We start from the raw sequence: 72,089 nt of genomic DNA, 5'->3' as shown, positions 1-72,089 counted from the left end.
GGTGCGCATGGTGACTGTTGTATTCAATCCCTATGCAATTTCTGTGTTTCATCAACACTCGGATAGTCCACAGATTATAGAATGCCACCAGATATGCATCTGAAACTACTACTGGTATTCCAGGTAACGATCAAAGCGTAGACTCTTTGAGACATACCTCCCGTGGAGGAAAGTGCGCAAGGTGACTGTTTTATTCAATCCCGATGCAATTTCTGTGTTTCATCAACACTCTGATAGTCCACAGATTACAGAATGCCACCAGATGTGCATCGGAAACTACTACTGGTCTTCCAGGGAACGATCAAAGGGTGGAATGTTTCAGACATTACTCCCATGGAGGAAACTGTGCATGGTGACTGTTGTATTCAATCCCGATGCAATTTCTATGTTTCATCAACACTCTGATAGTCCACAGATTACAGAATGCCTCCAGATGTGCATCGGAAACTACTACTGGTCTTCCAGGGAACGATCAAAGTGTAGACTGTTTGAGACATTACTCCCTTGGAGTAACGTGTGCATGGTGACTGTTGTATTCAATCCCGATGCAATCTCTGTGTTTCATCAACACTCTGATAGTCCACAGATTACAGAATGCCTCCAGATGTGCATTGGAAACTACCACTGGTCTTCCAGGGAACGATCAAATCGTAGACTGTTTGAGACATTACTCCCATGGATGAAAGTGCGCATGGTGACTGTTGTATTCAATCCCTTTGCAATTTCTGTGTTTCATCAACACTTTGAATGTCCACAGATTACAGAATTCCTCCAGATGTGCATCGGAAACTACTACTGATCTTCCAGGGAACGATCAAAGTGTAGACTGTTTGAGACCTTACTCCCGTCTAGGAAACTGCGCATGGTGAGTGTTGCATTCAATCCCAATGCAATTTCTGTGTTTCATCAACACTCTGATAGTCCACAGATTACAGAATGCCTCCAGATGTGCATTGGAAACTACCACTGGTCTTCCAGTGAACGATCAAGACGTGGACTGTTTGAGACATTACTAACATGGAGGAAAGTGCGCATGGTGACTGTTGTATTCAATCCCGATGCAATTTCTGTGTTTCGTCAACACTCTGATAGTCCACAGGTTACAGAATGCCTCCATATGTGCATCGGAAACTACTACTGGTCTTCCAGGGAACGATCAAAGCGTAAACTCTTTGAGACATTACTCCCTTGGAGGAAGGTGCGCATGGTGACAGTTGTATTAAATCACGATGCAATTTCTGTGTTTCATCAACACTCTGATACTCCACAGATTACACAATGCCTCCAGGTGTTCATCAGAAACTACTACTGGTCTCCCTGGGAACGATCCAAGCGTACACTGTTCACACATTACTCCCATGGAGGGAAGTGCGAATGGTGACTGTTGTATTCAATCCCGATGCAATTTCTGTGTTTCATCAACACTCGGATAGTCCACAGATTACAGAATGCCACCAGATATGCATCTGAAACTACTACTGGTATTCCAGGTAACGATCAAAGCGTAGACTCTCTGAGACGTACCTCCCGTGGAGGAAAGTGCGCAAGGTGACTGTTTTATTCAATCCCGATGAAATTTCTGTGTTTCATCAGCACTCTGATAGTCCACAGATTACAGAATGCCACCAGATTTGCATCGGAAACTACTACTGGTCTTCCAGGGAACGATCAAAGGGTGGAATGTTTCAGACATTACTCCCATGGAGGAAAGTGAGCATGGTGACTGTTGTATTCAATCCCGATGCAATTTCTATGTTTCATCAACACTCTGATAGTCCACAGATTACAGAATGCCTATAGATGTGCATCGGAAATTACTACTGGTCTTCCAGGGAACGATCAATGTGTAGACTGTTTGAGACATTACTCCCTTGGAGTAAAGTGAGCATGGTGACACTTGTATTCAATCCCGATGCAATCTCTGTGTTTCATCAACATTCTGATAGTCCACAGATTACAGAATGCCTCCAGATGTGCATTGGAAACTACCACTGGTCTTCCAGGGAACGATCAAAGCGTAGACTGTTTGAGACATTACTAACATGTAGGAAAGTGCGCATGGTGACTGTAGTATTCAATCCCGATGCAATTTCTGTGTTTAATCAACACTTTGAAGGTCCACAGATTACAGAATGACTCCAGATGTGCATCGGAAACAACTACTGATCTTCCAGGGAACGATCAAACTGTAGACTGTTTGAGACCTTACTCCCGTATAGGAAACTGCGCATGGTGAGTGTTGTATTCAATCCCGATGCAGTTTCTGTGTTTCATCAACACTCTGATAGTGCACAGATTACAGAATGCCACCAGATGTGCATCGGAAGCTACTACTGGTCTTCCAATGAACGATCAAAGCGTAGACTGTTTGAGTTATTACTTCCATGGAGGAAAGTGCGCATGGTGACAGTTGTATTCAATCCCGATGCAATTTCTGTGTTTCATCAACACTCTGATAGTCCACAGATTACAGAATGCATCCAGATGTGCATTGGAAACTATCACTGGTCTTACAGGGAACGATCAAAGCGTAGACTGTTTGAGACATTACTAACATGGAGGAAAGTGCGCATGGTGACTGTTGTATTCAATCTTGATGCAATTTCTGTGTTTCATCAACACTTTGAAGGTCAACAGATTACAGAATGCCTCCAGATGTGCATCGGAAACTACTACTGGTCTTCCAAGGAACGATCAAAGCGTAGACTCTTTGAGACATTACTCCCATGGAGGAAAGTGCGCATGGTGAGTGTTGTATTCAATCCCGATGCAATTTCTGTGTTTCATCAACACTCTGATAGTTCACAGATTACAGAATGCCACCAGATGTGCATCGGAAACTACTACTGGTCTTCCAGGTAACGATCAAAGCGTAGACTGTTTGAGACATACCTCCCGTGGAGGAAAGTGCGCATGGTGACTGTTTTATTCAATCCCGATGTAATTTCTGTGTTTTATCAACACTCTGATAGTCCACAGATTACAGAATGCCTCCAGATGTGCATTGGAAACTACCACTGGTCTTCCAGGGAACGAACAAAACGTAGACTCTTTGAGACATTACTAACATGCAGGAAAGTGCGCATGGTCACTGTTGTATTCAATCCGGATGAAATTTCTGTGTTTCATCAACACTCTGATAGTCCACAGATTACAGAATGACTCCAGATGTGCATCGCAAAGTATTACTGGTCTTCCAGGGAACGATCAAAGCGTAAACTGTTTGAGACATTACTCCCTTGGAGGAAGGTGAGCATGTTGACTGTTGTATTCAATCCCGATGCAATTTCTGTGTTTCATCAACAATCTGATACTCCACAGATTACAGAATGCCTCCAGATGTGCATCAGAAACTACTACTGGTCTTCCTGGAAACGATCCTAGCGTAGACAGTTTGAGACATTACTCCCATTGAGGGAAGTGCGCATGGTGACTGTTGTATTCAATCCCGATGCAATTTCTGTGTTTCATCAATACTCTGATAGTCCACAGATTTCAGAATGCCTCCAGATGTGCATCGGGAACTACTACCGGTCCTCCAGGGAACGATCAAAGCGTAGACTGTTTGAGACATTACTCCTATGGAGGAGAGTGCGCATGGTGACTGTTGTATTTAATCCCGATGCAATTTCTGTGTTTCATCAACACTCTGATAGGCCACAGATTACAGAATGCCTCCAGATGTTCATTGGAAACTACCACTGGTCTTCTAGGGAACGATCAAAGCGTAGACTGATTGAGACATTACTAACATGGAGGAAAGTGCGCATGGTGACTGTTGTATTCAATCCCGATGCAATTTCTGTGTTTCATCAAGACTTTGAAGGTCCACAGATTACAGATTGCCTCCAGATGTGCATCGGAAACTACTACTGGTCTTCAGAGGAACGATCAAAGCGTAGACTGTTTGAGACATTACTAACATGGAGGGAAGTGCGCATGGTGACTGTTGTATTCAATCCCGATGCAATATCTGTGTTTCATCAACACTCTGATAGTCCACAGATTAAAGAATGCCTCCGGATGTGCATCGGAAACTACTACTGGTCTTCCAGGGAACGATCAAAGCGTAAACTCTTTGAGACATTACTCCTTTGGAGGTAGGTGCACATGGTGACTGTTGTATTCAATCCCTATGCAATTTCTGTGTTTCATCAACACTCGGATAGTCCACAGATTATAGAATTCCACCAGATATGCATCTGAAACTACTACTGGTATTCCAGGTAACGATCAAAGCGTAGACTCTTTGAGACATACCTCCCGTGGAGGAAAGTGCGCAAGGTGACTGTTTTATTCAATCCCGATGCAATTTCTGTGTTTCATCAACACTCTGATAGTCCACAGATTACAGAATGCCACCAGATGTGCATCGGAAACTACTACTGGTCTTCCAGGGAACGATCAAAGTGTGGAATGTTTCAGACATTACCCCCATGGAGGAAACTGTGCATGGTGACTGTTGTATTCAATCCCGATGCAATTTCTATGTTTCATCAACACTCTGATAGTCCACAGATTACAGAATGCCTCCAGATGTGCATCGGAAACTACTACTGGTCTTCCAGGGAACGATCAAAGTGTAGACTGTTTGAGACATTACTCCCTTGGAGTAACGTGTGCATGGTGACTGTTGTATTCAATCCCGATGCAATCTCTGTGTTTCATCAACACTCTGATAGTCCACAGATTACAGAATGCCTCCAGATGTGCATTGGAAACTACCACTGGTCTTCCAGGGAACGATCAAATCGTAGACTGTTTGAGACATTACTCCCATGGAGGAAAGTGCGCATGGTGACTGTTGTATTCAATCCCTATGCAATTTCTGTGTTTCATCAACACTTTGAAGGTCCACAGATTACAGAATTCCTCCAGATGTGCATCGGAAACTACTACTGGTCTTCCAGGGAACGATCAGAGTGTAGACTGGTTGAGACCTTACTCCCGTCTAGGAAACTGCGCATGGTCAGTGTTGTATTCAATCCCGATGCAATTTCTGTGTTTCATCAACACTCTGATTGTCCACAGATTACAGAATGCCTCCAGATGTGCATTGGAAACTACCACTGGTCTTCCAGTGAACGATCAAGACGTGGACTGTTTGAGATATTACTAACATGGAGGAAAGTGCGCATGGTGACTGTTGTATTCAATCCCGATGCAATTTCTGTGTTTCGTCAACACTCTGATAGTCCACAGGTTACAGAATGCCTCCATATGTGCATCGGAAACTACTACTGGTCTTCCAGGGAACGATCAAAGCGTAAACTCTTTGAGACATTACTCCCTTGGAGGAAGGTGCGCATGGTGACACTTGTATTAAATCACGATGCAATTTCTGTGTTTCATCAACACTCTGATACTCCACAGATTACACAATGCCTCCAGGTGTTCATCAGAAACTACTACTGGTCTCCCTGGGAACGATCCAAGCGCAGACTGTTTCACACATTACTCCCATGGAGGGAAGTGCGAATGGTGACTGTTGTATTCAATCCCGATGCAATTTCTGTGTTTCATCAACACTCGGATAGTCCACAGATTACAGAATGCCACCAGATACGCATCTGAAACTACTACTGGTATTCCAGGTAACGATCAAAGCGTAGACTCTCTGAGACATACCTCCCGTGGAGGAAAGTGCGCAAGGTGACTGTTTTATTCAATCCCGATGAAATTTCTGTGTTTCATCAGCACTCTGATAGTCCACAGATTACAGAATGCCACCAGATGTGCATCGGAAACTACTACTGGTCTTCCAGGGAACGATCAAAGGGTGGAATGTTTCAGACATTACTCCCATGGAGGAAAGTGAGAATGGTGACTGTTGTATTCAATCCCGATGCAATTTCTATGTTTCATCAACACTCTGATAGTCCACAGATTACAGAATGCCTATAGATGTGCATCGGAAATTACTACTGGTCTTCCAGGGAACGATCAATGTGTAGACTGTTTGAGACATTACTCCCTTGGAGTAAAGTGAGCATGGTGACTGTTGTATTCAATCCCGATGCAATCTCTGTGTTTCATCAACCCTCTGATAGTCGACAGATTACAGAATGCCTCCAGATGTGCATTGGAAACTACCACTGGTCTTCCAGTGAACGAACAAGGCGTAAATTGGTTGAGACATTACTAACATGGAGGAAAGTGCGCATGGTGACTGCTGTATTCAATCCCGATGCAATTTCCGTGTTTCATCAACACTTTGAAGGTCAACAGATTAGAGAATGCCTCCAGATGTGCATTGGAAACTACCACTGGTCTTCCAGTGAACGATCAAGGCGTAGACTGGTTGAGACATTACTAACATGGAGGAAAGTGCGCATGGTGACTGTTGTATTCAATCCCGATGCAATTTCTGTGTTTCATCAACACTCTGATAGTTCACAAATTACAGAATGCCACCAGATGTGCATCGGAAACTACTACTGGTCTTCCAGGTAACGATCAAAGCGTAGACAGATTGAGACATTGATCCTGTAGAGGAAAGTGCGAATGGTGACTGTTGTATTCAATCCCTATGCAATTTCTGAGTTTCATCAACACTCTGATAGTCCACAGATTACAGAATGCCACCAGATGAGCATCGGAAACTACTACCGGTCTTCCAGGGAACGTCCAAGAGTAGAATGTTTGAGACATTACAAACATGTAGGGAAGTGCGCATGGTGACTGTTGTATTCAATCCCGATGCAATTTCTGTGTTTCATCATCTCTCTGATAGTCCACAGATTACAGAATGCCACCAGGTGTGCATCGGAAACTACTACTGGTCTTCCAGGGAACGATCAAAACGTTGACTCTTTGAGACATTACTAACATGGAGGCATGTGCGCATGGTCACTATTGTATTCAATCCGGATGCAATTTCTGTGTTTCATCAACACTCTGATAGTCCACAGATTACAGAATGCCTCCAGATGTGCATCGCAAACTATTACTGGTCTTCCAGGGAACGATCAAAGCGTAAACTGTTTGAGACATTACTCCCTTGGAGGAAGGTGAGCATGGTGACTGTTGTACTCAATCCCGATGCAATTTCTGTGTTTCATCAACAATCTGATACTCCACAGATTACAGAATGCCTCCAGATGTACATCAGAAACTACTACTGGTCTTCCTGGAAACGATCCTAGCGTAGACAGTTTGAGACATTACTCCCATGGAGGGAAGTGCGCATGGTGACTGTTGTATTCAATCTAGATGCAATTTCTGTGTTTCATCAACACTCAGTTAGTCCACAGATTTCAGAATGCCTCCAGATGTGCATGGGAACCTACTACCGGTCTTCCAGGGAACGTCCAAGCGTAGAATGTTTGAGACATTACAAACATGTAGGAAAGTGCGCATGGTGACTGTTGTATTCAATCCTGATGCAAATTCTGTGTTTCATCAACACTCTGATAGTTAACAGATTTCAGAATGCCTCCAGATGTGCATCGGAAACTACTACTGGTCTTCCAGGGAACGATCAAAGCGTAAACTCTTTGAGACATTACTCCCTTGGAGGAAGGTGCGCATGGTGACAGTTGTATTAAATCACGATGCAATTTCTGTGTTTCATCAACACTCTGATACTCCACAGATTACACAATGCCTCCAGATGTTCATCAGAATCTACTACTGGTCTCCCTGGGAACGATCCAAGCGTAGACTGTTTGACACATTACTCCCATGGAGGGAAGTGCGAATGGTGACTATTGTATTCAATCCCGATGCAATTTCTGTGTTTCATCAACACTCGGATAGTCCACAGATTACAGAATGCCACCAGATATGCATCTGAAACTACTACTGGTATTCCAGGTAACGATCAAAGCGTAGACTCTTTGAGACATACCTCCCGTGGAGGAAAGTGCGCAAGGTGACTGTTTTATTCAATCCCGATGAAATTTCTGTGTTTCATCAACACTCTGATAGTCCACAGATTACAGAATGCCTATAGATGTGCATCGGAAATTACTACTGGTCTTCCAGGGAACGATCAATGTGTAGACTGTTTGAGACATTACTCCCTTGGAGTAAAGTGAGCATGGTGACTGTTGTATTCAATCCCGATGCAATCTCTGTGTTTCATCAACACTCTGATAGTCGACAGATTACAGAATGCCTCCAGATGTGCATTGGAAACTACCACTGGTCTTCCAGGGAACGATCAAAGCGTAGACTGTTTGAGACATTACTAACATGTAGGAAAGTGCGCATGGTGACTGTAGTATTCAATCCCGATGCAATTTCTGTGTTTAATCAACACTTTGAAGGTCCACAGATTACAGAATGACTCCAGATGTGCATCGGAAACAACTACTGATCTTCCAGGGAACGATCAAACTGTAGACTGTTTGAGACCTTACTCCCGTATAGGAAACTGCGCATGGTGAGTGTTGTATTCAATCCCGATGCAATTTCTGTGTTTCATCAACACTCTGATAGTCCACAGATTACAGAATGCCTCCAGATGTGCATTGGAAACTACCACTGGTCTTCCAGTGAACGAACAAGGCGTAAACTGGTTGAGACATTACTAACATGGAGGAAAGTGCGCATGGTGACTGCTGTATTCAATCCCGATGCAATTTCCGTGTTTCATCAACACTTTGAAGGTCAACAGATTAGAGAATGCCTCCAGATGTGCATTGGAAACTACCACTGGTCTTCCAGTGAACGATCAAGGCGTAGACTGGTTGAGACATTACTAACATGGAGGAAAGTGCGCATGGTGACTGTTGTATTCAATCCCGATGCAATTTCTGTGTTTCATCAACACTCTGATAGTTCACAAATTACAGAATGCCACCAGATATGCATCGGAAACTACTACTGGTCTTCCAGGTAACGATCAAAGCGTAGACAGATTGAGACATTGATCCTGTAGAGGAAAGTGCGAATGGTGACTGTTGTATTCAATCCCTATGCAATTTCTGTGTTTCATCAACACTCTGATAGTCCACAGATTACAGAATGCCACCAGATGAGCATCGGAAACTACTACCGGTCTTCCAGGAAACGTCCAAGAGTAGAATGTTTGAGACATTACAAACATGTAGGGAAGTGCGCATGGTGACTGTTGTATTCAATCCCGATGCAATTTCTGTGTTTCATCATCTCTCTGATAGTCCACAGATTACAGAATGCCACCAGGTGTGCATCGGAAACTACTACTGGTCTTCCAGGGAACGATCAAAACGTTGACTCTTTGAGACATTACTAAAATGGAGGCATGTGCGCATGGTCACTATTGTATTCAATCCGGATGCAATTTCTGTGTTTCATCAACACTCTGATAGTCCACAGATTACAGAATGCCTCCAGATGTGCATCGCAAACTATTACTGGTCTTCCAGGGAACGATCAAAGCGTAAACTGTTTGAGACATTACTCCCTTGGAGGAAGGTGAGCATGGTGACTGTTGTACTCAATCCCGATGCAATTTCTGTGTTTCATCAACAATCTGATACTCCACAGATTACAGAATGCCTCCAGATGTACATCAGAAACTACTACTGGTCTTCCTGGAAACGATCCTAGCGTAGACAGTTTGAGACATTACTCCCATGGAGGGAAGTGCGCATGGTGACTGTTGTATTCAATCTAGATGCAATTTCTGTGTTTCATCAACACTCAGTTAGTCCACAGATTTCAGAATGCCTCCAGATGTGCATGGGAAACTACTACCGGTCTTCCAGGGAACGTCCAAGCGTAGAATGTTTGAGACATTACAAACATGTAGGAAAGTGCGCATGGTGACTGTTGTATTCAATCCTGATGCAAATTCTGTGTTTCATCAACACTCTGATAGTTAACAGATTTCAGAATGCCTCCAGATGTGCATCGGAAACTACTACTGGTCTTCCAGGGAACGATCAAAGCGTAAACTCTTTGAGACATTACTCCCTTGGAGGAAGGTGCGCATGGTGACAGTTGTATTAAATCACGATGCAATTTCTGTGTTTCATCAACACTCTGATACTCCACAGATTACACAATGCCTCCAGATGTTCATCAGAAACTACTACTGGTCTCCCTGGGAACGATCCAAGCGTAGACTGTTTGACACATTACTCCCATGGAGGGAAGTGCGAATGGTGACTATTGTATTCAATCCCGATGCAATTTCTGTGTTTCATCAACACTCGGATAGTCCACAGATTACAGAATGCCACCAGATATGCATCTGAAACTACTACTGGTATTCCAGGTAACGATCAAAGCGTAGACTCTTTGAGACATACCTCCCGTGGAGGAAAGTGCGCAAGGTGACTGTTTTATTCAATCCCGATGAAATTTCTGTGTTTCATCAACACTCTGATAGTCCACAGATTACAGAATGCCACCAGATGTGCATCGGAAACTACTACTGGTCTTCCAGGGAACGATCAAAGGGTGGAATGTTTCAGACATTACTCCCATGGAGGAAAGTGTGCATGGTGACTGTTGTATTCAATCCCGATGCAATTTCTATGTTTCATCAACACTCTGATAGTCCACAGATTACAGAATGCCTCCAGATGTGCATTGGAAACTACCACTGGTCTTCCAGGGAACGATCAAAGCGTAGACTGTTTGAGACATTACTAACATGTAGGAAAGTGCGCATGGTGACTGTAGTATTCAATCCCGATGCAATTTCTGTGTTTAATCAACACTTTGAAGGTCCACAGATTACAGAATGACTCCAGATGTGCATCGGAAACTACTACTGATCTTCCAGGGAACGATCAAACTGTAGACTGTTTGAGACCTTACTCCCGTATAGGAAACTGCGCATGGGGAGTGTTGTATTCAATCCCGATGCAATTTCTGTGTTTCATCAACACTCTGATAGTCCACAGATTACAGAATGCCTCCAGATGTGCATTGGAAACTACCACTGGTCTTCCAGTGAACGATCAAGGCGTAAACTGGTTGAGACATTACAAACATGGAGGAAAGTGCGCATGGTGACTGTTGTATTCAATCCCGATGCAATTTCTGTGTTTCGTCAACACTCTGATAGTCCGCAGGTTACAGAATGCCTCCAGATGTGCATCGGAAACTATCACTGGTCTTACTGGGAACGATCAAAGAGTAGACTGTTTGAAACATTACTAACATGGAGGAAAGTGCGCATGGTGACTGTTGTATTCAATCCCGATGCAATTTCTGTGTTTCATCAACACTTTGAAGGTCAACAGATTACAGAATGCCTCCAGATGTGCATTGGAAACTACCACTGGTCTTCCAATGAACGATCAAGGCGTAGACTGGTTGAGACATTACTAACATGGAGGAAAGTGCGCATGGTGACTGTTGTATTCAATCCCGATGCAATTTCTGTGTTTCATCAACACTCTGATAGTTCACAGATTACAGAATGCCACCAGATGTGCATCGGAAACTACTACTGGTCTTCCAGGTAACGATCAAAGCGTAGACAGATTGAGACATTGATCCTGTAGAGGAAAGTGCGAATGGTGACTGTCGTATTCAATCCCTATGCAATTTCTGAGTTTCATCAACACTCTGATAGTCCACAGATTGCAGAATGCCACCAGATGTGCATCGGAAACTACTACCGGTCTTCCAGGGAACGTCCAAGAGTAGAATGTTTGAGACATTACAAACATGTAGGGAAGTGCGCATGGTGACTGTTGTATTCAATCCCGATGCAATTTCTGTGTTTCATCATCTCTCTGATAGTCCACAGATTACAGAATGCCACCAGGTGTGCATCGGAACCTACTACTGGTCTTCCAGGGAACGATCAAAACGTTGACTCTTTGAGACATTACTAAAATGGAGGCATGTGCGCATGGTCACTATTGTATTCAATCCGGATGCAATTTCTGTGTTTCATCAACACTCTGATAGTCCACAGATTACAGAATGCCTCCAGATGTGCATCGCAAACTACTACTGGTCTTCCAGGGAACGATCAAAGCGTAAACTGTTTCAGACATTACTCCTTTGGAGGAAGGTGAGCATGGTGACTTGTGTACTCAATCCCGATGCAATTTCTGTGTTTCATCAACAATCTGATACTCCACAGATTACAGAATGCCTCCAGATGTGCTTCAGAAACTACTACTGGTCTTCCTGGAAACGATCCTAGCGTAGACAGTTTGAGACATTACTCCCATGGAGGGAGGTGCGCATGGTGACTGTTGTATTCAATCTAGATGCAATTTCTGTGTTCCATCAACACTCAGTTAGTCCACAGATTTCAGAATGCCTCCAAATGTGCATGGGAAACTACTACCGGTCCTTCAGGGAACGTCCAAGCGTAGAATGTTTGAGACATTACAAACATGTAGGAAAGTGCGCATGGTGACTGTTGTATTCAATCCCGATGAAAATTCTGTGTTTCATCAACACTCTGATAGTTAACAGATTTCAGAATGCCTCCAGATGTGCATCGGAAACTACTACTGGTCTTCCAGGGAACGATCAAAGCGTAAACTCTTTGAGACATTACTCCCTTGGAGGAAGGTGCGCATGGTGACAGTTGTATTAAATCACGATGCAATTTCTGTGTTTCATCAACACTCTGATACTCCACAGATTACACAATGCCTCCAGATGTTGATCAGAAACTACTACTGGTCTCCCTGGGAACGATCCAAGCGTAGACTGTTTGACACATTACTCCCATGGAGGGAAGTGCGAATGGTGACTGTTGTATTCAATCCCGATGCAATTTATGTGTTTCATCAACACTCGGATAGTCCACAGATTACAGAATGCCACCAGATATGCATCTGAAACTACTACTGGTATTCCAGGTAACGATCAAAGCGTAGATTCTCTGAGACATACCTCCCGTGGAGGAAAGTGCGCAAGGTGACTGTTTTATTCAATCCCGATGAAATTTCTGTGTTTCAACAACACTCTGATAGTCCACAGATTACAGAATGCCACCAGATGTGCATCGGAAACTACTACTGGTCTTCCAGGGAACGATCAAAGGGTGGAATGTTTCAGACATTACTCCCATGGAGGAAAGTGAGCATGGTGACTGTTGTATTCAATCCCGATGCAATTTCTGGGTTTCATCAACACTTTGAAGGTCAACAGATTACAGAATGCCTCCAGATGTGCATTGGAAACTACCACTGGTCTTCCAGTGAACGTTCAAGGCGTAGACTGGTTGAGACATTACTAACATGGAGGAAAGTGCGCATGGTGACTGTTGTATTCAATCCCGATGCAATTTCTGTGTTTCATCAACACTCTGATAGTTCACAGATTACAGAATGCCACCAGATGTGCATCGGAAACTACTACTGGTCTTCCAGGTAACGATGAAAGCGTAGACAGATTGAGACATTGATCCTGTAGAGGAAAGTGCGAATGGTGACTGTTGTATTCAATCCCTATGCAATTTCTGTGTTTCATCAACACTCTGATAGTCCACAGATTACAGAATGCCACCAGATGTGCATCGGAAACTACTACCGGTCTTCCAGGGAACGTCCAAGAGTAGAATGTTTGAGACATTACAAACATGTAGGGAAGTGGGCATGGTGACTGTTGTATTCAATCCCGATGCAATTTCTGTGTTTCATCATCTCTCTGATAGTCCACAGATTACAGAATGCCACCAGGTGTGCATCGGAAGCTACTACTGGTCTTCCAGGGAACGATCAAAACGTAGACTCTTTGAGACATTACTAACACTGCGGCAAGTGCGCATGGTCACTATTGTATTCAATCCGGATGCAATTTCTGTGTTTCATCAACACTCTGATAGTCCACAGATTACAGAATGCCTCCAGATGTTCATCGCAAACTACTACTGGCCTTCCAGGGAACGATCAAAGCGTAAACTGTTTGAGACATTACTCCCTTGGAGGAAGGTGAGCATGGTGACTGTTGTACTCAATCACGATGCAATTTCTGTGTTTCATCAACAATCTGATACTCCACAGATTACAGAATGCCTCCAGATGTGCATCATAAACTACTACTGGTCTTCCTGGAAACGATCCTAGCGTAGACAGTTTGAGACATTACTCCCATGGAGGGAAGTGCGCATGGTGACTGTTGTATTCAATGTAGATGCAATTTCTGTGTTTCATCAACACTCAGTTAGTCCACAGATTTCAGAATGCCTCCAGATGTGCATGGAAAACTACTACCGGTCTTCCAGGGAACGTCCAAACGTAGAATGTTTGAGACATTACAAACATGTAGGAAAGTGCGCATGGTGACTGTTGTATTCAATCCTGATGCAAATTCTGTGTTTCATCAACACTCTGATAGTTAACAGATTTCAGAATGCCTCCAGATGTGCATCGGAAACTACTACTGGTCTTCCAGGGAACGATCAAAGCGTAAACTCTTTGAGACATTACTCACTTGGAGGAAGGTGTGCATGGTGACAGTTGTATTAAATCACGATGCAGTTTCTGTGTTTCATCAACACTCTGATACTCCACAGATTACACAATGCCTCCAGATGTTCATCAGAAACTACTACTGGTCTCCCTGGGAACGATCCAAGCGTAGACTGTTTGACACATTACTCCCATGGAGGGAAGTGCGAATGGTGACTGTTGTATTCAATCCCGATGCAATTTCTGTGTTTCATCAACACTCGGATAGTCCACAGATTACAGAATGCCACCAGATATGCATCTGAAACTACTACTGGTATTCCAGGTACCGATCAAAGCGTAGACTCTTTGAGACATACCTCCCGTGGAGGAAAGTGCGCAAGGTGACTGTTTTATTCAATCCCGATGAAATTTCTGTGTTTCAACAACACTCTGATAGTCCACAGATTACAGAATGCCACCAGATGTGCATCGGAAACTACTACTGGTCTTCCAGGGAACGATCAAAGGGTGGAATGTTTCAGACATTACTCCCATGGAGGAAAGTGTGCATGGTGACTGTTGTATTCAATCCCGATGCAATTTCTATGTTTCATCAACACTCTGATAGTCCACAGATTACAGAATGCCTCCAGATGTGCATCGGAAATTACTACTGGTCTTCCAGGGAACGATCAATGTGTAGACTGTTTGAGACATAACTCCCTTGGAGTAAAGTGAGCATGGTGACTGTTGTATTCAATCCCGATGCAATCTCTGTGTTTCATCAACACTCTGATAGTCCACAGATTACAGAATGCCTCCAGATGTGCAATGGAAACTACCACTGGTCTTCCAGGGAACGATCAAAGCGTAGACTGTTTGAGACATTACTAACATGTAGGAAAGTGCGCATGGTGACTGTAGTATTCAATCCCGATGCAATTTCTGTGTTTAATCAACACTTTGAAGGTCCACAGATTACAGAATGACTCCAGATGTGCATCGGAAACTACTACTGATCTTCCAGGGAACGATCAAACTGTAGACTGTTTGAGACCTTACTCCCGCATAGGAAACTGCGCATGGTGAGTGTTGTATTCAATCCCGATGCAATTTCTGTGTTTCATCAACACTCTGATAGTCCACAGATTACAGAATGCCTCCAGATGTGCATTGGAAACTACCACTGGTCTTCCAGTGAACGATCAAGGCGTAAACTGGTTGAGACATTACTAACATGTAGGAAAGTGCGCATGGTGACTGTTGTATTCAATCCCGATGCAATTTCTGTGTTTCGTCAACACTCTGATAGTCCGCAGGTTACAGAATGCCTCCAGATGTGCATCGGAAACTATCACTGGTCTTACAGGGAACGATCAAAGAGAAGACTGTTTGAGACATTACTAACATGGAGGAATGTGCGCATGGTGACTGTTGTATTTAATCCCGATGCAATTTCTGTGTTTCAACAACACTTTGAAGGTCAACAGATTACAGAATGCCTCCAGATGTGCATTGGAAACTACCACTGGTCTTCCAGTGAACGATCAAGGCGTAGACTGGTTGAGACATTACTAACATGGAGGAAAGTGCGCATGGTGACTGTTGTATTCAATCCCGATGCAATTTCTGTGTTTCATCAACACTCTGATAGATCACAGATTACAGAATGCCACCAGATGTGCATCGGAAACTACTACTGGTCTTCCAGGTAACGATCAAAGCGTAGACAGATTGAGACATTGATCCTGTAGAGGAAAGTGCGAATGGTGACTGTTGTATTCAATCCCTATGCAATTTCTGTGTTTCATCAACACTCTGATAGTCCACAGATTACAGAATGCCACCAGATGTGCATCGGAAACTACTACCGGTCTTCCAGGGAACGTCCAAGAGTAGAATGTTTGAGACATTACAAACATGTAGGGAAGTGCGCATGGTGACTGTTGTATTCAATCCCGATGCAATTTCTGTGTTTCATCATCTCTCTGATATTCCACAGATTACAGAATGCCACCAGGTGTGCATCGGAAGCTACTACTGGTCTTCCAGGGAACGATCAAAACGTAGACTCTTTGAGACATTACTAACACTGCGGCAAGTGCGCATGGTCACTATTGTATTCAATCCGGATGCAATTTCTGTGTTTCATCAACACTCTGATAGTCCACAGATTACAGAATGCCTCCAGATGTGCATCGCAAACTACTACTGGTCTTCCAGGGAACGATCAAAGCGTAAACTGTTTGAGACGTTACTCCTTTGGAGGAAGGTGAGCATGGTGACTGGTGTACTCAATCCCGATGCAATTTCTGTGTTTCATCCACAATCTGATACTCCACAGATTACAGAATGCCTCCAGATGTGCTTCAGAAACTACTACTGGTCTTCCTGGAAACGATCCTAGCGTAGACAGTTTGAGACATTACTCCCATGGAGGGAGGTGCGCATGGTGACTGTTGTATTCAATCTAGATGCAATTTCTGTGTTTCATCAACACTCAGGTAGTCCACAGATTTCAGAATGCCTCCAGATGTGCATCGGAAACTACTACTGGTCTTACAGGGAACGATCAAAGCGTAAATTCTTTGAGACATTACTCCCTTGGAGGAAGGTGCGCATGGTGACAGTTGTATTAAATCACGATGCAATTTCTGTGTTTCATCAACACTCTGATACTCCACAGATTATACAATGCCTCCAGATGTTCATCAGAAACTACTACTGGTCTCCCTGGGAACGATCAAAGCGTAGACTGTTTGTCACATTACTCCCACGGAGGGAAGTGCGAATGGTGGCTGTTGTATTCAATCCCGATGCAATTTCTGTGTTTCATCAACACTCGGATAGTCCACAGATTACAGAATGCCACCAGATATGCATCTGAAACTACTACTGGTATTCCAGGTAACGATCAAAGCGTAGACTCTTTGAGACATACCTCCCGTGGAGGAAAGTGGGCAAGGTGACTGTTTTATTCAATCCCGATGCAATTTCTGTGTTTCATCAACACTCTGATAGTCCACAGATTACAGAATGCCACCAGATGTGCATCGGAAACTACTACAGGTCTTCCAGGGAACGATCGAAGTGTAGACTGTTTGAGACATTACTCCCATGGAGGAAAGTGTGCAAGGTGACTGTTGTATTCAATCCCGATGCTATCTCTGTGTTTCATCAACACTCTGATAGTCCACAGATTACAGAATGCCTCCAGATGTGCATTGGAAACTACCACTGGTCTTCCAGGGAACGATCAAATCGTAGACTGTTTGAGACATTACTAACATGGAGGAAAGTGCGCATGGTGACTGTAGTATTCAATCCCGATGCAATTTATGTGTTTCATCAACACTTTGAAGGTCCACAGATTACAGAATGCCTCCAGATGTGCATCGGAATCTACTACTGGTCTTCCAGGGAACGATCAAAGCGTAGACTGTTTGAGACATTACTCCTGTGGAGGAAAGTGCGCATGGTGAGTGTTGTATTCAATCCCGATGCAATTTCTGTGTTTCATCAACACTCTGAAAGTGCACAGATTACAGAATGCCACCAGATGTTCAACGGAAACTACTACTGGTCTTCCAGGGAACGATCAAAGCGTAGACAGTTTGAGACATTACTCCTGTTTGAGAAAGTGCGCATGGTGACTGTAGTATTCAATCGCTATGCAATTTCTGTGTTTCATCAACACTCTGATAGCCCACAGATTACAGAATGCCACCAGATGTGCATCGGAAGCTACTACTGGTCTTCCAATGAACGATCAAAGCGTAGACTCTTTGAGTTATTACATCCATGGAGGAAAGTGCGCATTGTGACTGTTGTATTCAATCCCGATGCCATTTCTGTGTTTCATCAACACTCTGATACTCCACAGTTTACAGAATGCCTCCAGATGTGCATCGGAAACTACTACTGGTCTTCCAGGGAACGATCCAATCGTAGACTGTTAGAGACATTACTCCCATGGAGGGAAGTGCGCATGGTGACTGTTGTATTCAATCCCGATGCAATTTCTGTGTTTCATCAACACTCTGATAGTCCACAGATTACAGAATGCATCCAGATGTGCATTGGAAACTATCACTGGTCTTACAGGGAACGATCAAAGCGTAGACTATTTGAGACATTACTAACATGGAGGGAAGTGCGCATGGTGACTGTTGTATTCAATCCCGATGCAATTTCTGTGTTTCATCAACACTCTGTTAGTCCACAGATTACAGAATGCCTCCAGATGTGCATCGGAAACTACTACTGGTCTTCCACGGAACGATCAAAGCGTAGACTCTTTGAGACATTACTCCCGTGGAGGAAAGTGCGCATGGTGACTGTTGTATTCAATCCCGATGCAATTTCTGTGTTTCATCATCACTCTGATAGTCCACAGATTACAGAATGCCACCAGGAGTGCATCGGAAACTACTACTGGTCTTCCAGGTAACGATCAAAGCGTAGACTGTTTGAGACATACCTCCAGTGGAGGAAAGTGCGAATGGAGACTGTTTTATTCAATCCCAATGCAATTTCTGTGTTTCATCAACACTCCGATAGTCCACAGATTACAGAATGCCACCAGATGTGCATCGGAAACTACTACAGGTCTTCCAGGGAACGTCCAAGCGTAGAATGTTTGAGGCATTACACCCATGTAGGAAAGTGCGCATGGTGACTGTTGTATTCAATCCCGATGTAATTTCTGTGTTTCATCAACACTCTGATAGTCCACAGGTTACAGAATGCCTCCAGATGTGCATTGGAAACTACCACTGGTCTTCCAGGGAACGATCAAAGCGAAGACTGTTTGAGACATTACAAACATGGAGGAAAGTGTGCATGGTGAGTGTTGTATTCAATCCCGATGCAATTTCTGTGTTTCATCAACACTCTGATAATTCACAGATTACAGGATGCCACCAGATGTGCATCGGAAACTACTACTGGTCTTCCAGGTAACGATCAAAGCTTAGACAGATTGAGACATTGATCCTATAGAGGAAAGTGCGAATGGTGACTGTTCTATTCAATCCCTATGCAATTTCTGTGTTTCATCAACACTCTGATAGTCCACAGATTACAGAATGCCACCAGATGTGCATCGGAAACTACTACCGGTCTTCCAGGGAACGTCCAAGCGTAGAATGTTTGAGGCATTACACCCATGTAGGAGAGTGCGCATGGTGACTTTTGTATTCAATCCCGATGTAATTTCTGTGTTTCATCAACACTCTGATAGTCCACAGGTTACAGAATGCCTCCAGATGTGCATTGGAAACTACCACTGGTCTTCCAGGGAACGATCAAAACGTAGACTCTTTCAGACATTACTAACATGGAGGAAAGTGCGCATGGTCACTGTTGTATTCAATCCGGATGCAATTTCTGTGTTTCATCAACACTCTGATAGTCCACAGATTTCAGAATGCCTCCAGATGTGGATCGGGAACTACTACTGGTCCTCAAGGGAACGATAAAAGCGTAGACTGTTTGAGACATTACTAACATGGAGGGAAGTGCGCATGGTGACTGTTGTATTCAATCCCGATGCAATTTCTGTGTCTCATCAACACTCTGTTAGTCCACAGATTACAGAATGCCTCCAGATGTGCATCGGAAACTACTACTGGTCTTCCAGGGAACGATCAAAGCGTAAACTCTTTGAGACATTACTCCCTTGGAGGAAGGTGCGCATGGTGACTGTTGTATTCAATCCCGTTGCAATTTCTGTGTTTCATCAACACTCTGATACACCACAGATTACAGAATGCCTCCAGATATGCATCGGAAACTACTACTGGTCTTCCAGGGAACGATCAAAGCGTAGACTGTTTGAGACATTACTCCCATGGAGGAAAGTGCGCATGGTGAGTGTTGTATTGAATCCCTATGCAATTTCTGTGTTTCATCAACACTCGGATAGTCCACAGATTACAGAATGCCACCAGATATGCATCTGAAACTACTACTGGTATTCCAGGTAACGATCAAAGCGTACACTCTTTGAGACATACCTCCCGTGGAGGAAAGTGCGCAAGGTGACTGTTTTATTCAATCCCGATGCAATTTCTGTGTTTCATCAACACTCTGATAGTCCACAGATTACAGAATGCCACCAGATGTGCATTGGAAACTACCACTGGTCTTCCATGGAACGATCAAAGCGTAGACTGTTTGAGACATAACTAACATGTAGGAAAGTGCGCATGGTGACTGTAGTATTCAATCCCGATGCAATTTCTGTGTTTAATCAACAGTTTGAAGGTCCACAGATTACAGAATGCCTCCAGATGTGCATCGGAAACTACTACTGGTCTTCCAGGGAACGATCAAAATGTAGACTGTTTGAGACCTTACTCCCGTCTAGGAAAATGCGCATGGTGAGTGTTGTACTCAATCCCGATGCAATTTCTGTGTTTCATCAACACTCTGATAGTCCACAGATTACAGAATGCCTCCAGATGTGCATTGGAAACTACCACTGGTGTTCCAGTGAACGATCAAGACGTAGACTGTTTGAGACATTACTAACATGGAGGAAAGTGCGAATGGTGACTGTTGTATTCAATCCCGATGCAATTTCTGTGTTTCGTCAACACTCTGATAGTCCACAGGTTACAGAATGCCTCCAGATGTGCATCGGAAACTACTACTGGTCTTCCAGGGAACGATCAAAGCGTAAACTCTTTGAGACATTACTCCCTTGGATGAAGGTGCGCATGGTGACAGTTGTATTAAATCACGATGCAATTTCTGTGTTTCATCAACACTCTGATACTCCACAGATTACACAATGCCTCCAGATGTTCATCAGAAACTACTACTGGTCTCCCTGGGAACGATACAATCGTAGACTGTTTGAGACATTACTCCCATGGAGGGAAGTGCGAATGGTGACTGTTGTATTCAATCCCGATGCAATTTCTGTGTTTCATCAACACTCTGATAGTCCACAGATTACACAATGCCTCCAGATGTGCATCGGAAACTACTACCGGTCTTCCAGGGAACGTCCAAGAGTAGAATGTTTGAGACATTACAAACATGTAGGGAAGTGCGCATGGTGACTGTTGTACTCAATCCCGATGCAATTTCTGTGTTTCATCAACACTCTGATAGGCCACAGATTACAGAATGCCTCCAGATGTGTATTGGAAACTACCACCGGTCTTCTAGGGAACGATCAAAGCGTAGACTGTTTGAGACATTACTAACATGGAGGAAAGTGCGCATGGTGACTGTTGTATTCAATCCCGATGCAATTTCTCTGTTTCATCAACACTTTGAAGGTCCACAGATCACAGAATGCCTCCAGATGTGCATCAGAAACTACTACTGGTCTTCCAAGGAACGATCAAAGCGTAGACTGTTTGAGACATTACTAACATGGAGGGAAGTGCGCATGGTGACTGTTGTATTCAATCCCAATGCAATTTCTGTGTTTCATCAACACTCTGTTAGTACACAGATTACAGAATGCCTCCAGATGTGCATCGGAAACTACTGCTGGTCTTCCAGGGAACGATCAAAGCGTAAACTCTTTGAGACATTACGTCCTTGGAGGAAGGTGCGCATGGTGACGGTTGTATTCAATCCCGTTGCAATTTCAGTGTTTCATCAACACTCTGTTAGTACACAGATTACAGAATGCCACCAGATGTTCATCGGAAACTACTACTGGTCTTCCAGGGAACGATAAAAGCGTAGACAGTTTGAGACATAACTCCTGTTTGAGAAAGTGCGCATGGTGACTGTAGTATTCAATCGCTATGCAATTTCTGTGTTTCATCAACACTCTGATAGCCCACAGATTACAGAATGCCACCAGATGTGCATCGGAAGCTACTACTGGTCTTCCAATGAACGATCAAAGCGTAGACTGTTTGAGTTATTACTTCCATGGAGGAAAGTGCGCATGGTGACTGTTGTATTCAATCCCGATGCAATTTCTGTGTTTCATCAACACTCTGATACTCCACAGTTTACAGAATGCCTCCAGATGTGCATCGGAAACTACTACTGGACTTCCAGGGAACGATCCAATCGTAGACTGTTAGAGACATTACTCCCATGGAGGGAAGTGCGCATGGTGACTGTTGTATTCAATCCCGATGCAATTTCTGTGTTTCATCAACACTCTGATAGTCCACAGATTACAGAATGCATTTAGATGTGCATTGGAAACTATCACTGGTCTTACAGGGAACGATCAAAGCGTAGACTATTTGAGACATTACTAACATGGAGGGAAGTGCGCATGGTGACTGTTGTATTCAATCCCGATGCAATTTCTGTGTTTCATCAACACTCTGTTAGTCCACAGATTACAGAATGTCTCCAGATGTGCATCGGAAACTACTACTGGTCTTCCAAGGAACGATCAAAGCGTAGACTCTTTGAGACATTACTCCCGTGGAGGAAAGTGCGCATGGTGAGTGTTGTATTCAATCCCGATGCAATTTCTGTGTTTCATCAACACTCTGATAATTCACAGATTACAGAATGCCACCAGATGTGCATCGGAAACTACTACTGGTCTTCTAGGTAACGATCAAAGCGTAGACAGATTGAGACATTGATCCTGTAGAGGAAAGTGCGAATGGTGACTGTTCTATTCAATCCCTATGCAATTTCTGTGTTTCATCAACACTCTGATAGTCCACAGATTACAGAATGCCACCCGATGTGCATCGGAAACTACTACCGGTCTTCCAGGGAACGTCCAATCGTAGAATGTTTGAGACATTACACCCGTGTAGGAAAGTGCTCATGGTGACTGTTGTATTCAATCCCGATGCAATTTCTGTGTTTCATCATCACTCTGATGGTCCACAGATTACAGAATGCCACCAGGTGTGCATCGGAAACTACTACTGGTCTTCCAGGTAACGATCAAAGCGTAGACTGTTTGAGACATACCTCCAGTGGAGGAAAGTGCGCATGGAGACTGTTTTATTCAATCCCGATGCAATTTCTGTGTTTCATCAACACTCCGATAGTCCACAGATTACAGAATGCCACCAGATGTGCATCGGAAACTACTACAGGTCTTCCAGGGAACGATCAAAGTGTAGACTGTTTGAGACATTACTCCCATGGAGGAAAGTGCGCATGGTGAGTGTTGTATTCAATCCCGATGCAATTTCTGTGTTTCATCAACACTCTGATAATTCACAGATTACAGGATGCCACCAGATGTGCATCGGAAACTACTACCGGTCTTCCAGGGAACGTCCAAGCGTAGAATGTTTGAGGCATTACACCCATGTAGGAAAGTGCGCATGGTGACTGTTGTATTCAATCCCGATGTAATTTCTGTGTTTCATCAACACTCTGATAGTCCACAGATTACAGAATGCCTCCAGATGTGCATTGGAAACTACCACTGGTCTTCCAGGGAACGATCAAAACGTAGACTCTTTGAGACATTACTAACATGGAGGAAAGTGCGCATGGTCACTGTTGTATTCAATCCGGATGCAATTTCTGTGTTTCATCAACACTCTGATAGTCCACAGATTTCAGAATGCCTCCAGATGTGGATCGGGAACTACTACTGGTCCTCCAGGGAACGATAAAAGCGTAGACTGATTGAGACATTACTCCGATGGAGGAGAGTGCGCATGGTGACAGTTGTATTTAATCAAGATGCAATTTCTTTGTTTCATCAACACTCTGATAGGCCACAGATAACAGAATGCCTCCAGATGTGCATTGAAAAATACCATTGGTCTTCCAGGGAACGATCAAAGCGTAGACTGTTTGATCCATTACTAACATGGAGGAAAGTGCGCATGGTGTTTGTTGTATTCAATCCCGATGCAATCTCTGTGTTTCATCAACACTTTGCAGGTACACAGATTACAGAATGCCTCCAGATGTGCATCGGAAACTACTACTGGTCATCCAAGGAACGATCAAAGCGTAGACTGTTTGAGACATTACTAACATGGAGGGAAGTGCGCATGGTGACTGTTGTATTCAATCCCGATGCAATTTCTGTGTTTCATCAACACTCTGTTAGTCCACAGATTACAGAATGCCTCCAGATGTGCATCGGAAACTACTACTGGTCTTCCAGGGAACGATCAAAGCGTAAACTCTTTGAGAAATTACTCCCTTGGAGGAAGGTGCGCATGGTGACTTTTGTATTCAATCCCGTTGCAATTTCTGTGTTTCATCAACACTCTGATACTCCACAGATTACAGAATGCCTCCAGATATGCATCGGAAACTACTACTGGTCTTCCAGGGAACGATCAAAGCTTAGACTGTTTGAGACATTACTCCCATGGAGGAAAGTGCGCATGGTGAGTGTTGTATTCAATCCCTATGCAATTTCTGTGTTTCATCAACACTCGGATAGTCCACAGATTACAGAATGCCACCAGATATGCATCTGAAACTACTACTGGTATTCCAGGTAACGATCAAAGCGTACACTCTTTGAGACATACCTCCCGTGGAGGAAAGTGCGCAAGGTGACTGTTTTATTCAATCCCAATGCAATTTCTGTGTTTCATCAACACTCTGATAGTCCACAGATTACAGAATGCCACCAGATGTGCATCGGAAACTACTACTGTTCTTCCAGGGAACGATCAAAGTGTAGACTGTTTGAGACATTACTCCCTTGGAGTAAAGTGAGCATGGTGACTGTTGTATTCAATCCCGATGCAATCTCTGTGTTTCATCAACACTCTGATAGTCCACAGATTACAGAATGTTTCCAGATGTGCATTGGAAACTACCACTGGTCTTCCATGGAACGATCAAAGCGTAGACTGTTTGAGACATAACTAACATGTAGGAAAGTGCGCATGGTGACTGTAGTATTCAATCCCGATGCAATTTCTGTGTTTAATCAACAGTTTGAAGGTCCACAGATTACAGAATGCCTCCAGATGTGCATCGGAAACTACTACTGGTCTTCCAGGGAACGATCAAAATGTAGACTGTTTGAGACCTTACTCCCGTCTAGGAAACTGCGCATGGTGAGTGTTGTATTCAATCCCGATGCAATTTCTGTGTTTCATCAACACTCTGATAGTCCACAGATTACAGAATGCCTCCAGATGTGCATTGGAAACTACCACTGGTCTTCCAGTGAACAATCAAGACGTAGACTGTTTGAGACATTACTAACATGGAGGAAAGTGCGAATGGTGACTGTTGTATTCAATCCCGATGCAATTTCTGTGTTTCGTCAACACTCTGATAGTCCACAGGTTACAGAATGACTCCAGATGTGCATCGGAAACTACTACTGGTCTTCCAGGGAACGATCAAAGCGTAAACTCTTTGAGACATTACTCCCTTGGATGAAGGTGCGCATGGTGACAGTTGTATTAAATCACGATGCAATTTCTGTGTTTCATCAACACTCGGATACTCCACAGATTACACAATGCCTCCAGATGTTCATCAGAAACTACTACTGGTCTCCCTGGAAACGATACAATCGTAGACTGTTTGAGACATTACTCCCATTAAGGGAAGTGCGAATGTTGACTGTTGTATTCAATCCCGATGCAATTTTTGTGTTTCATCAACACTCTGATAGTCCACAGATTACACAATGCCTCCAGATGTGCATCGGAAACTACAACTGGTCTTCCACGGAACGATCAAAGCGTAGGCTGTTTGACACATTACTCCCATGGAGAAAAGAGTGCATGGTGACTGTTGTATTCAATCCCGATGCTATTTCTGTGTTTCATCAACACTTTGAAGGTCCACAGATTACAGAATGCATCCAGATGTGCATCGCAAACTACTACTGGTCTTCCAGGGAACGATCATAGCGTAAACTGTTTGAGACATTACTCCTTTGCAGGAAGGTGAGGATGGTGACTGTTGTACTCAATCCCGATGCAATTTCTGTGTTTCATCAACAATCTGATACTCCACAGATTACAGAATGCCTCCAGATGTGCATCAGAAACTACTACTGGTCTTCCTGGAAACGATCCTAGCGTAGACAGTTTGAGACATTACTCCCATGCAGGGAAGTGCGCATGGTGACTGTTGTATTCAATCTAGATGCAATTTCTGTGTTTCATCAACACTCAGTTAGTCCACAGATTTCAGAATGCCTACAGATGTGCATGGGAAACTACTACCGGTCTTCCAGGGAACGTCCAAGCGTAGAATGTTTGAGACATTACAAACATGTAGGAAAGTGCGCATGGTGACTGTTGTATTCAATCCCGATGCAATTTCTGTGTTTCATCAACACTCTGATAGTCCACAGATTTCAGAATGCCTCCAGATGTGCATCGGGAACTACTACTGGTCCTCCAGGGAACGATCGAAGCGTAGACCGTTTGAGACATTACTCCCATGGAGGAAAGTGCGCATGGTGACTGTAGTATTAAATCCCGATGCAATTTCTGTGTTTCATCAACACTCTGATAGGCCACAGATTACAGAATGCCTCAAGATTTGTATTGGAAACTACCACTGGTCTTCTAGGGAACGATCAAAGCGTAGACTGTTTGAGACATTACTAACATGGAGGAAAGTGCGCATGGTGACTGTTGAATTCAATCCCGATGCAATTTCTCTGTTTAATCAACACTTTGAAGGTCCACAGATTACAGAATGCCTCCAGATGTGCATCGGAAACTACTACTGGTATTCCAGGTAACGATCAAAGCGTAGACTCTTTGAGACATACCTCCCGTGGAGGAAAGTGCGCAAGGTGACTGTTTTATTCAATCCCGATGCAATTTCTGTGTTTCATCAACACTCTGATAGTCCACAGATTACAGAATGCCACCAGATGTGCATCGGAAACTACTACAGGTCTTCCAGGGAACGATCAAAGTGTAGACTGTTTGAGACATTACTCCCATGGAGGAAAGTGCGCATGGTGACTGTTGTATTCAATCTAGATGCAATTTCTGTGTTTCATCAACACTCAGTTAGTCCACAGATTTCAGAATGCCTACTTATGTGCATCGGAAACTACTACTGGTCTTCCAGGGAACGATCAACGCGTAGGCTGTTTGACACATTACTCCCATGGAGGAAAGTGTGCAAGGTGACTGTTGTATTCAATCCCGATGCTATCTCTGTGTTTCATCAACACTCTGATAGTCCACAGATTACAGAATGCCTCCAGATGTGCATTGGAAACTACCACTGGTCTTCCAGGGAACGATCAAATCGTAGACTGTTTGAGACATTACTAACATGGAGATAAGTGCGCATGGTGACTGTAGTATTCAATCCCGATGCAATTTCTGTGTTTCATCAACACTTTGAAGGTCCACAGATTACAGAATGCCTCCAGATGTGCATCGGAAACTACTACTGGTCTTCCAGGGATCGATCAAAGCGTAGACTGTTTGAGACATTACTCCTGTGGAGGAAAGTGCGCATGGTGAGTGTTGTATTCAATCCCGATGCAATTTCTGTGTTTCATCAACACTCTGATAGTGCACAGATTACAGAATGCCACCAGATGTTCATCGGAAACTACTACTGGTCTTCCAGGGAACGATCAAAGCGTAGACAGTTTGAGACATTACTCCTGTTTGAGAAAGTGCGCATGGTGACTGTAGTATTCAATCGCTATGCAATTTCTGTGTTTCTTCAACACTCTGATAGCCCACAGATTACAGAATGCCACCAGATGTGCATCGGAAGCTACTACTGGTCTTCCAATGAACGATCAAAGCGTAGACTGTTTGAGTTATTACTTCCATGGAGGAAAGTGCGCATGGTGACTGTTGTATTCAATCCCGATGCAATTTCTGTGTTTCATCAACACTCTGATACTCCATAGTTTACAGAATGCCTCCAGATGTGCATCGGAAACTACTACTGGTCTTCCAGGGAACGATCCAATCGTAGACTGTTAGAGACATTACTCCCATGGAGGGAAGTGCGCATGGTGACTGTTGTATTCAATCCCGATGCAATTTCTGTGTTTCATCAACACTCTGATAGTCCACAGATTACAGAATGCATCCAGATGTGCATTGGAAACTATCACTGGTCTTACAGGGAACGATCAAAGCGTAGACTAATTGAGACATTACTAACATGGAGGGAAGTGCGCATGGTGACTGTTGTATTCAATCCCGATGCAATTTCTGTGTTTCATCAACACTCTGTTAGTCCACAGATTACAGAATGCCTCCAGATGTGCATCGGAAACTACTACTGGTCTTCCAAGGAACGATCAAAGCGTAGACTCTTTGAGACATTACTCCCGTGGAGGAAAGTGCGCATGGTGAGTGTTGTATTCAATCCCGATGCAATTTCTGTGTTTCATCAACACTCTGATAATTCACAGATTACAGAATGCCACCGGATGTGCATCGGAAACTACTACTGGTCTTCTTTGTAACGATCAAAGCGTAGACAGATTGAGACATTGATCCTGTAGAGGAAAGTGCGAATGGTGACTGTTCTATTCAATCCCTATGCAATTTCTGTGTTTCATCAACACTCTGATAGTCCACAGATTACAGAATGCCACCAGATGTGCATCGGAAACTACTACCGGTCTTCCAGCGAACGTCCAAGCGTAGAATGTTTGATACATTACACCCGTGTAGGGAAGTGCGCCTGGTGACTGTTGTATTCAATCCCGATGCAATTTCTGTGTTTCATCATCACTCTGATAGTCCACAGATTACAGAATGCCACCAGGTGTGCATCGGAAACTACTACTGGTCTTCCAGGTAACGATCAAAGCGTAGACTGTTTGAGACATACCTCCAGTGGAGGAAAGTGCGCATGGAGGCTGTTTTATTCAATCCCGATGCTATTTCTGTGTTTCGTCAACACTCTGATAGTCCACAGATTACAGAATGCCACCAGATGTGCATCGGAAACTACTACAGGTCTTCCAGGGAACGATCAAAGTGTAGACTGTTTGAGACATACTCCCATGGAGGAAAGTGCGCATGGTGAGTGTTGTATTCAATCCCGATGCAATTACTGTGTTTCATCAACACTCTGATAATTCACAGATTACAGGATGCCACCAGATGTGCATCGGAAACTACTACTGGTCTTCCAGGTAACGATCAAATCGTAGACAGATTGAGACATTGATCCTGTAGAGGAAAGTGCGAATGGTGACTGATCTATTCAATCCCTATGCAATTTCTGTGTTTCATCAACACTCTGATAGTCCACAGATTACAGAATGCCTCCAGATGTGCATTGGAAACTACCACTGGTCTTCCAGGGAACGATCAAAACGTAGTCTCTTGAGACATTACTAACAAGGAGGAAAGTGCGCATGGTCACTGTTGTATTCAATCCGGATGCAATTTCTGTGTTTCATCAACACTCTGATAGTCCACAGATTTCAGAATGCCTCCAGATGTGGATCGGGAACTACTACTGGTCCTCCAGGGAACGATAAAAGCGTAGACTTATTGAGACATTACTCCGATGGAGGAGAGTGCGCATGGTGACAGTTGTATTTAATCAAGATGCAATTTCTTTGTTTCATCAACACTCTGATAGGCCACAGATAACAGAATGCCTCCAGATGTGCATTGGAAACTACCATTGGTCTTCCAGGGAACGATCAAAGCGTAGACTGTTTGATCCATTACTAACATGGCGGAAAGTGCGCATGGTGTTTGTTGTATTCAATCCCGATGCAATCTCTGTGTTTCATCAACACTTTGCAGGTACACAGATTACAGAATGCCTCCAGATGTGCATCGGAAACTACTACTGGTCTTCCAAGGAACGATCAAAGCGTAGACTGTTTGAGACATTACTAACATGGAGGGAAGTGCGCATGGTGACTGTTGTATTCAATCCCGATGCAATTTCTGTGTTTCATCAACACTCTGTTAGTCCACAGATTACAGAATGCCTCCAGATGTGCATCGGAAACTACTACTGGTCTTCCAGGGAACGATCAAAGCGTAAACTCTTTGAGAGATTACTCCCTTGGAGGAAGGTGCGCATGGTGACTTTTGTATTCAATCCCGTTGCAATTTCTGTGTTTCATCAACACTCTGATACTCCACAGATTACAGAATGCCTCCAGATATGCATCGGAAACTACTACTGGTCTTCCAGGGAACGATCAAAGCGTAGACTGTTTGAGACATTACTCCCATGGAGGAAAGTGCGCATGGTGAGTGTTGTATTCAATCCCTATGCAATTTCTGTGTTTCATCAACACTCGGATAGTCCACAGATTACAGAATGCCACCAGATATGCATCTGAAACTACTACTGGTATTCCAGGTAACGATCAAAGCGTACACTCTTTGAGACATACCTCCCGTGGAGGAAAGTGCGCAAGGTGACTGTTTTATTCAATCCCAATGCAATTTCTGTGTTTCATCAACACTCTGATAGTCCACAGATTACAGAATGCCACCAGATGTGCATCGGAAACTACTACTGTTCTTCCAGGGAACGATCAAAGTGTAGACTGTTTGAGACATTACTCCCTTGGAGTAAAGTGAGCATGGTGACTGTTGTATTCAATCCCGATGCAATCTCTGTGTTTCATCAACACTCTGATAGTCCACAGATTACAGAATGTTTCCAGATGTGCATTGGAAACTACCACTGGTCTTCCATGGAACGATCAAAGCGTAGACTGTTTGAGACATAACTAACATGTAGGAAAGTGCGCATGGTGACTGTAGTATTCAATCCCGATGCAATTTCTGTGTTTAATCAACAGTTTGAAGGTCCACAGATTACAGAATGCCTCCAGATGTGCATCGGAAACTACTACTGGTCTTCCAGGGAACGATCAAAATGTAGACTGTTTGAGACCTTACTCCCGTCTAGGAAACTGCGAATGGTGAGTGTTGTATTCAATCCCGATGCAATTTCTGTGTTTCATCAACACTCTGATAGTCCACAGATTACAGAATGCCTCCAGATGTGCATTGGAAACTACCACTGGTCTTCCAGTGAACAATCAAGACGTAGACTGTTTGAGACATTACTAACATGGAGGAAAGTGCGAATGGTGACTGTTGTATTCAATCCCGATGCAATTTCTGTGTTTCGTCAACACTCTGATAGTCCACAGGTTACAGAATGACTCCAGATGTGCATCGGAAACTACTACTGGTATTCCTGGGAACGATCAAAGCGTAAACTCTTTGAGACATTACTCCCTTGGATGAAGGTGCGCATGGTGACAGTTGTATTAAATCACGATGCAATTTCTGTGTTTCATCAACACTCGGATACTCCACAGATTACACAATGCCTCCAGATGTTCATCAGAAACTACTACTGGTCTCCCTGGAAACGATACAATCGTAGACTGTTTGAGACATTACTCCCATTAAGGGAAGTGCGAATGGTGACTGTTGTATTCAATCCCGATGCAATTTCTGTGTTTCATCAACACTCGGATAGTCCACAGATTACACAATGCCTCCAGATGTGCATCGGAAACTACAACTGGTCTTCCACGGAACGATCAAAGCGTAGGCTGTTTGACACATTACTCCCATGGAGAAAAGAGTGCATGGTGACTGTTGTATTCAATCCCGATGCTATTTCTGTGTTTCATCAACACTTTGAAGGTCCACAGATTACAGAATGCATCCAGATGTGCATCGCAAACTACTACTGGTCTTCCAGGGAACTATCAAAGCGTAAACTGTTTGAGACATTACTCCTTTGTAGGAAGGTGAGGATGGTGACTGTTGTACTCAATCCCGATGCAATTTCTGTGTTTCATCAACAATCTGATACTCCACAGATTACAGAATGCCTCCAGATGTGCATCAGAAACTACTACTGGTCTTCCTGGAAACGATCCTAGCGTAGACAGTTTGAGACATTACTCCCATGGAGGGAAGTGCGCATGGTGACTGTTGTATTCAATCTAGATGCAATTTCTGTGTTTCATCAACACTCAGTTAGTCCACAGATTTCAGAATGCCTCCAGATGTGCATGGGAAACTACTACCGGTCTTCCAGGGAATGTCCAAGCGTAGAATGTTTGAGACATTACAAACATGTAGGAAAGTGCGCATGGTGACTGTTGTATTCAATCCCGATGCAATTTCTGTGTTTCATCAACACTCTGATAGTCCACAGATTTCAGAATGCCTCCAGATGTGCAACGGGAACTACTACTGGTCCTCCAGGGAACGATCGAAGCGTAGACCGTTTGAGACATTACTCCCATGGAGGAAAGTGCGCATGGTGACTGTAGTATTAAATCCCGATGCAATTTCTGTGTTTCATCAACACTCTGATAGGCCACAGATTACAGAATGCCTCCAGATGTGTATTGGAAACTACCACTGGTCTTCTAGGGAACGATCAAAGCGTAGACTGTTTGAGACATTACTAACATGGAGGAAAGTGCGCATGGTGACTGTTGAATTCAATCCCGATGCAATTTCTCTGTTTCATCAACACTTTGAAGGTCCACAGATTACAGAATGCCTCCAGATGTGCATCGGAAACTACTACTGGTCTTCCAAGGAACGATCAAAGCGTAGACTGTTTGAGGCATTACTAACATGGAGGGAAGTGCGCATGGTGACTGTTGTATTCAATCCCAATGCAATTTCTGTGTTTCATCAACACTCTGTTAGTACACAGATTACAGAATGCCTCCAGATGTGCATCGGAAACTACTGCTGGTCTTCCAGGGAACGATCAAATCGTAAACTCTTTGAGACATTACTCCCTTGGAGGAAGGTGCGCATGGTGACGGTTGTATTCAATCCCGTTGCAATTTTTGTGTTTCATCAACACTCTGATACTCCACAGATTACAGAATGCCTCCAGATGTGCATCGGAAACTACTACTGGTATTCCAGGTAACGATCAAAGCGTAGACTCTTTGAGACATACCTCCCGTGGAGGAAAGTGCGCAAGGTGACTGTTTTATTCAATCCCGATGCAATTTCTGTGTTTCATCAACACTCTGATAGTGCACAGATTACAGAATGCCACCAGATGTTCATCGGAAACTACTACTGGTCTTCCAGGGAACGATCAAAGCGTAGACAGTTTGAGACATTACTCCTGTTTGAGAAAGTGCGCATGGTGACTGTAGTATTCAATCGCTATGCAATTTCTGTGTTTCCTCAACACTCTGATAGCCCACAGATTACAGAATGCCACCAGATGTGCATCGGAAGCTACTACTGGTCTTCCAATGAACGATGAAAGCGTAGACTGTTTGAGTTATTACTTCCATGGAGGAAAGTGCGCATGGTGACTGTTGTATTCAATCCCGATGCAATTTCTGTGTTTCATCAACACTCTGATACTCCATAGTTTACAGAATGCCTCCAGATGTGCATCGGAAACTACTACTGGTCTTCCAGGGAACGATCCAATCGTAGACTGTTAGAGACATTACTCCCATGGAGGGAAGTGCGCATGGTGACTGTTGTATTCAATCCCGATGCAATTTCTGTGTTTCATCAACACTCTGATAGTCCACAGATTACAGAATGCATCCAGATGTGCATTGGAAACTATCACTGGTCTTACAGGGAACGATCAAAGCGTAGACTATTTGAGACATTACTAACATGGAGGGAAGTGCGCATGGTGACTGTTGTATTCAATCCCGATGCAATTTCTGTGTTTCATCAACACTCTGTTAGTCCACAGATTACAGAATGCCTCCAGATGTGCATCGGAAACTACTACTGGTCTTCCAAGGAACGATCAAAGCGTAGACTCTTTGAGACATTACTCCCGTGGAGGAAAGTGCGCATGGTGAGTGTTGTATTCAATCCCGATGCAATTTCTGTGTTTCATCAACACTCTGATAATTCACAGATTACAGAATGCCACCGGATGTGCATCGGAAACTACTACTGGTCTTCTTTGTAACGATCAAAGCGTAGACAGATTGAGACATTGATCCTGTAGAGGAAAGTGCGAATGGTGACTGTTCTATTCAATCCCTATGCAATTTCTGTGTTTCATCAACACTCTGATAGTCCACAGATTACAGAATGCCACCAGATGTGCATCGGAAACTACTACCGGTCTTCCAGCGAACGTCCAAGCGTAGAATGTTTGATACATTACACCCGTGTAGGGAAGTGCGCCTGGTGACTGTTGTATTCAATCCCGATGCAATTTCTGTGTTTCATCATCACTCTGATAGTCCACAGATTACAGAATGCCACCAGGTGTGCATCGGAAACTACTACTGGTCTTCCAGGTAACGATCAAAGCGTAGACTGTTTGAGACATACCTCCAGTGGAGGAAAGTGCGCATGGAGGCTGTTTTATTCAATCCCGATGCTATTTCTGTGTTTCGTCAACACTCTGATGGTCCACAGATTACAGAATGCCACCAGATGTGCATCGGAAACTACTACAGGTCTTCCAGGGAACGATCAAAGTGTAGACTGTTTGAGACATTACTCCCATGGAGGAAAGTGCGCATGGTGAGTGTTGTATTCAATCCCGATGCAATTACTGTGTTTCATCAACACTCTGATAATTCACAGATTACAGGATGCCACCAGATGTGCATCGGAAACTACTACTGGTCTTCCAGGTAACGATCAAATCGTAGACAGATTGAGACATTGATCCTGTAGAGGAAAGTGCGAATGGTGACTGATCTATTCAATCCCTATGCAATTTCTGTGTTTCATCAACACTTTGATAGTCCACAGATTACAGAATGCCACCAGATGTGCATCGGAAACTACTACCGGTCTTCCAGGGAACGTCCAAGCGTAGAATGTTTGAGGCATTACACCCATGTAGGAAAGTGCGCATGGTGAGAGTTGTATTTAATCAAGATGCAATTTCTTTGTTTCATCAACACTCTGATAGGCCACAGTTAACAGAATGCCTCCAGGTGTGCATTGGAAACTACCATTGGTCTTCCAGGGAACGATCAAAGCGTAGACTGTTTGATCCATTACTAACATGGAGGGAAGTGCGCATGGTGACTGTTGTATTCAATCCCGTTGCAATTTCTGTGTTTCATCAACACTCTGATACTCCACAGATTACAGAATGCCTCCAGATATGCATCGGAAACTACTACTGGTCTTCCAGGGAACGATCAAAGCGTAGACTGTTTGAGACATTACTCCCATGGAGGAAAGTGCGCATGGTGAGAGTTGTATTCAATCCCTATGCAATTTCTGTGTTTCATCAACACTCGGATAGTCCACAGATTACAGAATGGCACCAGATATGCATCTGAAACTACTACTGGTATTCCAGGTAACGATCAAAGCGTACACTCTTTGAGACATACCTCCCGTGGAGGAAAGTGCGCAAAGTGACTGTTTTATTCAATCCCGATGCAATTTCTGTGTTTCATCAACACTCTGATAGTCCACAGATTACAGAATGCCACCAGATGTGCATCGGAAACTACTACTGGTCTTCCAGGGAACGATCAAAGTGTAGACTGTTTGAGACATTACTCCCTTGGAGTAAAGTGAGCATGGTGACTGTTGTATTCAATCCCGATGCAATCTCTGTGTTTCATCAACACTCTGATAGTCCACAGATTACAGAATGTTTCCAGATGTGCATTGGAAACTACCACTGGTCTTCCATGGAACGATAAAAGCGTAGACTGTTTGAGACATAACTAACATGTAGGAAAGTGCGCATGGTGACTGTAGTATTCAATCCCGATGCAATTTCTGTGTTTAATCAACAGTTTGAAGGTCCACAGATTACAGAATGCCTCCAGATGTGCATCGGAAACTACTACTGGTCTTCCAGGGAACGATCAAAATGTAGACAGTTTGAGACCTTACTCCCGTCTAGGAAACTGCGCATGGTGAGTGTTGTATTCAATCCCGATGCAATTTCTGTGTTTCATCAACACTCTGATAGTCCACAGACTACAGAATGCCTCCAGATGTGCATTGGAAACTTCCACTGGTCTTCCAGTGAACGATCAAGACGTAGACTGTTTGAGACATTACTAACATGGAGGAAAGTGCGAATGGTGACTGTTGTATTCACTCCCGATGGAATTTCTGTGTTTCTTCAACATTTTGAAGGTCCACAGATTACAGAATGCATCCAGATGTGTTTCAGAAACTACTACTTGTCTTCCTGGGAACGATCAAAGCGCAGACTGTTTGAGAAATTATTCCCTTGGAGGAAGGTGCGCATGGTGACTGTTGTATTCAATCCCGTTGCAATTTCTGTGTTTTATCAACACTCTGATACTCCACAGATTACAGAATGCCTCCAGATATGCTTCGGAAACTACTACTGGTCTTCCAGGGAACGATCAAAGCGTAGACAGTTTGAGACATTACTCCCATGGAGGAAAGTGCGCATGGTGAGTGTTGTATTCAATCCCTACGCAATTTCTGTGTTTCATCAACACTCGGATAGTGCACAGATTACAGAATGCCACCAGATATGCATCTGAAACTACTACTGGTATTCCAGGTAACGATCAAAGCGTACACTCTTTGAGACATACCTCCCGTTGAGGAAAGTGCGCAAGGTGACTGTCTTATTCAATCCCGATGCAATTTCTGTGTTTCATCAACACTCTGATAGTCCACAGATTACAGAATGCCTCCAGATGTGCATTGGAAACTACCACTGGTCTTCCAGTGAACGATCAAGACGTAAACTGTTTGAGACATTACTAACATGGAGGAAAGTGCGCATGGTGACTGTTGTATTCAATCCCGATGCAATTTCTGTGTTTCGTCAACACTCTGATAGTCCACAGGTTACAGAATGCCTCCAGATGTGCATCGGAAACTACTACTGGTCTTCCAGGGAACGATCAAAGCGTAAACGCTTTGAGACATTACTCCCTTGGATGAAGGTGCGCATGGTGACAGTTGTATTAAATCACGATGCAATTTCTGTGTTTCATCAACACTCTGATACTCCACAGATTACACAATGCCTCCAGATGTTCATCAGAAACTACTACTGGTCTCCCTGGGAACGATAAAATCGTAGACAGTTTGAGACATTACTCCCATGGAGGGAAGTGCGAATGGTGACTGTTGTATTCAATCCCGATGCAATCTCTGTGTTTCATCAACACTCTGATAGTCCACAGATTACACAATGCCTCCAGATGTGCATCGGAAACTACTACTGGTCTTCCAGGGAACGATCAAAGCGAAGGCTGTTTGACACATTACTCCCATGGAGAAAAGAGTGCATGGTGACTGTTGTATTCAATCCCGATGCAATTTCTGTGTTTCATCAACACTTTGAAGGTCCACAGATTACAGAATGCATCCAGATGTGCATTGGAAACTACCACTGGTGTTCCAGGGAACGATCAAAGCGTAGACTGTTTGAGGCCTTACTCCCGTCTAGGAAACTGCGCATGGTGAGTGTTGTATTCAATCGCGATGCAATTTTTGTGTTTCATCAACACTCTGATAGTCCACAGATTACAGAATGCCTCCAGATGTGCAATGGAAACTACCACTGGTCTTCCAGTGTACGATCAAGACGTAGACTGTTTGAGACATTACTAACATGGAGGAAAGTGCGCATGGTGACTGTTGTATTCAATCCCGATGCAATTTCTGTGTTTCGTCAACACTCTGATAGTCCACAGGTTACAGAATGCCTCCAGATGTACATCGCATACTACTACTGGTCTTCCAGGGAACGATCAAAGCGTAAACTCTTTGAGACATTACTCCCTTGGAGGAAGGTGCGCATGGTGACATTTGTATTAAATCACGATGCAATTTCTGTGTTTCATCAACACTCTGATACTCCACAGATTACACAATGCCTCCAGATGTTCATCAGAAACTACTACTGGTATTCCAGGAAACGATCAAAGCGTAGACTCTTTGAGACATACCTCCCGTGGAGGAAAGTGCGCAAGGTGACTGTTTTATTCAATCCCGATGCAATTTTTGTGTTTCATCAACTCTCTGATAGTCCACAGATTACAGAATGCCACCAGATGTGCATCGGAAACTACTACTGGTCTTCCAGGGAAAGATCAAAGGGTGGAATGTGTCAGACATTACTCCCATGGAGGAAAGAGTGCATGGTGACTGTTGTAATCAATCCCGATGCAATTTCTATGTTTCATCAACACTCTGATAGTCCACAGATTACAGAATGCCTCCAGATGTGCATCGGAATCTACTACTGATCTTCCAGGGAACGATCAAAGCGTAGACTGTTTGAGACATTACTAACATGTAGGAAAGTGCGCATGGTGACTGTAGTATTCAATCCCGATGCAATTTCTGTGTTTAATCAACACTTTGAAGGTCCACAGATAACAGAATGCCTCCAGATGTGCATCGGAAACTACTACTGGTCTTCCAGGGAACGATCAAAGTGTAGACTGTTTGAGACATTACTAACATGGAGGAAAGTGCGCATGGTGACTGTTGAATTCAATCCCGATGCAATTTCTCTGTTTCATCAACACTTTGAAGGTCCACAGATTACAGAATGCCTCCAGATGTGCATCGGAAACTACTACTGGTCTTCCAAGGAACGATCAAAGCGTAGACTGTTTGAGGCATTACTAACATGGAGGGAAGTGCGCATGGTGACTGTTGTATTCAATCCCAATGCAATTTCTGTGTTTCATCAACACTCTGTTAGTACACAGATTACAGAATGCCTCCAGATGTGCATCGGAAACTACTGCTGGTCTTCCAGGGAACGATCAAATCGTAAACTCTTTGAGACATTACTCCCTTGGAGGAAGGTGCGCATGGTGACGGTTGTATTCAATCCCGTTGCAATTTTTGTGTTTCATCAACACTCTGATACTCCACAGATTACAGAATGCCTCCAGATGTGCATCGGAAACTACTACTGGTATTCCAGGTAACGATCAAAGCGTAGACTCTTTGAGACATACCTCCCGTGGAGGAAAGTGCGCAAGGTGACTGTTTTATTCAATCCCGATGCAATTTCTGTGTTTCATCAACACTCTGATAGTGCACAGATTACAGAATGCCACCAGATGTTCATCGGAAACTACTACTGGTCTTCCAGGGAACGATCAAAGCGTAGACAGTTTGAGACATTACTCCTGTTTGAGAAAGTGCGCATGGTGACTGTAGTATTCAATCGCTATGCAATTTCTGTGTTTCCTCAACACTCTGATAGCCCACAGATTACAGAATGCCACCAGATGTGCATCGGAAGCTACTACTGGTCTTCCAATGAACGATGAAAGCGTAGACTGTTTGAGTTATTACTTCCATGGAGGAAAGTGCGCATGGTGACTGTTGTATTCAATCCCGATGCAATTTCTGTGTTTCATCAACACTCTGATACTCCATAGTTTACAGAATGCCTCCAGATGTGCATCGGAAACTACTACTGGTCTTCCAGGGAACGATCCAATCGTAGACTGTTAGAGACATTACTCCCATGGAGGGAAGTGCGCATGGTGACTGTTGTATTCAATCCCGATGCAATTTCTGTGTTTCATCAACACTCTGATAGTCCACAGATTACAGAATGCATCCAGATGTGCATTGGAAACTATCACTGGTCTTACAGGGAACGATCAAAGCGTAGACTATTTGAGACATTACTAACATGGAGGGAAGTGCGCATGGTGACTGTTGTATTCAATCCCGATGCAATTTCTGTGTTTCATCAACACTCTGTTAGTCCACAGATTACAGAATGCCTCCAGATGTGCATCGGAAACTACTACTGGTCTTCCAAGGAACGATCAAAGCGTAGACTCTTTGAGACATTACTCCCGTGGAGGAAAGTGCGCATGGTGAGTGTTGTATTCAATCCCGATGCAATTTCTGTGTTTCATCAACACTCTGATAATTCACAGATTACAGAATGCCACCGGATGTGCATCGGAAACTACTACTGGTCTTCTTTGTAACGATCAAAGCGTAGACAGATTGAGACATTGATCCTGTAGAGGAAAGTGCGAATGGTGACTGTTCTATTCAATCCCTATGCAATTTCTGTGTTTCATCAACACTCTGATAGTCCACAGATTACAGAATGCCACCAGATGTGCATCGGAAACTACTACCGGTCTTCCAGCGAACGTCCAAGCGTAGAATGTTTGATACATTACACCCGTGTAGGGAAGTGCGCCTGGTGACTGTTGTATTCAATCCCGATGCAATTTCTGTGTTTCATCATCACTCTGATAGTCCACAGATTACAGAATGCCACCAGGTGTGCATCGGAAACTACTACTGGTCTTCCAGGTAACGATCAAAGCGTAGACTGTTTGAGACATACCTCCAGTGGAGGAAAGTGCGCATGGAGGCTGTTTTATTCAATCCCGATGCTATTTCTGTGTTTCGTCAACACTCTGATGGTCCACAGATTACAGAATGCCACCAGATGTGCATCGGAAACTACTACAGGTCTTCCAGGGAACGATCAAAGTGTAGACTGTTTGAGACATTACTCCCATGGAGGAAAGTGCGCATGGTGAGTGTTGTATTCAATCCCGATGCAATTACTGTGTTTCATCAACACTCTGATAATTCACAGATTACAGGATGCCACCAGATGTGCATCGGAAACTACTACTGGTCTTCCAGGTAACGATCAAATCGTAGACAGATTGAGACATTGATCCTGTAGAGGAAAGTGCGAATGGTGACTGATCTATTCAATCCCTATGCAATTTCTGTGTTTCATCAACACTTTGATAGTCCACAGATTACAGAATGCCACCAGATGTGCATCGGAAACTACTACCGGTCTTCCAGGGAACGTCCAAGCGTAGAATGTTTGAGGCATTACACCCATGTAGGAAAGTGCGCATGGTGAGAGTTGTATTTAATCAAGATGCAATTTCTTTGTTTCATCAACACTCTGATAGGCCACAGTTAACAGAATGCCTCCAGGTGTGCATTGGAAACTACCATTGGTCTTCCAGGGAACGATCAAAGCGTAGACTGTTTGATCCATTACTAACATGGAGGGAAGTGCGCATGGTGACTGTTGTATTCAATCCCGTTGCAATTTCTGTGTTTCATCAACACTCTGATACTCCACAGATTACAGAATGCCTCCAGATATGCATCGGAAACTACTACTGGTCTTCCAGGGAACGATCAAAGCGTAGACTGTTTGAGACATTACTCCCATGGAGGAAAGTGCGCATGGTGAGAGTTGTATTCAATCCCTATGCAATTTCTGTGTTTCATCAACACTCGGATAGTCCACAGATTACAGAATGGCACCAGATATGCATCTGAAACTACTACTGGTATTCCAGGTAACGATCAAAGCGTACACTCTTTGAGACATACCTCCCGTGGAGGAAAGTGCGCAAAGTGACTGTTTTATTCAATCCCGATGCAATTTCTGTGTTTCATCAACACTCTGATAGTCCACAGATTACAGAATGCCACCAGATGTGCATCGGAAACTACTACTGGTCTTCCAGGGAACGATCAAAGTGTAGACTGTTTGAGACATTACTCCCTTGGAGTAAAGTGAGCATGGTGACTGTTGTATTCAATCCCGATGCAATCTCTGTGTTTCATCAACACTCTGATAGTCCACAGATTACAGAATGTTTCCAGATGTGCATTGGAAACTACCACTGGTCTTCCATGGAACGATAAAAGCGTAGACTGTTTGAGACATAACTAACATGTAGGAAAGTGCGCATGGTGACTGTAGTATTCAATCCCGATGCAATTTCTGTGTTTAATCAACAGTTTGAAGGTCCACAGATTACAGAATGCCTCCAGATGTGCATCGGAAACTACTACTGGTCTTCCAGGGAACGATCAAAATGTAGACAGTTTGAGACCTTACTCCCGTCTAGGAAACTGCGCATGGTGAGTGTTGTATTCAATCCCGATGCAATTTCTGTGTTTCATCAACACTCTGATAGTCCACAGACTACAGAATGCCTCCAGATGTGCATTGGAAACTTCCACTGGTCTTCCAGTGAACGATCAAGACGTAGACTGTTTGAGACATTACTAACATGGAGGAAAGTGCGAATGGTGACTGTTGTATTCACTCCCGATGGAATTTCTGTGTTTCTTCAACATTTTGAAGGTCCACAGATTACAGAATGCATCCAGATGTGTTTCAGAAACTACTACTTGTCTTCCTGGGAACGATCAAAGCGCAGACTGTTTGAGAAATTATTCCCTTGGAGGAAGGTGCGCATGGTGACTGTTGTATTCAATCCCGTTGCAATTTCTGTGTTTTATCAACACTCTGATACTCCACAGATTACAGAATGCCTCCAGATATGCTTCGGAAACTACTACTGGTCTTCCAGGGAACGATCAAAGCGTAGACAGTTTGAGACATTACTCCCATGGAGGAAAGTGCGCATGGTGAGTGTTGTATTCAATCCCTACGCAATTTCTGTGTTTCATCAACACTCGGATAGTGCACAGATTACAGAATGCCACCAGATATGCATCTGAAACTACTACTGGTATTCCAGGTAACGATCAAAGCGTACACTCTTTGAGACATACCTCCCGTTGAGGAAAGTGCGCAAGGTGACTGTCTTATTCAATCCCGATGCAATTTCTGTGTTTCATCAACACTCTGATAGTCCACAGATTACAGAATGCCTCCAGATGTGCATTGGAAACTACCACTGGTCTTCCAGTGAACGATCAAGACGTAAACTGTTTGAGACATTACTAACATGGAGGAAAGTGCGCATGGTGACTGTTGTATTCAATCCCGATGCAATTTCTGTGTTTCGTCAACACTCTGATAGTCCACAGGTTACAGAATGCCTCCAGATGTGCATCGGAAACTACTACTGGTCTTCCAGGGAACGATCAAAGCGTAAACGCTTTGAGACATTACTCCCTTGGATGAAGGTGCGCATGGTGACAGTTGTATTAAATCACGATGCAATTTCTGTGTTTCATCAACACTCTGATACTCCACAGATTACACAATGCCTCCAGATGTTCATCAGAAACTACTACTGGTCTCCCTGGGAACGATAAAATCGTAGACAGTTTGAGACATTACTCCCATGGAGGGAAGTGCGAATGGTGACTGTTGTATTCAATCCCGATGCAATCTCTGTGTTTCATCAACACTCTGATAGTCCACAGATTACACAATGCCTCCAGATGTGCATCGGAAACTACTACTGGTCTTCCAGGGAACGATCAAAGCGAAGGCTGTTTGACACGTTACTCCCATGGAGAAAAGAGTGCATGGTGACTGTTGTATTCAATCCCGATGCAATTTCTGTGTTTCATCAACACTTTGAAGGTCCACAGATTACAGAATGCATCCAGATGTGCATTGGAAACTACCACTGGTGTTCCAGGGAACGATCAAAGCGTAGACTGTTTGAGGCCTTACTCCCGTCTAGGAAACTGCGCATGGTGAGTGTTGTATTCAATCGCGATGCAATTTTTGTGTTTCATCAACACTCTGATAGTCCACAGATTACAGAATGCCTCCAGATGTGCAATGGAAACTACCACTGGTCTTCCAGTGTACGATCAAGACGTAGACTGTTTGAGACATTACTAACATGGAGGAAAGTGCGCATGGTGACTGTTGTATTCAATCCCGATGCAATTTCTGTGTTTCGTCAACACTCTGATAGTCCACAGGTTACAGAATGCCTCCAGATGTACATCGCATACTACTACTGGTCTTCCAGGGAACGATCAAAGCGTAAACTCTTTGAGACATTACTCCCTTGGAGGAAGGTGCGCATGGTGACATTTGTATTAAATCACGATGCAATTTCTGTGTTTCATCAACACTCTGATACTCCACAGATTACACAATGCCTCCAGATGTTCATCAGAAACTACTACTGGTATTCCAGGAAACGATCAAAGCGTAGACTCTTTGAGACATACCTCCCGTGGAGGAAAGTGCGCAAGGTGACTGTTTTATTCAATCCCGATGCAATTTTTGTGTTTCATCAACTCTCTGATAGTCCACAGATTACAGAATGCCACCAGATGTGCATCGGAAACTACTACTGGTCTTCCAGGGAAAGATCAAAGGGTGGAATGTGTCAGACATTACTCCCATGGAGGAAAGAGTGCATGGTGACTGTTGTAATCAATCCCGATGCAATTTCTATGTTTCATCAACACTCTGATAGTCCACAGATTACAGAATGCCTCCAGATGTGCATCGGAATCTACTACTGATCTTCCAGGGAACGATCAAAGCGTAGACTGTTTGAGACATTACTAACATGTAGGAAAGTGCGCATGGTGACTGTAGTATTCAATCCCGATGCAATTTCTGTGTTTAATCAACACTTTGAAGGTCCACAGATAACAGAATGCCTCCAGATGTGCATCGGAAACTACTACTGGTCTTCCAGGGAACGATCAAAGTGTAGACTGTTTGAGACCTTACTCCCATCTAAAAAACTGCGCATGGTGAGTGTTGTATTCAATCCCGATGCAATTTCTGTGTTTCATCAACACTCTGATAGTCCACAGATTACAGAATGCCTCCAGATGTGCATTGGAAACTACCACTGGTCTTCCAGTGAACGATCAAGACGTAGCCTGTTTGAGACATTACTAACATGGAGGTAAGTGCGCATGGTGACTGTTGTATTCAATCCCGATGCAATTTCTGTGTTTCGTCAACACTCTGATAGTCCACAGGTTACAGAATGCCTCCAGATGCGCATCGGAAACTACTACTGGTCTTCCAGGGAACGATCAAAGCGTAAACTCTTTGAGACATTACTCCCTTGGAGGAAGGTGCGCATGGTGACAGTTGTATTAAATCACGATGCAATTTCTGTGTTTCATCAACACTCTGATACCCCACAGATTACACAATGCCTCCAGATGTTCATCAGAAACTACTACTGGTCTCCCTGGGAACGATCCAAGCGTAGACTGTTTGAGACATTACTCCCATGGAGGGAAGTGCGAATGGTGACTGTTGTATTCAATCCCGAGGTAATTTCTGTGTTTCATCAACACTCTGATAGTCTACAGATTACAGAATGCCCCCAGATGTGCATCGGAAACTACTACTGGTCTTCCAGGGAACGATCAAAGCGTACGCTGTTTGACACATTACTCCCATGGAGAAAAGAGTGCATGGTGACTGTTGTATTCAATCCCGATGCAATTTCTGTGTTTCATCAACACTTTGAAGGTCCACAGATTACAGAATGCATCCAGATGTGCATTGGAAACTATCACTTGTCTTCCAGGGAACGATCAAAGCGTAGACTGTTTCAGACATTACTAACATGGAGGAAAGTGCGCATGGTGACTGTTGTATTCAATCCCGATGCAATTTCTGTGCTTCATCAACACTTTGAAGGTCCACAGATTGCAGAATGCCTCCAGATGTGCATCGGGAACTACTACTGGTCTTACAAGGAACGATCAAACCGCAGACTCTTTGAGACATTACTCCCGTGGAGGAAAGTGCGCATGGAGAGTGTTGTATTCAATCCCGATGCAATTTCTGTGTTTCATCAACTCTCTGATAGTTCACAGATTACAGAATGCCACCAGACGTGCATCGGAAACTACTACTGGTCTTTCAAGGAACGATCAAAGCGTAGACTCTTTGAGACATTACTTCCGTGGTCTTCCAGGGAACGATCAAAGCGTAGACTGATTGAGCCATTGATCCAGAGGAGGAATGTGCGAATGGTGACTGTTCTATTCAATCGCTATGCAATTTTTGTGTTTCATCAACACTCTGATAGTCCACAGATTACAGAATGCCACCAGATGTGCATCGGAAACTACTACCGGTCTTCCAGGGAACGATCAAAGCGTAGACTGTTTGAGACATTACACCCATGGAGGAAAGTGCGCATGGTGACTGTTGTATTCAATCCCGATGCAATTTCGTTGTTTCATCATCACTCTGATAGTCCACAGATGACAGAATGCCACCAGATGTGCATCGGAAACTACTACTGGTCTTCCAGGTAACGATCAAAGCGTAGACTCTTTGAGACATACCTCCCGTGGAGGAAAGTGCGCATGGTGACTGTTTATTCAATCCCGATGTAATTTCTGTGTTTCATCAACACTCTGATAGTCCACAGATTACAGAATGCTTCCAGATGTGCATTGGAAACCACCACTGGTCTTCCAGGGAACGATCAAAACGTAGACTGTTTGAGACATTACTAACATGGAGGAAAGTGCGCATGGTGACAGTTGTATTCAATCCCGATGCAATTTCTGTGTTTCATCAACACTCTGATAGTCCACAGATTACAGAATGCCTCCAGATGTGCATCGGAAACTACCACTGGTCTTCCAGGGAACGACCAAAGCGTACTCTGTTTGAGACATTACTCCCATGGAGGAAAGTGCGCATGGTGACTGTTGAATTCAATCCCGATGCAATTTCTGTGTTTCATCAACACTCAGTTAGTCCACAGATATCAGAATGCCTCCAGATGTGCATCGGGAGCTACTACTGGACCTCCAGGGAACGATCAAAGCGTAGACTGTTTGAGACATTACTCCTATGGAGGAGTGTGCGCATGGTGATAGTTGTATTTAATCCCGATGCAATTTCTTTGTTTCATCAACACTCTGATAGGCCACAGATAACAGAATGCCTCCAGATGTGCATTGGAAACTACCACTGGTCTTCCAGGGAACGATCAAAGCGTAGACTGTTGAGCCATTACTAACATGGAGGAAAGTGCGCATGGTGACTGTTGTATTCAATCCCGATGCAATTTCTGTGTTTCATCAACACTTTGAAGGTCCACAGATTACAGAATGCCTCCAGATGTGCATCGGAAACTACTACTGGTCATCCAAGGAACGATCAAAGCGTAGACTGTTTGAGACATTACTAACATGGAGGGAAGTGCGCATGGTGACTGTTGTATTCAATCCGGATGCAATTTCTGTGTTTCATCAACACTCTGATAGTCCACAGATTACAGAATGCCTCCAGATGTGCATCGGAAACTACTACTGGTCTTCCAGTGAACGATCAAAGTGTAGACTGTTTGAGACATTACTCCCGTGGAGTAAAGTGCGCATGGTGACTATTGTATTCAATTCCGATGCAATCTCTGTGTTTCATCAACACTACTACTGGTCTTCCAGGGAACGATCAAAGGGTGGTATGTTTCAGACATTACTCCCATATAGGAAAGTGTGCATGGTGACTGTTGTATTCAATCCCGATGCAATTTCTATGTTTCATCAACACTCTGATAGTCCACAGATTACAGAATGCCTCCAGATGTGCATCGGAAACTACTACTGGTCTTCCAGGGAACAATCAAAGTGTAGACCGTTGGAGACATTACTCCTGTGGGGGAAAGTGCGCATGGTGACTGTAGTACTCAATCGCTATGCAATTTCTGTGTTTCATCAACACCCTGATAGTCCACGGATTACAGAATGCCACCAGATGTGCATCGGAAGCTACTACTGGTCTTAAAATGAACGATCAAAGCGTAGACTCTTTGAGGTATTACTTCCATGGAGGAAAGTGTGCATGGTGACTGTTGTATTCAATCCCGATGCAATATCTGTGTTTCATCAACACTCTGATAGTCCACAGATTACAGAATGCCTCCAGATGTGCATTGGAAACTACCACTGGTCTTCCAGGGAACGATCAAGACGTAGGTTGTTTGAGACATTACTAACATGGAGGAAAGTGCGCATGGTGACTGTTTTATTCAATCCCGATGCAATTTCTGTGTTTCATCAACACTCTGATAGTCCACAGGTTACAGAATGCCTCCAGATGTGCATCGGAAACCACTACTGGTCTTCCAGGGAACGATCAAAGCGTAAACTCTTTGAGCCATTACTTTCTTGGAGGAAGGTGCGCATGGTGACAGTTGTATTAAATCACGATGCAATATCTGTGTTTCACCAACACTTCGAAGGTCCACAGATTATAGAATGCCTCCAGATGTGCATCGGAAACTACTACTGGTCTTCCAGGGAACGATCAAAACGTAGACTGTTTGAGACATTACTCCCATGGAGGAAAGTGCGCATGGTGAGTGTTGTATTCAATCCCGATGCAATTTCTGAGTTTCATCAACACTCTGATAGTTCACAGATTACAGAATGCCACCAGATGTGCATCGGAAACTACTACTGGTCTTCCAGGGAACGATCAAAGCGCAGACTGATTGAGATATTGATCCTGTGGAGGAAAGTGCGAATGGTGACTGTTCTATTCAATCCCTATGCAATTTCTGTGTTTCATCAACACTCTGATAGATAACAGATTACAGAATGCCACCAGATGTGCATCGGAAACTACTACCGGTCTTCCAGTGAACGATCAAAGCGTAGATTGTTTGAGACATTACTAACATGGAGGAAAGTGCGCATGGTGACTGTTGTATTCAATCCCGATGCAATTTCTGTGTTTCATCAACACTCGGATAATCCACAGATTACAGAATGCCTCCAGAGATGCATCGGAAACTACCACTGGTCTTCCAGGCAACGATCAAAGCGTACTCTGTTTGAGACATTACACCCTTGGAGGAAGGTGAGCATGGTGACTGTTGTATTCAATCCCGATGCAATATCTGTGTTTCATCAACACTCTGATACTCCACAGATTACAGAATGCCACCAGATGTGCATCGGAAACTACTACCGGTCTTCCAGTGAACGATCAAAGCGTAGATTGTTTGAGACTTTACTCCCATGGAGGGAAGTGCGCATGGTGATTGTTGTATTCAATCCCGATGAAATTTCTGTGTTTCATCAACACTCTGATAGTCCACAGATTACAGAATGCCTCCAGATATGCATCGGAAACTACCACTGGTCTTCCATGGAACGATCTAAGCGTAGACTGTTTGAGACATTACTCCCATGGAGGGAAGTGCGCATGGTGACTGTTGAATTCAATCCCGATGCAATTTCTGTGTTTCATCAACACTCAGATAGTCTATAGATTTCAGAATGTCTCCAGATGTGCATCGGGAACTACTACTGGTCCTCCAGGGAACGATCAAAACGTAGACTGTTTGAGGCATTACTCCTATGGAGGAGAGTGCGCATGGTGACTGTTCTATTCAATCCCTATGCACATTCTGTGTTTCATCAACACTCTGATAGCCAACAGATTACAGAATGCCACCAGATGTGCATCGGAAACTACTACCGGTCTTCCAGTGAACGATCAAAGCGTAGATTGTTTGAGACATTACTAACATGGATGAAAGTGCGCATGGTGACTGTTGTATTTAATCTCGATTCAATTTCTGTGTTTCATCAACACTCTGATAGGCCAAAGATTACAGTATGCCTCCAGATGTGCATTGGAAACTACCACTGGTCTTCCAGGGAACGATCAAAGCGTAGACTGTTTGAGACATTACTAACATGTAGGAAAGGGCGCATGGTGACAGTTGTATTCAATGCCGATGCAATTTCTGTGTTTCATCAACAGTTTGAAGGTCCACAGTTTACAGAATGCCTCCAGATGTGCATCGGAAACTACTACTGGTCTTCCAAGGAACGATCAAAGCGTAGACTGTTTGAGACATTACTAACATAGGGGGAAGGGATCATGGTGACTGTTGTATTCAATCCCGATGCAATTTCTGTGTTTCATCAACACTCTGACAGTCCACAGATTACAGAATGCCTCCAGATGTGCATCGGAAACTACTACTGGTCTTCCAGGGAACGATCAAAGCGTAAACTCTTTGAGATATTACTCCCTTGGAGGAAGGTGCGCATGGTGACTGTTGTATTCAATCCCGTTGCAATTTCTGTGTTTCATCAACACTCTGATACTCCACAGATTACAGAATGCCTCCAGATGAGCATCGGAAGCTACTACTGGTCTTCCAGGGAACGATCAAAGCGTAGACTGTTTGAGACATTACCCCCATGGAGGAAAGTGCGCATGGTGAGTGTTGTATTCAATCCCGATGCAATTTCTGTGTTTCATCAACACTCTGATAGTTCACAGATTACAGAATGCCACCAGATGTGCATCGGAAACTACTACTGGTCTACCAGGGAACGATCAAAGCGCAGACTGATTGAGATATTGATCCTGTGGAGGAAAGTGCGAATGATGACTGTTCTATACAATCCCTATGCTATTTCTATGTTTCATCAACACTCTGATAGTCCACAGATCACAGAATGCCATCAGATGTGCATCGGAAACTACTACCGGTCATCCAGTTAACGATCAAAGCGTAGACTGTTTGAGACATTACTAACATGGAGGAAAGTGCTCATGGTACCTGTTGTATTCAATCCCGATGCAATTTCTGTGTTTCATCAACACTCGGATAGTCCACATATTACAGAATGCCACCAGATGTTCATCGGAAACTACTACTGGTCTTCCAGGGAACGATCAAATCGTAGACTGTTTGAGACATTACTCCTGTGGGGGAAAGTGCGCATGGTGACTGTTGTACTCAATCGCTATGCAATTTCTGTGTTTCATCAACACTCTGATAGTCCACAGATTACAGAATGCCACCAGATGTGCATCGGACGCTACTACTGGTCTTCCAATGAACGATCAAAGCGAAGACTGTTTGAGGTATTACTTCCATGGAGGAATGTGTGCATGGTGACTGTTGTATTCAATCCCGATGCAATTTCTGTGTTTCATCAACACTCTGATACTCCATAGTTTACAGAATGCCTCCAGATGTGCATCGGAAACTACTACTGGTCTTCCAGGGAACGATCCAATCGTACACTGTTAGATACATTACTCCCATGGGGGGAAGTGCGCATGGTGACTGTTTTATTCAATCCCGATGCAATTTCTGTGTTTCATCAACACTCTGATAGTCCACAGATTACAGAATGCATCCAGATGTGCATTGGAAACTATCACTGGTCTTCCAGGGAACGATCAAAGCGTAGGCTGTTTGACACATTACTCCCATGGAGAAAAGGGTGCATGGTGACTGTTGTATTCAATCCCGATGCAATTTCTGTGTTTCATCAACACTTTGAAGGTCCACAGATTACAGAATGCATCCAGATGTGCATTGGAAACTATCACTTGTCTTCCAGGGAACGATCAAAGCGTAGACTGTTTGAGACATTACTAACATGGAGGAAAGTGCGCATGGTGACTGTTTTATTCAATCCCGATGCAATTTCTGTGTTTCATCAACACTCTGATAGTCCACAGGTTACAGAATGCCTCCAGATGTGCATCGGAAACTACTACTCGTCTTCCAGGGAACGATCAAAACGTAAACTCTTTGAGACATTACTTTCTTGGAGGAAGGTGCGCATGGTGACAGTTGTATTAAATCACGATGCAATATCTGTGTTTCACCAACACTTCGAAGGTCCACAGATTATAGAATGCCGCCAGATGTGCATCGGAAACTACTACTGGTCTTCCAGGGAACGATCAAAACGTAGACTGTTTGAGACATTACACCCTTGGAGGAAGGTGAGCATGGTGACTGTTGTATTCAATCCCGATGCAATTTCTGTGTTTCATCAACACTCTGATACTCCATAGTTTACAGAATGCCTCCAGATGTGCATCGGAAACTACTACTGGTCTTCCAGGGAACGATCCAGTCGTAGATTGTTAGAGACATTACTCCCATGGGGGAAGTGCGCATGGTGACTGTTGTATTCAATCCCGATGCAATTTCTGTGTTTCATCAACACTCTGATAGTCCACAGATTACAGAATGCATCCAGATGTGCATTGGAAACTATCACTGGTCTTCCATTGAACGATCAAAGCGTAGACTGTTTGAGACATTACTAACATGGAGGAAAGTGCTCATGGTGACTGCTGTATTCAATCCCGATGCTATTTCTGTGTTTCATCAACACTTTGCAGGTCCACAGATTACAGAATGAGTCCAGATGTGAATCGGAAACTACTACTGGTCTTCCAAGGAACGGTCAAAGCGTAGACTCTTTGAGACATTACTCCCGTGGAGGAAAGTGCGCATGGTGAGTGTTGTATTCAATCCTCATGCAATTTCTGTGTTTCATCAACACTCTGATAGCCCACAGATTACAGAATGCCACCAGATGTGCTTCGGAAACTACTACCGGTCTTCCAGTGAACGATCAAAGCGTAGACTGTTTGAGACATTACTAACACGGAGGAAAGGGCGCATGGTGACTGTTGTATTCAATCCCGATGCAATTTCTGTGTTTCATCAACACTCTGATACTCCACAGATTACAGAATGCCTCGATATGTGCATCAGAAACAACTACTGGTCTTCCTGGAAACGATCCAAGCGTAGACAGTTTGAGACATTACTCCCATGGAGGGAAGTGCGCATGGTGACTGTTGTATTCAATCCCGATGCAATTTCTGTGTTTCATCAACACTCTGATAGTCCACAGATTACAGAATGCCTCCAGATATGCATCGGAAACTACCACTGGTCTTCCAGGGAACGATCTAAGCGTAGACTGTTTGAGACATTACTCCCATGGAGGTAAGTGCGCATGGTGACTGTTGAATTCAATCCCGATGCAATTTCTGTGTTTCATCAACACTCAGATAGTCCACAGATTTCAGAATGCCTCCAGATGTGCATCGGGAACTACTACTGGTCCTCCAGGGAGCGATCAAAGCGTAGACTGTTTGAGACATTACTCCTATGGAGGAGAGTACGCATGGTGACTGTTGTATTTAATCCCGATGCTATTTCTGTGTTTCATCAACACTCTGATAGGCCACAGATTACAGTATGCCTCCAGCTGTGCATTTTAAACTACCACAGGTCTTCCAGGGAACGATCAAAGCGTAGACTGTTTGAGACATTACTAACATGGAGAAAAGTGCGCATGGTGACTGTTGTATTCAATGTCGATGCAATTTCTGTGTTTCATCAACACTTTGAAGGTCCACAGATTACAAAATGATTCGAGATGTGCATCGGAAACTACTATTGGTCTTCCAAGGAACGATCAAAGCGTAGACTGTTTGAGACATTACTAACATGGAGGGAAGGGATCATGGTGACTGTTGTATTCAATCCCGATGCAATTTCTGTGTTTCATCAACACTCTGATAGTCCACAGATTACAGAATGCCTCCAGATGTGCATCGGAAACTACTACTGGTCTTCCAGGGAACGATCAAAGCGTAAACTCTTTGAGACATTACTCTCTTGTAGGAAGGTGCGCATGGTGAGTGTTGTATTCAATCCCGTTGCAATTTCTGTGTTTCATCAACACTCTGATACTCCACAGATTACAGAATGCCTCCAGATGAGCATCGGAAGCTACTACTGGTCTTCCAGGGAACGATCAAAGCGTAGACTGTTTGAGACATTACTCCCATGAAGGAAAGTGCGCATGGTGACTGTTGTATTCAATCCAGATGCAATTTATGTGTTTCATCAACACTTTGAAGGTCCACAGATTACAGAATGCCACCAGATGTGCATCGGAAACTATTACCGGTCTTCCAGGGAACGATCAAAGCGTAGACTGTTTGAGACACTACTAACATGGACGGAAGTGCGCATGGTGACTGTTGTATTCAAACCCGATGCAATTTCTGTGTTTCATCAACACTCGGATAGTCCACAGATTACAGAATGCCTCCAGATGTGCATCGCAAACTACTACTGGTCTTCCAGGGAACGATCAAAGCGTAAACTGTTTGAGACATTACACCCTTGGAGGAAGGTGAGCATGGTGACTGTTGTATTCAATCCCGATGCAATTTCTGTGTTTCATCAACACTCTGATACTCCACAGATTACTGAATGCCTCCAGATGTGCATCAGAAACTACTACTTTCCTTCCAGGAAACGATCCAAGCGTAGACAGTTTGAGACATTACTCCCATGGAGGGAAGTGCGCATGGTGACTGTTGTATTCAATCCCGATGCAATTTCTTTGTTTCATCAACACTCTGATAGTCCACAGATTACAGAATGCCGCCAGGTGTGCATTGGAAACTACCACTGGTCTTCCAGAGAACTATTAAAAGCGTAGACTGTTTGAGACATTACTAACATGGAGGAAAGTGCGCATGGTGACTGTTGTATTCAATCCCGATGCAATTTCTGTGTTTCATCAACACTCTGATAGTCCACAGATTACAGAATGCCTCCAGATGTGCATCGGAAACTACTACTGGTCTTCCAGGGAACGATCAAAGCGTAAACTCTTTGAGACAATACTCCGTTGGAGGAAGTGCGCATGGTGACTGTTGTATTCAATCAAGATGCAATTTCTGTGTTTCATCAACACTCTGATACTCCACAGATTACAGAATGCCTCCAGATGTGCATCGGAAACTACTACTGGTCTTCCAGGGAACGATCAAAGCGTCGACTGTTTGAGACATTACTCCCATGAAGGAAATTGCGCATGGTGACTGTTGTATTCAATCCCGATGCAATATCTGTGTTTCATCAACACTCTGATAGTTCACAGATTACAGAAGGCCACCAGATGTGCATCGGAAACTACCACTGGTGTTCCAGGGAACGATCAAAGCGCAGACTGATTTAGATATTGATCCTGTGGAGGAAAATGCGAATGATGACTGTTCTATTCAATCCCGATGCAATTTCTGTGTTTCATCAACACTCTGATACTCCACAGATTACAGAATGCCACCAGATGTGCATCTGAAACTACTACTGGTCTTCCAGGTAACGATCAAAGCGTAGACTGTTTGAGACATACCTCCCGTGGAGGAAAGTGCGAATGGTGACTGTTTTATTCAATCCCGATGTAATATCTGTGTTTCATCAACACTCTGATAGTCCACAGATTACAGAATGCCTCCAGATGTGCATTGGAAACTACTACTGGTCTTCCAAGGAACGATCAAAGCGTAGACTCTTTGAGACATTACTCCCGTGGAGGAAAGTGCGCATGGTGAGTGTTGTATTCAATCCCGATGCAATTTCTGTGTTTCATCAACACTCTGATAGTTCACAGATTACAAAATGCCACCAGATGTGCATCGGAAACTACTACTGGTCTTCCATTGAACGATCAAAGCGTAGACTGATTGAGATATTGATCCTGTGGAGAAAAGTGCGAATGATGACTGTTCTATTCAATCCCTATGCAATTTCTGGGGTTCATCAACACTCTGATAGTACACAGATTACAGAATGCCACCAGATGTGCATCGGAAACTACTACCGGTCTTCCAGGGAACGATCAAAGCGTAGACTGTTTGAGACATTACTAACATGGAGGGAAGTGCGCATGGTGACTGTTGTATTCAATCCCGATGCAATTTCTGTGTTTCATCAACACTCGGATAGTCCACAGATTACAGAATGCCTCCAGATGTGCATCGCAAATTACTACTGGTCTTCCAGGGAACGATCAAAGCGTAAACTGTTTGAGACATTACACCCTTGGAGGAAGGTGAGCATGCAGACTGTTGTATTCAATCCCGATGCAATTTCTGTGTTTCATCAACACTCTGATACTCCACAGATTAAAGAATGCCCCCAGATGTGCATCAGAAACTACCACTGGTCTTCCTGGAAACGATCCAAGCGTAGACTGTTTGAGACATTACTCCCATGGAGGGAAGTGCGCATGGTGACTGTTGTATTCAATCCCGATGCAATTTCTGTGTTTCATCAACACTCGGATAGTCCACAGATTACAGAATGCCTCCAGATGTGCATTGCAAACTACTACTGGTCTTCCAGGGAACGATCAAATCGTAAACTGTTTGAGACATTACACCCTTGGAGGAAGGTGAGCATGGTGAATGTTGTATTCAATCCCAATGCAACTTCTGTGTTTCATCAACACTCTGATGCTACACAGATTACAGAATGCCTCCAGATGTGCATCAGAAACTACTACTGGCCTTCCTGGAAACGATCAAAGCGTAGACAGTTTGAGACATTACTCCCATGGAGGGAAGTGCGCATGGTGACTGTTGTATTCAATCCCGATACAATCTCTGTGTTTCATCAACACTCTGATAGTCCACAGATTAAGGAATACCACCAGATGTGCATCGGAAACTACCACTGGTCTTCCAGGGAACGATCAAAGCGTAGACTGGTTGAGACATTACTAACATGGAGGCAAGTGCGCATGGTGACTGTTGTATTCAATCCCGATGCAATTTCTTTGTTTCATCAACACTCTGATAGTCCACAGATTACAGAATGCCGCCAGGTGTGCATTGGAAACTACCACTGGTCTTCCAGAGAACTATTAAAAGCGTAGACTGTTTGAGACTTTACTAACATGGAGGAAAGTGCGCATGGTGACTGTTGTATTCAATCCCGATGCAATTTCTGTGTTTCATCAACACTCTGATAGTCCACAGATTACAGAATGCCTCCAGATGTGCATCGGAAACTACTACTGGTCTTCCAGGGAACGATCAAAGCGTAAACTCTTTGAGACAATAATCCGTTGGAGGAAGTGCGCATGGTGACTGTTGTATTCAATCAAGATGCAATTTCTGTGTTTCATCAACACTCTGATACTCCACAGATTACAGAATGCCTCCAGATGTGCATCGGAAACTACTACTGGTCTTCCAGGGAACGATCAAAGCGTCGACTGTTTGAGACATTACTAACAAGGAGGGAAGTGCGCATGGTGACTGTTGTATTCAATCCCGATGCAATTTCTGTGTTTCATCAACACTCGGATAGTCCACAGATTACAGAATGCCTCCAGATGTGCATCGCAAACTACTACTGGTCTTCCAGGGAACGATCAAAGCGTAAACTGTTTGAGACATTACACCCTTGGAGGAAGGTGAGCATGCAGACTGTTGTATTCAATCCCGATGCAATTTCTGTGTTTCATCAACACTCTGATACTCCACAGATTACAGAATGCCCCCAGATGTGCATCAGAAACTACTACTGGTCTTCCTGGAAACGATCCAAGCGTAGACTGTTTGAGACATTACTCCCATGGAGGGAAGTGCGCATGGTGACTGTTGTATTCAATCTCGATGCAATTTCTGTGTTTCATCAACACTCGGATAGTCCACAGATTACAGAATGCCTCCAGATGTGCATTGCAAACTACTACTGGTCTTCCAGGGAACGATCAAATCGTAAACTGTTTGAGACATTACACCCTTGGAGGAAGGTGAGCATGGTGAATGTTGTATTCAATCCCGATGCAACTTCTGTGTTTCATCAACACTCTGATACTCGACAGATTACAGAATGCCTCCAGATGTGCATCAGAAACTACTACTGGCCTTCCTGGAAACGATCCAAGCGTAGACAGTTTGAGACATTACTCCCATGGAGGGAAGTGCGCATGGTGACTGTTGTATTCAATCCCGATACAATTTCTGTGTCTCATCAACACTCTGATAGTCCACAGATTAAGGAATACCACCAGATGTGCATCGGAAACTACCACTGGTCTTCCAGGGAAGGATCAAAGCGTAGACTGGTTGAGACATTACTAACATGGAGGCAAGTGCGCATGGTGACTGTTGTATTCAATCCCGATGCAATTTCTTTGTTTCATCAACACTCTGATAGTCCACAGATTACAGAATGCCGCCAGGTGTGCATTGGAAACTACCACTGGTCTTCCAGAGAACTATTAAAAGCGTAGACTGTTTGAGACATTACTAACATGGAGGAAAGTGCGCATGGTGAGTGTTGTATTCAATCCCGATGCAATTTCTGTGTTTCATCAACACTCTGATAGTCCACAGATTACAGAATGCCTCCAGATGTGCATCGGAAACTACTACTGGTCTTCCAGGGAACGATCAAAGCGTAAACTCTTTGAGACAATACTCCGTTGGAGGAAGTGCGCATGGTGACTGTTGTATTCAATCAAGATGCAATTTCTGTGTTTCATCAACACTCTGATACTCCACAGATTACAGAATGCCTCCAGATGTGCATCGGAAACTACTACTGGTCTTCCAGGGAACGATCAAAGCGTCGACTGTTTGAGACATTACTCCCATGGAGGAAATTGCGCATGGTGACTGTCGTATTCAATCCCGATGCAATTTCTGTGTTTCATCAACACTCTGATAGTTCACAGATTACAGAATGCCACCAGATGTGCATCGGAAACTACTACTGGTGTTCCAGGGAACGATCAAAGCGCAGACTGATTTAGATATTGATCCTGTGGAGGAAAGTGCGAATGATGACTGTTCTATTCAATCCCGATGCAATTTTTGTGTTTCATCAACACTCTGATAGTCCACAGACTACAGAATGCCACCAGATGTGCATCTGAAACTACTACTGGTCTTCCAGGTAACGATCAAAGCGTAGACTGTTTGAGACATACCTCCCGTGGAGGAAAGTGCGCATGGTGACTGTTTTATTCAATCCCGATGTAATATCTGTGTTTCATCAACACTCTGATAGTCCACAGATTACAGAATGCCTCCAGACGTGCATTGGAAATTACTACTGGTCTTCCAGGGAACGATCAAAACGTAGACTGTTTGAGACATTACTAACATATAGGAAAGTGCGCATGGTGACTGTTGTATTCAATCCCGATGCAATTTCTGTGTTTCATCAACACTTTGAAGGTCCACAGATTACAGAATGCCTCCAGATGTGAATCGGAAACTACTACTGGTCTTCCAAGGAACGATCAAAGCGTAGACTCTTTGAGACATTACTCCCGTGGAGGAAAGTGCGCATGGTGAGTGTTGTATTCAATCCCGATGCAATTTATGTGTTTCATCAACACTCTGATAGTTCACAGATTACAGAATGCCACCAGATGTGCATCGGAAACTACTACTGGTCTTCCAGGGAACGAAACAAGCGTAGACTGATTGAGATATTGATCCTGTGGAGAAAAGTGCGAATGATGACTGTTCTATTCAATCCCTATGCAATTTCTGTGTTTCATCAACACTCTGATAGTCCACAGATTACAGAATGCCAACAGATGTGCATCGGAAACTACTACCGGTCTTCCAGGGAACGATCAAAGCGTAGACCGTTTGAGACATTACTAACATGGAGGGAAGTGGGCATGGTGACTGTTGTATTCAATCCCGATGCAATTTCTGTGTTTCATCAACACTCGGATAGTCCACAGATTACAGAATGCCTCCAGATGTGCATCGCAAACTACTACTGGTCTTCCAGGGAACGATCAAAGCGTAAACTGTTTGAGACATTACACCCTTGGAGGAAGGTGAGCATGCAGACTGTTGTATTCAATCCCGATGCAATTTCTGTGTTTCATCAGCACTCTGATACTCCACAGATTACAGAATGCCCCCAGATGTGCATCAGAAACTACTACTGGTCTTCCTGGAAACGATCCAAGCGTAGACTGTTTGAGACATTACTCCCATGGAGGGAAGTGCGCATGGTGACTGTTGTATTCAATCCCGATGCAATTTCTGTGGTTCATCAACACTGGGATAGTCCACAGATTACAGAATGCCTCCAGATGTGCATCGCAAACTACTACTGGTCTTCCAGGGAACGATCAAAGCGTAAACTGTTTGAGACATTACACCCTTGGAGGAAGGTGAGCATGGTGACTAATGTATTCAATCCCGATGCAATTTCTGTGTTTCATCAACACTCTGATACTCCACAGATTACAGAATGCCTCCAGATGTGCATCAGAAACAACTACTGGCCTTCCTGGAAACGATCCAAGCGTAGACAGTTTGAGACATTACTCCCATGGAGGGAAGTGCGCATGGTGACTGTTGTATTCAATCCCGATGCAATTTCTGTGTTTCATCAACACTCAGATAGTCCACAGATTTCAGAATGCCTCCAGATGTGCATCGGGAACTACTACTGGTCCTCCAGGGAACGATCAAAGGGTAGACTGTTTGAGACATTACTCCTATGGAGGAGAGTGCGCATGGTGACTGTTGTATTCAATCCCGATGCAATTTCTGTGTTTCATCAACACTCTGATAGTTCACAGATTACAGAATGCCACCAGATGTGCATCGGAAACTACTACTGGTGCTCCAGGGAACGATCAAAGCGCAGACTGATTTAGATATTGATCCTGTGGAGGAAAGTGCGAATGATGACTGTTCTATTCAATCCCGATGCAATTTCTGTGTTTCATCAACACTCTGATAGTCCACAGATTACAGAATGCCACCAGATGTGCATCAGATACTACTACTGGTCTTCCTGGAAACGATCCAATCGTAGACTGTTTGAGACATTACTCCCATGGAGGGAAGTGCGCATGGTGACTGTTGTATTCAATACCGATGCAATTTCTGTTTCATCAACACTTTGAAGGTCCACAGATTACAGAACGCCTCCAGATGTGAATCGGAAACTACTACTGGTCTTCCAGGTAACGATCAAAGCGAAGACTGTTTGAGACATACCTCCCGTGGAGGAAAGTGCGCATGGTGACTGTTTTATTCAATCCCGATGTAATATCTGTGTTTCTTCACCACTCTGATAGTCCACAGATTACAGAATGCCTCCAGATGTGCATTGGAAACTACTACTGGTCTTCCAGGGAACGATCCAAACGTAGACTGTTTGAGACATTACTAACATGGAGGAAAGTGCGCATGGTGACTGTTGTATTCAATCCCGATGCAATTTCTGTGTTTCATCAACACTTTGAAGGTCCACAGATTACAGAATGTCTCCTGATGTGAATCGGAAGCTACTACTGGTCTTCCAAGGAACGATCAAAGCGTAGACTCTTTGAGACATTACTCCCGTGGATGAAAGTGCGCATGGTGAGTGTTGTATTCAATCCCGATGCAAATTCTGTGTTTCATCAACACTCTGATAGTTCACAGATTACAGAATGCCACCAGATGTGCATCGGAAACTACTACTTGTCTTCCAGGGAACGATCAAAGCGTAGACTGATTGAGATATTGATCCTGTGGAGGAAAGTGCGAATGATGACTGTTCTATTCAATCCCTGTGCAATTTCTGTGTTTCATCAACACTCTGATAGTCCACAGATTACAGAATGCCACCAGATGTGCATCGGAAACTACTACCGGTCTTCCAGGGAACGATCAAAGCGTAGACTGTTTGAGACATTACTAACATGGAGGGAAGTGCGCATGGTGACTGTTGTATTCAATCCCGATGCAATTTCTGTGTTTCATCAACACTCGGATAGTCCACAGATTACAGAATGCATCCAGATGTGCATCGCAAACTACTACTGGTCTTCCAGGGAACGATCAAAGCGTAAACTGTTTGAGCCATTACACCCTTGAAGGAAGGTGAGCATGCAGACTGTTGTATTCAATCCCGATGCAATTTCTGTGTTTCATCAACACTCTGATACTCCACAGATTACAGAATGCCCCCAGATGTGCATCAGAAACTACTACTGGTCTTCCTGGAAACGATCCAATCGTAGACTGTTTGAGACATTACTCCCATGGAGGGAAGTGCTCATGGTGACTGTTGTATTCAATACCGATGCAATTTCTGTTTCATCAACACTTTGAAGGTCCACAGATTACAGAACGCCTCCAGATGTGAATCGGAAACTACTACTGGTCATCCAAGGAACGATCAAAGCGTAGACTCTTTGAGACATTACTCCCGTGGAGGAAAGTGCGCATGGTGACTGTTTTATTCAATCCCGATGCAATTTCTGTGTTTCATCAACACTCTGATACTCCACAGATTACAGAATGCCTCCAGATGTGCATCAGAAACAACTACTGGTCTTCCTGGAAACGATCCAAGCGTAGACAGTTTGAGACATTACTCCCATGGAGGGAAGTGCGCATGGTGACTGTTGTATTCAATCCCGATGCAATTTCTGTGTTTCATCAACACTCTGATAGTCCACAGATTACAGAATGCCTCCAGATATGCATCGGAAACTACCACTGGTCTTCCAGGGAACGATCTAAGCGTAGACTGTTTGAGACATTACTCCCATGGAGGAAAGTGCGCATGGTGACTGTTGAATTCAATCCCGATGCAATTTCTGCGTTTCAATAACACTCAGATAGTCCACAGATTTCAGAATGCCTCCAGATGTGCATCGGGAACTACTACTGGTCCTCGAGGGAGCGATCAAAGCGTAGTCTGTTTGAGACATTACTCCTATGGAGGAGAGTGCGCATGGTGACTGTTGTATATCATCCCGATGCTATTTCTGTGTTTCATCAACACTCTGATAGGCCACAGATTACAGTATGCCTCCAGATGTGCATTGGAAACTACCACAGGTCTTCCAGGGAAGAATCAAAGCGTAGACTGTTTGAGACATTACTAACATGGAGGAAAGTGCGCATGGTGACTGTTGTATTCAATGACGATGCAATTTCTGTGTTTCATCAACACTTTGAAGGTCCACAGATTACAGAATGCCTCCAGATGTGCATCGGAAACTACTACTGGTCTTCCATGGAACGATCAAAGCGTAGACTGTTTGAGACATTACTAACATGGAGGGAAGGGATCATGGTGACTGTTGTATTCAATCCCGATGCAATTTCTGTGTTTCATCAACACTCTGATAGTCCACAGATTACAGAATGCCTCCAGATGTGCATCGGAAACTACTACTGGTCTTCCAGGGAACGATCAAAGCGTAAACTCTTTGAGACATTACTCCCTTGAAGGAAGGTGCGCATGGTGACTGTTGTATTCAATCCCGTTGCAATATCTGTGTTTCATCAACACTCTGATACTCCACAGATTACAGAATGCCTCCAGATGAGCATCGGAAGCTACTACTGGTCTTCCAGGGAACGATCAAAGCGTAGACTGTTTGAGACATTACTCCTATGGAGGAAAGTGCGCATGGTGACTGTTCTATTCAATCCCGATGCTATTTCTGTGTTTCATCAACACTCTGATAGGCCACAGATTACAGTATGCCTCCAGATGTGCATTGGAAACTACCACAGGTCTTCCAGGGAAGGATCAAAGCGTAGACTGTTTGAGACATTACTAACATGGAGGTAAGTGCGCATGGTGACTGTTGTATTCAATCCCGATGCAATTTCTGTGTTTCATCAACACTCGGATAGTCCACAGATTACAGAATGCCTCCAGATGTGCATCGCAAACTACTACTGGTCTTCCAGGGAACGATCAAAGCGTAGACTGTTTGAGACATTACACCCTTGGAGGAAGGTGAGCATGGTGACTGTTGTATTCAATCCCGATGCAATTTCTGTGTTTCATCAACACTCTGATACTCCACAGATTACAGAATGCCTCCAGATGTGCATCAGAATCTACTATTGGTCTTCCTGGAATCGATCCATGCGTAGACAGTTTGAGACATTACTCCCATGGAGGGAAGTGCGCATGGTGACTGTTGTATTCAATCCCGATGCAATTTCTGTGATTCATCAACACTCTGACAGTCCACAGATTTTAGAATGCCTCCAGACGTGCATCGGAAACTACCACTGGTCTTCCAGGGAACGATCAAATCGTAGACTGTATGAGACATTACCCCCATGGAGGAAAGTGCGCATGGTGACTGTTGAATTCAATCCCGATGCAATTTCTGTGTTTCATCAATACTCAGATAGTCCACAGATTTCAGAATGCTTCCAGATGTGCATCGGGAACTACTACTGGTCCTCCAGGGAACGATCAAAGCGTAGACTGTTTGAAACATTACTAACATGGAGGAAAGTGCGCATGGTGACTGTTGTATTCAATGCCGATGCAATTTCTGTGTTTCATCAACACTTTGAAGGTCCACAGATTACAAAATGCCTCCAGATGTGCATCGGAAACTACTACTGGTCTTCCAAGGAACGATCAAAGCGTAGACTGTTTGAGACATTACTAACATGGAGCGAAGTGCGCATGGTGACTGTTGTATTCAATCCCGATGCAATTTCTGTCTTTCATCAACACTCTGATAGTCCACAGATTACGGAATGCCTCCAGATGTGCATCGGAATCTACTACTGGTCTTCCAGGGAACCATCAAAGCGTAAACTCTTTGAGTCATTACTCCCTTGGAGGAAGGTGCGCATGGTAACTGTTGTATTCAATCCCGTTGCAATTTCTGTGTTTCATCAACACTCTGATACTCCACAGATTACAGAATGACTCCAGATGTGCATCGGAAACTACTACTGGTCTTCCAGGGAACGATCAAAGCGTAGACTGTTTGAGACATTACTCCCATGGAGGAAAGTGCGCATGGTGACTGTTGTATTCAATCCCGATGCAATTTCTGTGTTTCATCAACACTCTGATAGTCCACAGATTACAGAATGCCTCCAGATGTGCATTATAAACTACCACTAGTCTTCCAGAGAACGATTAAAAGCGTAGACTGTTTGAGACATTACTTACATGGAGGAAAGTGCGCATGGTGAGTGTTGTATTCAATCCCGATGCAATGTCTGTGTTTCATCAACACTCTGATAGTCCACAGATTAAGGAATACCACCAGATGTGCATCGGAAACTACCACTGGTCTTCCAGGGAACGAACAAAGCGTAGACTGGTTGAGACATTACTAACATGGAGGCAAGTGCGAATGGTGACTGTTCTATTCAATCCCTATGCAATTTCTGTGTTTCATCAACACTCTGATAGTCCACAGATTACAGAATGCCTCCAGATGTGCATTGGAAACTACCACTGGTCTTCCAGAGAACTATTAAAAGCGTAGACTGTTTGAGACATTACTAACATGGAGGAAAGTGCGCATGGTGACTGTTGTATTCAATCCCGATGCAATTTCTGTGTTTCATCAACACTCTGATAGTCCACAGATTACAGAATGCCTCCAGATGTGCATCGGAAACTACTACTGGTGTTCCAGGGAACGATCAAAGAGTAAACTCTTTGGGACAATACTCCCTTGGAGGAAGTGCGCATGGTGACTGTTGTATTCAATCCCGATGCAATTTCTGTGTTTCATCAACACTCTGATAGTCCACAGATTACAGAATGCCTCCAGATGTGCATCGGAAACTACTACTGGTGTTCCAGGGAACGATCAAAGAGTAAACTCTTTGGGACAATACTCCCTTGGAGGAAGTGCGCATGGTGACTGTTGTATTCAATCCCGATGCAATTTCTGTGTTTCATCAACACTCTGATACTCCACAGATTACAGAATGCCTCCAGATGTGCATCGGAAACTACTACTGGTCTTCCAGGGAACGATCAAAGCGTCGACTGTTTGAGACATTACTCCCAAGGAGGAAAGTGCGCATGGTGACTGTTGTATTCAATCGCGATTCAATTTCTGTATTTCATCAACACTCAGATAGTCCCCAGGATACAGAATGCCTCCAGATGTGCATTGGAAACTACTACTGGTCTTCCAGGGAACGATCAAAACGTAGACTGTTTGAGACATTACCAACATGGAGGAAAGGGCGCATGGTGACTGTTGTATTCAATCCCGATGCAATTTCTGTGTTTCATCAACACTCTGATACTCCACAGAATACAGAATGCCTCCAGATGAGCATCGGAAGCTACTACTAGTCTTCCAAGGAACGATCAAAGCGTAGACTGTTTGAGACATTACTCCCATGGAGGAAAGTGCGCAAGGTGACTGTTGAATTCAATCCCGATGCAATTTCTGTGTTTCATCAACACTCAGATAGTCCACAGATTTCAGAATGCCTCCAGATGTGCATTTGGAACTACTACTGGTCCTCCAGGGAACGATCAAATCGTAGACTGTTTGAGACATTACTCCTATGGAGGAGAGTGCGCGTGGTGACTGTTGTATTTAATCCCGATGCAATTTCTGTGTTTCATCAACACTCTGATAGGCCACAGGTTACAGTATGCCTCCAGATGTGCATTGGAAACTACCACTGGTCTTCCAGGGAACGATCAAAGCGTAGACTGTTTGAAACATTACTAACATAGAGGAAAGTGCGCATGGTGACTGTTGTATTCAATCCCGATGCAATTTCTGTGTTTCATCAACACTCTGATAGTCCACAGATTAAGGAATACCACCAGATGTGCATCGGAAACTACCATTGGTCTTCCAGGGAACGATCAAAGCGTAGACTGGTTGAGACATTACTAACATGGAGGCAAGTGCGCATGGTGACTGTTGTATTCAATCCCGATGCAATTTCTTTGTTTCATCAACACTCTGATAGTCCACAGATTACAGAATGCCGCCAGATGTGCATTGGAAACTACCACTGGTCTTCCAGAGAACTATTAAAAGCGTAGACAGTTTGAGACATTACTAACATGGAGGAAAGTGCGCATGGTGACTGTTGTATTCAATCCCGATGCAATTTCTTTGTTTCATCAACACTCTGATAGTCCAAAGATCACAGAATGCCTCCAGATGTGCATCGGAAACTACTACTGGTGTTCCAGGGAACGATCAAAGCGCAGATTGATTTAGATATTGATCCTGTGGAGGAAAGTGCGAATGATGACTGTTCTATTCAATCCCGATGCAATTTCTGTGTTTCATCAACACTCTGATAGTCCACAGATTACAGAATGCCACCAGATGTGCATCTGAAACTACTACTGGTCTTCCAGGTAACGATCAAAGCGTAGACTGTTTGAGACATACCTCCCGTGGAGGAAAGTGCGCATGGTGACTGTTTTATTCAATCCCGATGTAATATCTGTGTTTCATCAACACTCTGATAGTCCACAGATTACAGAATGCCTCCAGATGTGCATTGGAAACTACTACTTGTCTTCCAGGGAACGATCAAAACGTAGACTGTTTGAAACATTACTAACATGGAGGAAAGTGCGCATGGTGACTGTTGTATTCAATCCCGATGCAATTTCTTTGTTTCATCAACACTCTGATAGTCCACAGATTACAGAATGCCGCCAGATGTGCATTGGAGACTACCACTGGTCTTCCAGAGAACTATTAAAAGCGTAGACAGTTTGAGACATTACTAACATGGAGGAAAGTGCGCATGGTGACTGTTGTATTCAATCCCGATGCAATTACTTTGTTTCATCAACACTCTGATAGTCCACAGATCACAGAATGCCTCCAGATGTGCATCGGAAACTACTACTGGTGTTCCAGGGAACGATCAAAGCGCAGACTGATTTAGATATTGATCCTGTGGAGGAAAGTGCGAATGATGACTGTTCTATTCAATCCCGATGCAATTTCTGTGTTTCATCAACACTCTGATAGTCCACAGATTACAGAATGCCACCAGATGTGCATCTGAAACTACTACTGGTCTTCCAGGGAACGGTCAAAGCGTAGACTGATTGAGATATTGATCCTGTGGAGGAAAGTGCGAATGATGACTGTTCTATTCAATCCCTATGCAATTTCTGTGTTTCATCAACACTCTGATAGTCCACAGATCACAGAATGCCTCCAGATGTGCATCGGAAACTACTACTGGTGTTCCAGGGAACGATCAAAGCGCAGACTGATTTAGATATTGATCCTGTGGAGGAAAGTGCGAATGAAGACTGTTCTATTCAATCCCGATGCAATTTCTGTGTTTCATCAACACTCTGATAGTCCACAGATTACAGAATGCCACCAGATGTGCATCTGAAACTACTACTGGTCTTCCAGGTAACGATCAAAGCGTAGACTGTTTGAGACATTACTAACATGGAGGGAAGTGCGCATGGTGACTGTTGTATATAATCCCGATGCTATTTCTGTGTTTCATCAACACTCTGATAGTCCACAGATTACAGAGTGCCTCCAGATGTGCATCGGAAACTACTACTGGTTTTCCAGGAAACGATCAAAGCGAAAACTCTTTGAGACATTACTCCCTTGAAGGAAGGTGCGCATGGTGACTGTTGTATTCAATCCCATTGCAATATCTGCGTTTCATCAACACTCTGATACTCCACAGATTACAGAATGCCTCCAGATGAGCATCGGAAGCTACTACTGGTCTTCCAGGGAACGATCAAAGCGTAGACTGTTTGAGACATTACTCCCATGGAGGAAAGTGCGCATGGTGACTGTTTTATTCATTCCCGATGTAATATCTGTGTTTCATCAACACTCTGATAGTCCACAGATTACAGAATGCCTCCAGATGTGCATTGGAAACTACTACTGGTCTTCCAGGGAACGATCAAAGCGTAGACTGTTTGAGACATTACCAACATGGAGGAAAGTGCGCATGGTGACTGTTGTATTCAATCCCGATGCAATTTCTGTGTTTCATCAACACTCTGATACTCCACAGAATACAGAATGCCTCCAGATGAGCATCGGAAGCTACTACTGGTCTTCCAAGGAACGATCAAAGCGTAGACTGTTTGAGACATTACTCCCATGGAGGTAAGTGCCCATGGTGACTGTTGTATTCAATCCCGTTGCAATTTCTGTGTTTCATCAACATTCTGATACTCCACAGATTATAGAATGCCTCCAGATGTGAATCGGAAACTACTACTGGTCTTCCAAGGAACGATCAAAGCGTACACTCTTTGAGACATTACTCCCGAGGAGGAAAGTGCGCATGGTGAGTGTTGTATTCAATCCCGATGCAATTTCTGTGTTTCATCAACACGCTGATAGTTCACAGATTACAGAATGCCACCAGATGTGCATCGGAAACTACTACTGGTCTTCCAGGGAACGATCAAAGCGCAGACTGATTGAGATATTGATCCTGTGGAGGAAAGTGCGAATGATGACTGTTCTATTCAAACCCTATGCAATTTCTGTGTTTCATCAACATTCTGATAGTCCACAGATTACAGAATGCCACCAGATGTGCATCGGAAACTACTACCGGTCTTCCAGTAAACGATCAAAGCGTAGACTGTTTGAGACATTACTAACATGGAGGTAAGTGCGCATGGTGACTGTTGTATTCAATCCCGAAGCAATTTCTGTTTCATCAACACTCGGATAGTCCACAGATTACAGAATGCCTCCAGATGCGCATCGCAAACTACTACTGGTCTTCCAGGGAACGATCAAAGCGTAAACTGTTTGAGACATTACACCCTTGGAGGAAGGTGAGCATGGTGACTGTTGTATTCAATCCCGATGCAATTTCTGTGTTTCATCAACACTCTGATACTCCACAGATTACAGGATGCCTCCAGATGTGCATCAGAATCTACTACTGGTCTTCCTGGAAACGATCCATGCGTAGACAGTTTGAGACATTACTCCCATGGAGGGAAGTGCGCATGGTGACTGTTGTATTCAATCCCGATGCAATTTCTGTGATTCATCAACACTCTGATAGTCCACAGATTACAGAGTGCCTCCAGATGTGCATCGGAAACTACCACTGGTCTTCCAGGGAACGATCAAATCGTAGACTGTTTGAGACATTACCCCCATGGAGGAAAGTGCGCATGGTGACTGTTGAATTCAATCCCGATGCAATTTCTGTGTTTCATCAATACTCAGATAGTCCACAGATTTCAGAATGCCACCAGATGTGCATCTGAAACTCCTACTGGTCTTCCAGGTAACGATCAAAGCGTAGACTGTTTGAGACATACCTCCCGTGGAGGAAAGTGCGCATGGTGACTGTTTTATTCAATCCCGATGTAATATCTGTGTTTCATCAACACTCTGATAGTCCACAGATTACAGAATGCCTCCAGATGTGCATTGGAAACTACTACTGGTTTTCCAGGGAACGATCAAAACGTAGACTGTTTGAGACATTACTAACATGGAGGAAAGTGCGCATGGTGACTGTTGTATTCAATCCCGATGCAATTTCTGTGTTTCATCAACACTCTGATACTCCACAGATTACAGAATGCCTCCAGATGAGCATCGGAAGCTACTACTGGTCTTCCAAGGAACGATCAAAGCGTAGACTGTTTGAGACATTACTCTCATGGAGGAAAGTGCGCATGGTGACTGTTGAATTCAATCCCGATGCAATTTCTGTGTTTCATCAACACTTTGAGGGTCCTCAGATTACAGAATGCCTCCAGATGTGAATCGGAAACTACTACTGGTCTTCCAAGGAACGATCAAAGCGTAGACTCTTTGAGACATTACTCCCGTGGAGGAAAGTGCGCATGGTGAGTGTTGTATTCAATCCCGATGCAATTTCTGTGTTTCATCAACACTCTGATAGTCCACAGATTACAGAATGCATCCAGATGTGCATCAAAAACTACCACTGGTCTTCCAGGGAACGATCAAAGCGTAGACTGTTAGAGACATTACTCCCATGGAGGAAAGTGCGCATGGTGACTGTTGAATTCAATCCCGATGCAATTTCTGTGTTTCATCAACACTCAGATAGTCCACAGATTTCAGAATGCCTCCAGATGTGCATTTGGAACTACTACTGGTCCTCCAGGGAACGATCAAATCGTAGACTGTTTGAGACATTACTCCTATGGAGGAGAGTGCGCGTGGTGACTGTTGTATTTAATCCCGATGCAATTTCTGTGTTTCATCAACACTCTGATAGGCCACAGGTTACAGTATGCCTCCAGATGTGCATTGGAAACTACCACTGGTCTTCCAGGGAACGATCAAAGCGTAGACTGTTTGAAACATTACTAACATAGAGGAAAGTGCGCATGGTGACTGTTGTATTCAATCCCGATGCAATTTCTGTGTTTCATCAACACTCTGATAGTCCACAGATTAAGGAATACCACCAGATGTGCATCGGAAACTACCATTGGTCTTCCAGGGAACGATCAAAGCGTAGACTGGTTGAGACATTACTAACATGGAGGCAAGTGCGCATGGTGACTGTTGTATTAAATCCCGATGCAATTTCTTTGTTTCATCAACACTCTGATAGTCCACAAATTACAGAATGCCGCCAGATGTGCATTGGAAACTACCACTGGTCTTCCAGAGAACTATTAAAAGCGTAGACAGTTTGAGACATTACTAAAATGGAGGAAAGTGCGCATGGTGACTGTTGTATTCAATCCCGATGCAATTTCTTTGTTTCATCAACACTCTGATAGTCCACAGATCACAGAATGCCTCCAGATGTGCATCAGAAACTACTACTGGTGTTCCAGGGAACGATCAAAGCGCAGACTGATTTAGATATTGATCCTGTGGAGGAAAGTGCGAATGATGACTGTTCTATTCAATCCCGATGCAATTTCTGTGTTTCATCAACACTCTGATAGTCCACAGATTACAGAATGCCACCAGATGTGCATCTGAAACTACTACTGGTCTTCCAGGGAACGATCAAAGCGTAGACTGATTGAGATATTGATCCTGTGGAGGAAAGTGCGAATGATGACTGTTCTATTCAATCCCTATGCAATTTCTGTGTTTCATCAACACTCTGATAGTCCACAGATTACAGAATGCCTCCAGATGTGCATCGGAAACTACTACCGGTCTTCCAGGGAACGATCAAAGCGTAGACTGTTTGAGACATTACTAACATGGAGGGAAGTGCGCATGGTGACTGTTGTATTCAATCCCGATGCAATTTCTGTGTTTCATCAACACTCGGATAGTCCACAGATTACAGAATGCCTCTAGATGTGCATCGCAAACTACTACTGGTCTTCCAGGGAACGATCAAAGCGTAAACTGTTTGAGACATTACCCCCTTGGAGGAAGGTGAGCATGCAGACTGTTGTATTCAATCCCTATGCAATTTCTGTGTTTCATCAACACTCTGATACTCCACAGATTACAGAATGCCCCCAGATGTGCATCAGAAACTACTACTGGTCTTCCTGGAAACGATCCAATCGTAGACTGTTTGAGATATTACTCCCATGGAGGGAAGTGCGCATGGTGACTGTTGTATTCAATCCCGATGCAATTTCTGTGTTTCATCAACACTTTGAAGGTCCACAGATTACAGAACGCCTCCAGATGTGAATCGGAAACTACTACTGGTCTTCCAAGGAACGATCAAAGCGTAGACTCTTTGAGACATTACTCCCGTGGAGGAAAGTGCGCATGGTGACTGTTTTATTCAATCCCGATGCAATTTCTGTGTTTCATCAACACCCTGATACTCCACAGATTACAGAATGCCTCCAGATGTGCATCAGAAACAATTACTGGTCTTCCTGGA

Source organism: Schistocerca gregaria, chromosome 7, assembly GCF_023897955.1.
Source record: "Schistocerca gregaria isolate iqSchGreg1 chromosome 7, iqSchGreg1.2, whole genome shotgun sequence".
Classification (NCBI taxonomy): Eukaryota; Metazoa; Arthropoda; class Insecta; order Orthoptera; family Acrididae; genus Schistocerca; species Schistocerca gregaria.
The sequence above is the reverse complement of the archived record's forward strand: the minus strand, read 5'-3'. Positions refer to the sequence as shown.